We start from the raw sequence: 60,948 nt of genomic DNA, 5'->3' as shown, positions 1-60,948 counted from the left end.
GAACAGAAAGGCCTGCTGTTTGTTTCAACCTCCACACCCTTTCCATGACCCTTAGGTCAACTTTAGTGGGTCAATCGGGTCAGTGAAAACATGTCCTATCTTTCCACGGATCACGGACGGGACTCGGGCGGCACACACGGTCGTGTGCATTAGGGCTAACAATATAGTTCCTCTGGAGAGTCATTGACAGGATCTCACCACCCAATAGTAAAGGGGACAGGACCTTCCAAGATGTGGTCACACTCTCCATGGGCCCCATAGCAGGGCCATGGGCTGCCTCTATGGTATGTACGCCCTTGCCTGTTATTAATTATTTCAATATAAAAGTTGACATTGAACTATAATACTCAGTGCGTTCACTTATCAGGATGATTGGGGGGTGACATCTGTTGTGCGCCTCATTTCTTCATATTTTCTTCATTGGATGTATGAAAAATGTAAAAAAAAAATCTACGACAGCCATGATTCAGAAAGAAGCATTCCCATATCTCTGATCCCATGATCCTAAACATAAGCTCTTATTAAACTTTGCCGACAGCACTAGTTGTCCTTCAAAATATACAGACGTAGCAGAGCTTGCTCTGTCATTGCAGCACAGCAGAGTCAAGTTGGTCATTTGCTTTTTCACTATGAGTTATATCACAGGGGACTATGAAACAAGTGCAAAAACTCAGCTCTGCTACATCTTCACGAATATTAGTTTGGATTCCATGCTCAGAATATCATGTTTTTTGCCATCCAGGTATTGCAGACTTTCATTTATACATGAGATACATGTGCGGGAATGGTTTATGTATCCGATAAACATTCCTGGCGTTGGTCACCATAGCGGTAAACTGCAGAGGCATTTTTCAGCAATGTCCTTATAAGGATGGACCCCTTTAAGGGAGATGGATGATAAAGGGGTGGGGAGAATGGATGATACGGAGGGAGGGAGGGGGAGATATAGAAGAGAGAGCGCTACAGTTTGCTGGCCTGGACTGTAGGGGATGAGAATGTTTTAAATAGCATGGAATATGTTCACACAGTCACACAGCACTGCATCACTTGAGAAGGGCAGCGTTCCTCCAGGCAGACAAGGTTAATGTACTATTGATCAAAGACAGGTAAGTTCCGCTTCTTGCACCGGCTGGAGAATCATTTTATGATCTAATTTTATAAATTGAATTGGATATGCAAAAAAAATTTTTTACATTCAATTTTTCACCCTCCACCGCCCTCTATAGTGGAGTTATATTTTGCGCACTCTATATCACGCAGCGCCGCAGCTTCAGATCGATCGATGACAGCAGGAGATATTTTCGACTTGTTGCAGCTTGCTTTATGTCAATGTTTGGGTGAAGTTGTGATAAGGTATATACTATACGCTAGGATTTGCCTGCACCGGTCCATGTCTCACGCGCTTCAAGGGGCTCTCTGTGAAGTTGGTGCAGTGTTCTAAACATTTATCAATGCCAGGCATAACAAAGGGTTAATCATGTAAGGGTATTCAGATGTGTCCACAACCCCCCCCCCACCGCCAATCAACCATGAGTTGGATATTGATGTTAGGGGTTGGGGTCTTCGTTCTAAAATTTATTTATCTTCATCTCAAGACGACATATAACTGTAGGAAATGTAAAGACTTTATATCTAATTGTTCCTGCGTCTCACTCACGGGGGTCCAAGAAGCTGAGATATAGGAAGTTATTTGGCAGGGTCCTCACACCGGTGGGCTCACCAGGGATATTCTTCTCCCTGAGCTACAAAATAGCTGCACTGCCAGGAATCAATACGTTTTTCCACTGTATTGTCAAGGAAAAAAATCATTAGAGATCATCAGTGATTGGCCTGCCAAACAGACCTTCATATCTCAGCTTCCTGGATCTCTGTGGGTATGACATAGGGAGAGGAAGAGTATGTTAGGGTTAACTGTAAACACTGGTGAACTACGCTAGATGTATAGACACCCCAGGGATTCCCGGGAAGTCTGAAATGTCTTTACGGATCCTTATATTGTAGAAGGTGAGTAGATTTTTGGCTACGAAATAGAATATAAAAACATTTTCATTATCAGACATGGAAATTCACATTGGAATATGGTTTATTGATCGACAACAAACATTAAGGAGCTGTCGGGTTTTTGGTTTATCTAATGCAGTGGAATAAAATATTAGACTTCAAGTTTTTACATGAGCGTGACCCTCATAGTAGCACTAGAAGATAGTAGTCGTAGACGTCTTCTTGTTTTTTTTGGGGGTTTTTCATTCTGACATTTGAAAATTTAAATCAATATCCCATTGGATCTCCCTGTGTCTCACTCATAGGTAGGAGCCGACAGATGTGAGTTACAGCACTCCTAAAGGGTATTAGAAATATAGACATTATGGCATATACCTAGAATATGTCCAAAATGGCTTATACCTAATTGTCCCACTTCCCATGGTCTTTTGACCCCAGCAGAACCCGTACACAAAGGGGAGGAGAGGGTGTTAGGGGCCCATGACCTTAAATGCTTGGTGGCCCAGGCTACTCTTAGTCTGCCCTTGCTCATGGGGTTCCAGGAAGTTGAGGTATGGGAAATTATTTGGATATAAGGTTATATACAAGGACATAAGGCGTCATAGAGGGTTCCCCACTTGGGACCCCCCTCTATGTGCTAGAATGGAGAGTTTATCTGTAAGAGCAGCTCCTGCACTGGCAGACCCAGGACGTTAATGCATTACATGGATGGTCATTCTTTTGATGTGTGGCTAGCGCCAGGAGGTGAGAGAAGCCAGACCCGTGGTAATCAGCTGATCACTGGCTTCTTTATAAATAGGGGTTGTCTTTATGAGATCTATCTATCTATCTATCTATCTATCTATCTATCTATCTATCTATCTATCTATCTATCTATCTATCTATCTATCCATCCATCCATCCATCCATCCAACTATCATCGATCTATCCATCCATCTATCTATCTATCTATCTATCTATCTATCTATCTATCTATCTATCTATCTATCTATCTATCTATCTATCTATCTCATATCTATCTATCTATCTATCTATCTATCTATCTATCTATCTATCTATCTATCTATCTATCTATCTATCTATCTATCTATGTATCTTACTACATTTTTTCATTATTATTATATACTAATTATTATTTGTAGCTCAATTTGCTACTATTGAAACCCTCCCACTGGTAAAGGTAGGGATTCAGATCATAACAATATATTAGATCATTGCTATTTATGCAATTCTATAATATAATTTTTAATTGACTGACTGTGGCTCTGAAGCAGGAGCTTCACATTAACCTCTTATTAACAATACTTAATATTCCTGTCGAGCATCTTTTACCATAGACATCCTTCTAATAGAGTGTAGACCTGCCGGTAGGGATCGCCTGCTCATTATACGAATATACTGTAATAGGTCAATGACAAATGTAATCAATTTATTCTGAAAAAAACATAAGAGCAAACATCAAAGACGACCTCGAGATTTACTTCTGATTCTCTAATATTGTTTTTCTAATGCTGGGTTTATTCTATCTTTCCACAAACATCTGTTTTCTAGAGCTTTATGTAATAATGACCCTTAAATAATATAATAATCATCATAAATCTTAGTGGAACCACCTTAAAAAAATGTTAGAAGCAATAGCACAAAAAGCAATTCCTTAATATAATGTTATATCCAGATAACTTCTTTTAGCCATAAGAACCACCCAACAAAACCATTAACTGCGGCATCTAAGCCATTATAAATACAGGGGCCACTCTGTCACCACATTGCCCCCCTCCCCACAACGCGATCACAGGGGCCTGAGGTCTTCCATCTTTCTGCGCCTATCTAATACATTTTAGGTTTGCTGAACGATTGTTCGGCCGACAGCTTTTCCTTCAGACTCCCCCATACACATGCACGATTGGCCAAGCGTGCATGTCTTTTACTAACTAACAGAGAAAAAAACTTTTCCCAATTTCACCTAATGTAAAAATAAAAAAATAAACATAATTGGTATCGCCAAAATGTCCGAACTATTACAATATAACTATTTTTATCCCGCTGTAAAAAAACAACAGAATTGCTGATTTTTAGTTACCTTACCTCCCAAATGAAACGGAATAAAAAGTGATGAAAAAGTTGTATGTACCTAAAAACGATACCACAAAAAACTAAAATTCGCACAGCAAAACACAAGCCCTCATACCGCTCCATTGATGGAAAAAAGTTATGGCTCTCAGAATATGGCGACACAAAACCAATTATTTTTTTAATAGTTTTTTCCTAGTAAAAGTAATACATAATAAAAAACTAAGCTCCTGAGTTCCCTCTAGTGGTGGCAGTTGGATGTAAGAATTTGATCATTTATCTCTGTCTATGCAGGGAATTTTGAGCTCTGTATCAGAAAATTAGAGCCTGAAATTGCTTGTTTAGAACTACTGTATATCTGTCTTGATGCTCTGGTCACAGACGATGTCGTTCAGCAGCAGCAGGTATATCTGATGTAGATTGCTCTCTCCCTGTTGCATGTTGTGTTCTAGGTGGGGGCACACATTGTCTTACTCAGTCTCTGTACATGCAGAGGACACAAACATTGGCACTGCCTGGCATGAGATGTCATAGTGCTATTGCTGTTAATTTTTTAATTGGAGCATTAGGCGCTCATACTTTTATCATTCAGGTACGGGAAGCCTGGCAAGTACTTTCCACACACAGTGCAAGCAGCACTTGAGTTTAATAACAAGTTGTAAATACACAGGAAAGGCGCAGAACTGCAGAGCTGGAATAAAGAGAAGCCATGGCATCTGATTTTTTTCTATCCTTAAATCTTAAAGGGATTGTATGAGAAGGTATTTTTTTTTTTCAGAAATAGTGCCACTCTTGTCAATAGGCAATGTCTGGTATTGCAGCTCAGCCCCATTCACTTGATCTGAATTACTGTATCTCACCTGAGAGGTCTTCAACCTACAACTGGGAGTTGTAGTTTAGCAACAGCTGGAGTGGCGCAGATTGGTGACTACTGCCTTAAATAACCCTATAAACGCAAAGCTTAGATGAAAGTGAATCATTCTCCAGACATTGAACCATACTCATTACTGAAAAATGCATTGTTTTTTTTTTTTAATGACTGAGCTCTTCCATATTCTATTAATTACACAGGAAATAAGAATTATGTCTTGTCCCATGTAAGCGTCTGCCTGGCACACAACACGACTTGTTGGCCAGATAAATTATCATCATGTCACATTATTTCTTCTCGTATCTGGTGTCTCAATGAGATATCTCAGCTGACACTAAGACTGGTGGATCTAAGTAAAGGAGATAGTTGGAGTGCAAATTTTTGAACTGTCTAGATTGGCGCCAAAATATGTGCCATTTTCACCTAATTTTCTTAGTCCTAAACTACGTTTTCTTGGAGAGCACGCCCATGTTTCTTATTACATTTCTGGTCAAGTGAGACCACGATTGAACTTTTTGGCCATCATGGGAAACGTGGTGGTGGCAGCATCATGCTGTGGAGATACATTTCATCGGCAGGGAAATTGGTCAGGATTGAAGGATAGACGGATGGCAGTAAGTAAAGGGCAATTCTTGAGGAAATCCTATTTCAGTCTGCCAGAGATTTGAGCCTGGGACGGAGGTTCACCTTCCAGCAGGTCAACGACCCTAAACATACTGCTAACGATACACTGTAGGGGTTTAACGGGAAACAATGAAATGTCTTGGAATCGCCGAGTCAAAGACCAGACCTCAATCCAACTGTGATTCTGTGCCATGATTTGAAGACGCTGTACACCAACGCAACCATCTAACTTGAAGGAGTTGAAGCCGTTTTGCCTGAAAGAATGGGCAAAAATCCCAGCGTCTAGATGTGCTAAGCGAATAGAGACAACATGTATCTGTAATCGTAAAAAGGTGGATCCACAATGTCGGACTTTCAGGGGGTGAATACTTATGAACATCAAAGTTCTCTGGTTTTTATCCTAGTTATTGTTGGTGTCACATTAAAAAATATTTGGCACCCTCAAAATGGTAAACATGTTGTGCAAATCAAATGGTACAAACCCCCCAAAATCCATTTTAACTCAAGGTTGTGATCCAACAAAAAATGAAAAACACACAGGGGGTGAATACTTTTGCACGGCACTGTAAGTGTCCAAAAAATGGCGTTAACGTGCCCAAATAGAGCTTAAATATGCCCAAATAGTAGTGCCTAAATATCAGCATTATACAATGCACAGATAGCAGTGCTCGAGCTCCGATACTAGTTGTTAGACCCTGTGATGGTGGTGGAAGCCCCTCGATAATGGAGGCCCTGGGGCATTTGCCTTTTTTGCCCTCCCTGTTGCCCAGCACAGACATAAAACAATCTGACATGAATTGCTGTGGCTGCCTAGCTCTAGCTGCTGTTACATCTGTCAGGAGATGATCACATACATGGTGCAGCAGGAGAACTCATTTATCACAAGCTTCTTGTTCCTGTCAAGATTGTATTTTAACACTTTAAATTATTTATAACTATTCAGAAATGCAGAATTAAAGATGTGCGTTACATAAGACCAAAACTAGTTAGTTGTTATTCTTGGCCCAGAAAAAATTTCCTGTATGAGTCTTCCAAGGTCAGCCATGCATGGGTCAAATTGCCCCTAATTTGACCAACATTCATATGTCTCTCTATTGGGACGCTGGTCATTAAAGGGACATGAATAGCCAAATATCTGCAATGATTATATAATTTTATCAAGGCTCCATGTGGCATCTTTGTCAGGGATTTGTTATAAAACCTTGGCATTACCACACAACCTCAATGATTGCCTATAGGGGAAAAAAGTCACCCACGGCTCATGAGCAGCCACATGTCGCTTGCCTTATCTAATTTTACCACAATTTCTGGGCACCCAAATGTCGGCCGCGAAACCCTAGCCTTAATGTTAGCTGTATGGGCAGTGTAAGAGTGACACTAGTGATGGCTGGAGTAGCCAATTTGGTATAACTGCCAACTATCGGCACCGTTTTGTGACTGGAACACACCGAAAGCCGAAGAAAATTCAGTACATCACAAACCACAGACTGGCTTTAGTGGACATTCCCCAAAGGTTTTGATCAGAACTACATTGGTGATTTTTTGATGTGATGTTTGGCCTTCTCAAACAAAATGTCAACCCTTTCAGATCAACTATTAACCACAAGTCATTCACCATATGGCGGCCTAAGATCACTAGTGTATGGGCACCTTCAGTTGGTGGAAGCTCTTTCCTTATGTCATTGGCATGCTGTGTAAACCAACTAAGTAGGTAGTTAGGGGCATTCATATATATATATATATATATATATATATATATATATATATATATATATATATATACAGATAAAGTGAATATTATTTATCTCTTAAATATGGTAAGTTATCTCTCAGCATATGGTCGGATCACATGTTTCTCATAAGAAGCTTCTCTGTTATTTTCCATTTCTTCCCCAGCATTTAGAAGGAAGCGTTTATAAAACAAAAAAAAACATGTAGATAACTTTATCTTTTTATGTTATCTTTATTGTAATGTTACATAGTTACAAAGTTGATAAGATTGAAAAAGTTCCGTGTTGATCCAGAGAAAGGCAAAACCCTCATTGAGGCGAATGCTAATTGCCCCATATTAGGGGGAAAGATTCCTTCCTGACTCCCATATCAGAATAAATCCCTGGATCAATGTACAATCTTCATCACCTACTACCCATAACTTGTCTGCCGCAGAGTTTCATAGTCACACTGCTCTTACAGTAAAGAATCCCCGTCTATGATAATGGTGAAACCTCCTTTTCTCTAGACGTAGAGGATGCCCCTTGTGTTGGTTACAGGCCTAGGTGTAAAAAGATCATTAGAAAGATCTCTGTACTCTCCGTTCATATATTTGTACATAGTAATAAGGTCACCCCTAAGCCGTCTTTTTTCCAAATGGAATAATCCCAAGTTTGATAACCTTTCTTGGTACTGCAATCCACCCGTTCCCTTAATAACCTTGCTCGCCCTTCTTTGAACCCGTTATAGTTCACCCATGTCCTTCTTATTACACAGGTGCCCAAAAGTGTACACAATATTCCATGTGTGGTCTGACTAGTGATTTGTATAGAGGAAAAACTATATTCTTGCCATGAACATCTATGCCTGTTTTGATTCATCCCACAATTTTATTTGCCTTGGCAGCAGCTGTCTGACACTGACCACCAATATCCTCAAATCTTTTTAGGTAGCAGTTTTACGCAGTGTTTTACTATATGATATATATGTTTCCTCAGCCCAAGTGCATAACCTTACATTTTTCCACATTAAACCTCATTGCCATTTACCAGCCTACACCTCCAGCTTACTCAAATCCTCTGTAATATTACATTATCCTCTCCATATGTGAGGCTCCATAAAGATATTCCTGGTTTCCTTTTCGGATTTGTAATTTTATAGGAGAGCTGAAACTAAAGCATGTAGCTTAATAAAAGATCTGCTGATATCAGTCACATACGTAGGTGTAGGTAAATAATTCTGGAGATATTAAATAAAATAGTGATCATGGGAGCAGAGATTTTTCTTGACTTGCTGCTTAAAAACCTCTGAAATTGCTGATACCAAGGAACAATAGGTGGATCTGACTACATAATAGAAGACGAGAGGGACTTTAGGTGACCAAAGCCTTAAGACCAAATATAGTGTTTTAGGAAAGTTTTAAGGATTTAAAACTACGAGGTAGATTCCTCTTTCCATACTAATCCCATTTATATTTGATGGAATGTTTAAGCCTGAAGGTATCCTCTATATCAGTGACCTCCAACCTGTGGAGAACCACAAGTTGGAGACCACTTCTCTATGGACAACTTCTTTTTATATGGGATGAAGCTCCTCCTGCTCTACTCTCAGCTGGTGGATCTCCATGTATGGAACCAAGGGCATACATAACACAGAGGCAGGGCTCTTGGAGGAGGAGGCCGCCATGATTGGTTTAATTCCTTTTGCTATTGGGTGGCAAGAACCTGTGCAGGACTTCTGTCTTGAGAGGAAATGCATTGTCTTCAAGGGGATTGGAATTGGCCTAAGGATCATGGACAGGATGTGGAGGCGGAAACAAACACTAGTCTCTTGAGTCCTGGGTTGCAAAATCCAAGCAACATAATGGGGGGGGGGGGGGGAGGCTGTTAGACAACATTAAATTGAGCCCAGCTTTTCTTCAAACAAGTTAAAGACACGGGTATTGCTACTACAAGACTTTGGGCACTGAAGGGTTGCAATTTGATGATCGGTTTCTTTGTCATTGTTCTTACACAGGTTTTCCAGTCGCACTGAGTTACGACCATGCCTCTCGGGAAAAATGGAAAAAAGAAAACTGAAGACATTAATATGGTGTACAACATCAAGGAGAAGCTGGGAGCGTGAGTATCATTTAGTTCTTCAAGAGGTGGTTTCCTTCTTATTGCCACCTTAGGACTTCTAATGTCAGGGGCTCTTCTACAAAAAGACATATGAGTCAGAGTCAGACTATGGTGAACTGGTCTTGAAAAATGGCATATACATTTGCATTGTGGTATAAATCCTGTATGAGATGTTTTAAAGGGATTTGGTCATTGTGTGATGTATGGATAACACATTTGAGAACATTTACAAGTACACAAAAGGGTTGGGAATGTATTCGATCAAAATACGCCACACACATTCTGAGACATTTTCATGCATATGTGGTACGACTGAAAAACGTTTAGGAAAATATCGTATGAGTGGGATATTTTCTCCCATAAAAATATTTGAAGACGCACTGACCAGGGGTGTAGCTAGGGGGAGGGGGCAGGGCATGCACCCTGGGTTCTGGGTGCAAGAGGGGGTACTAGCAAGCCACTCTGTCTTGGACAGTGTATTTAGGTACAGGGCAAAGCCTGCAAATTAAATCTTTGCCATGGGTGAGGAAAAGCCAAGCTACAACTATGGATAATGAGGTGATCTTATGGAATCATCCTGAGTGTTATGGGACCAACTAGGGCTGGGTCTCCTCCCTCCAAGGGCCCCATGGGCTTTCTCTATGGTATGTATGCCCTGTATGATATATGTGATATATGTATACATAAAAATAAAAGCTGGATCATATATTGTGATGGGCTATTCTGGTTATACATGAAAACTTCTATTTCTATACAGTACTGTACAAATATTACCATAGGTCCCTTATGAAATAGTAATCCCTGGAAAAAAAACATTTAGGGTCCACCATATCAGTTAAAAAAGAAAAGACGAATCCATGTCTTAAAAGAAAAGTTGTCATAATCGCAAAAACAGCAGAAATAACTTCCTCCATCTGCTACATCACCCATAATCTACTGAGAAGACTTTTCTTGTTGACATGCAATTTTAGCCAGTACTGTCAACACCAGTGATTCTCCTGAGGTGGAGCGACCTCACAGCCTCGGATACTGTCCTATCTGCATGAAGCTGCTTCACACAGTGTGAGAGACTGAGGCTGGAGGGGGGGGAGGCAAGTACTTCAAATAGTCATCTCTTGGGCTGTGGACCACCTAGTGGTTCTGGTGGCATATGAAAGATGAGATTCTAATCTTTCGTATGGCACAAAGATCACAGTTCTAGCTGTGAAACAACCGGAGATATCACTAGTTGAATATACAGTAGGGAATGGAAACTGTATACTATATGATCAGGCTGTGTTGCTGGGCAGGGAAGGGGTAGATGCCTGTATGCTGATTGGACAGCGTCATACAAAAAAACATAACACCGCCTAGAGTGAAAAAAAGAGTCACCTCCCATTTGGCAAGTATAGCCAAATTAGCATGTTTAGAAAAATGCTCATAACTCTGCAAATAATAAACGTTTTTGAAAAGAATGTCTGCTGGTTTCTTCCCAATGTTCAGGGGATGCCGCCATGTGGTCTCTCTTGGCCCATCATTAACAAGACACACCAATTTCCATACAGGGCACACTCTCTTCCGGGCTCCTGAACAGGTGTTGGCTATTCATTGCCTGTGGTTGCTTCTTTAAAGATGTCGGTCTCGGTTATAGAACGCCTTTAAGTCTGGGAACACTAAGTAGTAGGTTTATACAGAGAACCAGAACCCTGTTGGCGAAAGAGAAAACCAAGAAAGTATGTACTAGAGTTCAGTTATAATTGGTTGACCCACCTATTCTTAGAGTACAAAGTCCATCCCAAAAATATTTTTATACTGACATTTTTTTGTAGAATCACTGCTGCTGTACCCTTTAGCATAGAATCTTTTAACTATATTACATACTGTATGACATCAGAATAAAAACATAACATCAAAATTGAGCCAGGAGAAGCAGTCAAGGCTGCCAGGAATATACAGTATAATACAAATTTTTGCTTAATACAATGTAGACTTAAAGGGGTTATGTGGGGACCAAAAATTATTAGCAGTGTACTCACTGAAGTATGTGAGTACATATATATCCCGGTCCAACGTCGTGCTGATTCTGACATTTTCATAGACTTTTATAGCGCTGCTGGGGGGACTGGAAGACTAGTTGCACAGACTTCTTTGATGACTATACGACTCTTCGTCATGTGACCGACCCCGCTGTACTCCATGTATGAGCAGGAGCAGTAGTACATGGAGTACAGTGGGATCAGTGATGACGAAGAGACCGAAATTTATATTAGCGAGTGTACTAACATACTACAGTGAGTACACTGCTAAGAATTTTTGGTACCCACATAACCGCTTTAAAGAGAACATGTCAGGTCATATAAGTTAAACTAGTTTACTTACCTGAATAGCGCTGTCTTACAGAATCCAGTGCTGTTTTTTTTTATCCCTCCCTGTTCCAGAGATATTGACCATTGTTGTGTTGGCTCCCTCTATGCTAATTTGCTGTAGTTAGCCAAAAGGGTGTGAACTACTCTCAAGCTGCCTTGCGCTGATTTGTCAGCATCAGAGGCAGGGAAGCTAGCTCCACCCCATTGACTAACTACAACAAATTAGCATATAGGGAGCTAACACAACTATGGGCCAAATCTCTAGAACGTGGGTCTAGGAAAAAAACAACATCACTGGAATTAGGGAGACAGCGCTATTCAGGTCAGTAAACCAGTTCCACTTATATGACCTAGTTACAGGTCCTGTTTAAAGTTATAGCTCTCTGGTTACATAACAAATAATAATATCCCTTGGTGCCCAAGTCCGGGACAACAAAATATTCCTTGCACAATTGGTTGAATGGACAACCATTCATTTATTTTCATTAAAGGGGAGTGTTCATCGTACCCCAGATTTTACAGCATTATCAAACACTCAGACAAAAACATCCAGTTGGTTGTACTCAGAAACAGAAGTTGATTTGTTATTTAAATCCCTAAACTGCACCCCGCCTAACTTAATGGCACCCTACGAAACCCTACTCTGCTTACCCCTCATCTCGACCCTGGCTATAAATAAAAGGAAGAAAAAAAACATTCCCAAAAATACAAGATCCTCTCACCAGGGCATGCTGCATGTTGTAGTTTTGCAATGGCTGGAGAGCCAAACTTAAGGAACCATTGATCTAGGACGTAGTAATCTGGCAAAGTGTACAAATAGCAAGAAATCCAGCTATATTTTGGCCAAAAGCAAGACATGGGTCTGAACTCCTGTCTGCCCTATTCCTTTATTTATTAATGGGCCTGAATCAGGTCCACAGCCCAGGCTAGGGTTAGGAAATATTAATTTTTTCATAAGTCATAATATGAATACAGTATATATATAAAACGTAGCTAACTAGCAGCACTTTCCATACTCAACGCATCTGAATCTGAAGATGCTATATTTACTGCATATAAATACGGACTGCTGTGATTGGTGACATCAAAAAGATTATTTATCAAAATGCCGCACGGAAACAAAAAACGGTGACATATTCCGTTTCCTTTCCAGTAATTACATCTATTTATCATTGTCAAAATGCCCGGTACATGGTCTAAAAAACATTGAGAAATAGAGTACTGTGCAAAAGTTTTGGGCAGTTGTGGAAAAATGCTGCAAAGTAAGAATGCTTTTAAAAATAGAAGTGTTAATAATTTTTTTTTTTTAATCAATTAACAAAATACAAAGTGAATGATCAGAAAATAAATCTAAATCAAATCAATATTTGGGGTAACCACCCTTTGCCTTCAAAACAGCATAAATTCTTCTAGGTACACTTGCACACAGTTTTTGAAGGAACTCGCCAGGGAGGTTGTACAATACATCTTGGAGAACTAACCACAGGTCTTCTGTGGATACAGGCTTCTTGAAATCCTTCTGTATTTTCATGTAATCCTAGACAGACTCAATGTTGAGATCAAGGCTCTGTGGGACCATATAATCACTTCCAGGGCTCCTAGTTCTTCTTTACGCAGAAGATAGTTCTTAATGACATTGACTGTATGTTTGGGGTCGTTGTCCTACTGCAGAATAAATTTGGAGTCAAACAGACGTCTCCCTGATCGTATTCCATGATGGATAAGTATCTGCCTGTATTTATCAAGATTGAAAACACCTTTAATCCTCACTAAATCCCCAACTCCATTTGCTGAAATACAGCCCCAAACTTGCAAGGAACCTCCACCATGCTTCTCTGTTGCCTGCAGACACTCATTATTATACCGCTCTCCAGTCCTTCAGCAAACAAACTGCCTTCTGCTATAGCCAAATAATTAAATTTTTCACTCATCAGTCCAGAGCATCTGCTGCCATTTTTCTGCACCCCAGTTCCTATGTTGTCGTGCACAGTTCAGTCGCATGACCTGGTTTCCACGTCGAAGGTATGGCTTCTTGGCCGCAATTCTCTCATGAAGACCACTTCTGGCCAGACTTCTCCGAACAGTAGATGGGTGTACCTGGGTCCCACTGGTTTCAGCCAGTTCTAAGCTGATGGCACTCTTTCCGATTTCGAGGGAAGTAAGCATGATATGTCTTTCATCTGCTGCACAAGGTTTCCTTGGTTGACCACTGCGTCTACGGTCCTCAACGATGGCGGTGCCTTTGTGCTTCTTCAAAAGAGATTAAACAGCACATCTTGAATCCGTAGTGTGCTTTGAAATCTTTACCTGGGAGAGACCTTGCTGATTCAGTATAACTACCTCGTGTCTTGTTGCTGCGCTCAGTCTTTCCATGGTGGACCTGTGACATGTCTTCCACAACCTCGCCTTTGTAGCAGAGTTTGGCTGTTCCTCACCCAAATTTAAGCCTCCTACACAGCTGTTTCTGTTACAGTTAGTGACTGTGTTTCAACCTACATATGAAAATGATGATTATTATCACGTGTTTGTTATAATTGGTTTATCATACACCGGACTATAATCCTACAAAATCCATGAATTTGTGTAAGTATACCTAGAAGAATCGATGTTGTTTTGAAGGCAAAGGGTGGTCACACCAAATATTGATTTGATTTAGATTTCTCTTCTGTTCATTCACTTTGTATTTTGTTAACTGATTAAAAAAGCAACCATTAACACTTCTGTTTTTGAAAGCATTCTTAATTTGCAGCATTTTCCCGCAACTGCCTAAAACTTTTGCACAGTACTGTATGTACGAAAATAATTTGGGAGTTTATCAGGCACGAATATACCACAACTATGTGAACCCACGAGCCAGCTTAACAACGGTACAATTTATGTAAGCCCATAGATGACAAAGGAGGGCTTCAGTTGGTCTCCCCTTTACTTCTTCCTCTTTTGCATTTATAACAATATGACCTGGAAAAGTATGGGATTAAAGGGATTGTCAGGGATTAGAAAAACATGGCAGCTTTCTTCCAAAAATTCTGTGTTGGGAATCACCTAGAGGCAGTTAGATGTAGCAGAAACCTTTTCCAACTGGTCCACTGGCAGTGGGGATCAAGCAAGCTAAAAGTCTTAGCTAAACTAAGCTCACACCCTTAGATGTTCTTAAAATTAAAAGGGTTGTCTAGGCTCAGGGTTGTTTTTTATACTGATGACTTATCCACAGGATAGGTCATCATATTATGATTAGTGGGAGTCCGACACCCGAACTGATCAGCCCTTTCCGGCTGCCTCCGGGCACCAGAAGCTGTGCAGGTTCGGTGCCGGAAGCAGAAGGCTCCATACATTATATAGCGGCCGTGCTGGGTTACTGCAGCTCTACTCCTATTCACTTTCATAGGAGCAGAGAAACAGTACGGCCGCTATATGGTGGTCAGAGCCATGTTCTTCCGGCACTGACCCTGCATAGCTTCCAGTGCCCAGAGGTAGCTGGAACCGCTGATTGGTGCAGGGTCCAGGTGTCGGACTCCCACCTAACATATACTGATGACCTATCCCATGAATCGGTTATCAGTATAAAAAACAGCCCCCAAACTGGACATCCCCTTTAAGATTGAGGGGATCAGGAGGAACTGAAGCCCTATTTTCAATGCCCAGTAGGGCATAGGGGAGTAGAAGAATTATGAGGACCTCATCTATCATTTTTTGATATCCCCAAAAGAGAACTGCACCTACTAAGGAATCTTTCAAAAGTCAGACTCTAATGAGCTGTGCTGCAATTCTTCACTGTTTTGTTGCCCCATTGGCAAATGAGCGGTGCCAGCAAGTCACAGGTGCCCTGATTGCTCTGAAAACTTGTGTGTGACCCTCTGATGTCTTCTAGGACTGTATCCAACCCTTTTCAAGCTCTATAATGCCAAGCCAGCTTTAGTAATGTCAAAGTGACAGCAACATATATTGGTAAAGGGTGGAATAACCGGCATTTGGGAAGGCTGCCTTCAAGGGATTATGGGGAAGCCTATCCCTGTAATATGTGGCAGCAGTTGCTCACTGGCAGTCACCAGCTTCGTGCGCCACAAACCCCAAAATATCCGAACTCGCTGAATCCAAAACTTTTGCGAATTTGATTAGCGTAGAATCGATCCTTTTATCTCTAGTTATAAAGCCATCAAATCCCATCACCATAAGGCTACATAATCGTCAGCATTAACATTGATACCTGTAGTTGTAGTCTTTAGCATTGTATAGACCAAGGACAAGACAGCGGCTACAGGGGGAGCAGAGGATACAGTCGCAATATGGTCCTGGTGCCCAAGGGGCCCCAACAGCCTCTCTTTCATAAGAGGACACCAGTATAATGTATGGCGCAATTGTTTTGGGGGGAGGGTTGGTACAGATATTACATTGAGGTCCTCTTGCCAGGACTCTGGTCACACCCTGACCTCAACTATTAAATATGCAGCAAGCCACATCTTCATCCCACAGTCATATGATTAGAAACAGTAGAATAATTTCTGGTCTCTCGTTACTCTGGCAACATCACAACGCTCACATTTCTTAGATTATTTAACGCTTTGAGAACCCATACTATTGAAAGAACTCTCCATACATCTGGTGACTCACAACCATCTTTCTGGTTATGAAACATGCAGCTCAGAGGAGAAGAAGAAACGTGAGCATCTCTTGCCCAGTTAAGAGACAACACCACAGATTAGAGGGTGTTTGCGCCCCGCAGACTGAATGACAACGGTTGGAACATGCTGTGAGGGACGGGTGCAGGGAAAGGTCCACTCGCTCACTTCACACAGCGCTGTCACAAACGCTCCCCCGTTGTCCGTCACTTTATGTCTGCAGAGCCTTTATCATGTCCTTTGTTATTTCCATCCTTTTCCTTTATCTTTCTGACTGCATTTACCGATCACAGGGTAGACAAGCCGCAGCTGAAGGCGAACTATTCCGAATATCTATGTAGAGTTATTAGAAGAGACAACCAGCAGCCCTCAGGAAGTTATAAACTACAGCTATAAATCCCAGTTCATTGGACCAGAAGAGACAGTCAACACTTATCCAGTAACAGCGGGTAGCTACTCATGTCATGTGACAAGCAGACATTTGGAAGAAATGAAGGATAGCTATGAAGGAATGAAGGAAAACTTCACTAGTATTAGCACAAGATAAACCTCGGAAAATATCGGGGCCCTCAGGGTTTGCTGGGTCCATGGCAATTTGGGAAAATATACTCTACACTTGACTAGTGGAGTACCCAGCCTTAGGTTGAATGATGCCCTTAATATTACCTTCCTTCAATTCCCCCTCTTTGGTGTCCCATATAATGGCCAAATAATACAATGATACAAGTAACCATACCCTACCGTGCCCAAATAATATTGCTGTAAAATGCTCAAATATCACCGCCAAGCAGTTTCCTACATATCACTGGCCAATCAATAAACTAAGCAGATCGAGCACAGCTTCACATAGGCTTGGGCATTAAAGGGGTTTTACACCTTCTGACAACTGATGACCTATCCAGCAGATAGGTCATCAGTACATGATCTGTGTAAATCCAACACCTAGACCCTGCAGAGATCAGCTGGTCTGGTGCCTCCGTATGCCGGACGAACATGCCGGAAGCAGTTGGCCCTGGCCACAGAATAGGGGCAGACCTGCAGCACAGCCGCTGTGCTATGTACGGAGCCAACTGCTTCCGGCTCCGTACATAGCATTATGTGATATAACATCCGGTGCCTGTAGGTCACTGGAGCGGGTTAACGGTGCGGGGTCCGGTGGATAGGTCATCAGTTGTCAGGAGGTGGAAAACCCCTTTAAACAATCACCAGTTGCCCAGGCCATCACCATAAGGCCAGCCATGGACATTGTTTTCTGAGGGCCCACATGCACCTAAAGCTGTCCCTATTCCCATACTACCTTGGTTGTTGCAACCATTTATTTATATACTATGGAGGAGGCCCCTATGGCTGCTCTGTGGGCCCATTACGAGGGGGTACCTTAGCTCAGATTATGTGAAAGGGAGAACCAAACAGTATGAACTTTGTTTTTTCAATAAAATGTAATAACATATTTACATTACCAATCATAAATGTAAAATAATAACCATCTATGACAAAAACCTATACTTATTCCCCTGACCCATCGAGTGGATCCACATAGAGTTTATATAAATACTATTTACCTATGTTTAGTGTAGGCATCAAGCCAATCTCAGAAATTACTTGGGTGTGGGGGTAGCATGAACTTAGGCCCCATGAACATGACCGTAATTTTTAGCCGTAATTATGGATGAAATTGCAGACCCATTAATTTCTATTGGCCACAGACACCTTTCCATGGATTTACAGATGTGTGTCCGGGCCGTAGAAATGATCCTCAAAATCTAGAACGTCCTATTCTTGTCCTCAAATGGGGCACGGATTCGCCCATAGAAGTCTATGTGCGCTTCTGCAATTGCGGACGGCTACAGATGTGTATCCATAGCCGTCGGATCCGTATTAGTGGACAGTAAAAATCGTTACGGTCGTGTGCATGAGGCCACCCAGTCTTTATAGGCACTGCAGTGTTAAGAGAACAAGGGACTGGCCCAAGGGTCATACCACCCTTCTCGCCTACAAATTAGAAAAAGGGGTATGATACAAACCGCATATTTTCCACATAACGGCTTCACACTCATTGTACAATGTCAGAAACAGCCGGAGTGTCAAGGAACATGTTGCTTGAGTTCTGTCCAAACACGGCATTTCAGAATGACTGCTGTGTGTGAAATGAGGATGTGCAGTGAGCCTTCTGCTTCAACGGAAAAGATCCTATCAAGGATTTCCCCGTCCAGAAGAAAGCTTTGAGAATACAAATGAGTTTAGTATTGCTGGTTATACTGAACAGAAACTAGTTGACACAACAGCTTATACAAAAGAGATTTAAAGGGGAGCTCCACCAAAATGTATTTCTACAAAAATGCAGCTAATAGGACAATATAAGATAGAGAAACACATGATTTATGTCCTGCCGAGTCTTATTGCCTTTAACAGAAGCTCCTAGGCCTCAATGCAAACTCTGTTACAGGGCCCAACAACTACCATGGGTCATTTATAATACTAATGTCTTTTTATGCGGCAGAGGTGCCTTAAGACCCCAAGACATCAAGGCCCGGGTGCGACTGCTACATCTGCACCCCCCATATCTACATCTCTATAGGTCAAAAAGTGAAAAGGAAAAAGTCACAAGGCCCACAAGTAGAGACCATAATGATCATAACCTTTCTAAAAGAGTTGTCCGAGAGTTCGGAAAAAAAAAAAGCAAATGCTGTAAAATAACAGAGCAATCAGAACATACTGGCACATGACCGCGGCAGACAATTACTGCCCTCGGTGTTTACGTGTCATACTTACTGGCATTACCAGTGGGTGTCCACATTGTGATTTGTGGCACAATTTCTGCCAGTATGGTCTACTTTTATCCTGTCTAACTTTGGGGCAGAATCAATAAACCTCTCCCAATATTAAAAAAAATGAAAATAAAATATTATTCCCATGATAAAAAAATAAATGTATTATTCCCCATATTTCATTATCACCACTTGCTAGCAGGTGTGGCACAAGTTCTCTTGGTGCCCAATTAAGGAGTTTCAGAATGTGCCCCCACAAGCACCCGGTAACATGCATGTTTGGCTCTGCTGAGCATGTACAGTATGTTATGTCTATGCGTGTAATGTATTTACAGTTATGTCCTTTTTATATCTAAAAAAGGTGAAGGCGATACATTTTTATCCATAAATTGCACACCACCCCTCAAAGGTGCCCTAGGCGGCCACCTACAATGCCTACTCACCTCGTTCCTGCCTTATTTTTAAGAACAGTAAGGATAAGGATGAAATCACACAGCGTTTTGCGTTGCCGTTTTTCACAGTTTTGTTTAGGTCCACAACGCTGCAGGCAGATGTTACTCTAAAGTCTATGATGATATCTTGAAATGCCCACATACACAACATTTTGGTCTGTGGCGTTTTGGCGGTGTTTTTGGATCCAGTAGTGTTTTTCTTTAAACCTACCATGCTCTGGGTATGCTTCTTTTCTGCTCATTTTCCCATAGGCTCTATAGGATGTGGAAAAACGCCACAAAAATGCAGTTTCAAAATGAAAAAAAAAAACGCCACCAAAAACGTTTGTAAAAAATGCCATGAAAAACTCCTAAAACTCATGGCGTTTAAAAATACTCAAAAAATAGTGTGTGTGAAGGAGGCTTTGCACACATTGTTAGTAGAAAAGGTCAGAATTTCCCTTTAAAGAGGCTCTGTCACCAGATTATAAGTGCCCTATCTCCTACATAATCTGATCGGCGCTGTAATGTAGATAACAGTGGTTTTTATTTTGAAAAACGATCATTTTTGAGCAAGTTATGAGCAATTTTAAATTTATGCTAATTCATTTCTTAAAGACCAACTGGGCGTGTTTTTACTTTTGACCAACTGGGTGTTGTACAGAGGAGTGTATGAGGCTGACCAATCAGTGTCCTACACTTCTCATTGTTCCAGCCCAGCTTCTTTCACTGCACAATCACACTGTGCTGTGGATCATGCTGGGCTGGAACATTGAGAAGTGCAGGACGCTGATCAGTCACTGATTGGTCAGCGTCATACACTCCTCTGTACAACACCCAGTTGGTCAAAAGTAAAAACACGCCCAGTTGGTCTTTAAGAAATGAATTAGCATAAATCTAAAATTGCTCATAACTTGCTCAAAAATGATCGTTTTTGAAAATAAAAACCACTGCTGTTATCTACATTCCAGCGCCGATCAGATTATGTAGGAGATAGGGCACTTATAATCTGGTGACAGAGCCTCTTTAAGGCCTAGTTCACACAGAGTATTTTGCACGCAGAAGAAATCTGCCTCAAAATTCCTTCAGGAGTTTTGAGGCATATTTTGACCTGCCTGCGCTGTTTTTCCGCGGCTTCATTCACTCATGGCCATTGAGGACTGCGGGCAAAAAACGCAGCAGCAATTGATTTCAGTGGGAGGTCAGAGTCAGTTTTCGTGTCAAAATCACGGCCAAAAAACTCTGTGTGAACTGGGCCTAACAGCGCTGATTTAGAAGACTGTAGGATTTTCACTCCAGTTAGCTGACAGGATCGTCATCCCTCAGATAACATAGTTTGTACAGTTTGAAAATTCTTCCTCCAACACAGGGGATTAGGGTTACAACAGGCCGCAACCAGCTTTATTTTCTTCATACACAGCAAAGCAGTTTTCCAATACAGGGCAAAATTAACCTGAGGCCGTCCAGCCTCTAACTAGACATATAGCTGCCCTAGCTATCAGGGTGAAAGCCCTTCTGCCCAGAATAAACCTTTGTTATATCAGAACTCTTGACTCTCACAGGCTGGCAATGCCCGTCTTCTCCAGGCTGCGAGCACTGTGTTAGTAGATTACACCTTTCTCAAAGGAGCCCACGGCTGGCAGCTAATTCGGCTCACCAAAGAATCCAAAACATAGACTGGATGGAGCGGGTGCCCACCCATCTCTCCCCCTACTCCAGCAAACCAGGCCCTTATTCCGGGTTTTGGACTCAATCCGAACCTCAGAGAAATGCAGTTCTATTACTATCCTCTCTGGCAAAATATTTCTGGCTATTGCTCATTGTAGATATGTTTTTATGTTTCTCCTGCTGTCTTTATTATCTCGTCAGCCCACAATGTGTCATAGGAGGGGAGGCAGTCCAGTCATCCGTGCTTAGCTACTGTACAAGACATTTACTGTATCGTGAGGCCGCTGCCATCACGGAAATCAGCAGGATTCTGAGAGTAGGACGCTGCAGCTTTCCTTCCTCCAGCTGATTAATCCACAATCTTCTCCGTCTCCGCTTTATTTGCCTGCCATCGTGTCAGCCTGGCTGGGTGCCGTTGTCACTGCCCTCTTCCACCCACGCAGTGCCATCGTCCGTGGGAAATGATGCCAGCCTCCCTCTGCTAACGAGGAGGACTGCGAGTTAGTGAGCTGGGGATATGTTGTGCGTGGGCTTGGGAGCATAGTACAGTGAGTGGGTGGATGTCCCTTCAGAAGAGCACAATGTCACAAGCAAGAAGCGAAGAAGCAACGTGTAACAATTACTGGAAAACGGCAGTGGATGGAGCATTAATATCCAGCAAGTGAATTTGGCTTCTTGTGTTATGTAATAAGGGGATACAAGTTCAATGTTCCAGAAGGAGTGACGTAATCCCTAAAAAAATGATTACAAGAGTTTTCTTTACTGACCATAGACTTTTTGTTCAAAATTGTTAGCGTTTTTATGTAATCAACCCATAATATGTATCCCAGAAACAAAATGATTGCAAACAGCAGCCCCCGTACACCACAACATTTTGGCTCCAAATGAGCCATTCTCTAGGCCGAAACATCCAGGTGTATGGGTGAATAAGGAAGCTGCCATGTCAAATTTTTATGTGATGATGCTGTAAAAAATTATGCCATGACCCAGATGACTTCTCCGCACTCCTGCCACAGCCCGATTCACTTTTTACCAACACCGGGATAAAGAAGGGTGGTGGGGTAGGTGGAGTAGGCGACCACAGGGGCGTAATTTGCTACTTAGAAAAAAAATAATAAAGATCTGTCTTTGAATTTCCTTGTACAGCCAATCGGTCACTTTGTCTGGTAATTCTAAATATGCCAGGGTCTAGTGACCACTTCCCTTGTATTACAGAGGACCTGTCAGTTCTCCTGCCACATCTGTTTTTGTGAATACTTGTATTTCCCATAAAAACACAACTCTGGACTGGGGCATCTATTTTAGAACCCTGCAATTCCTGTTGTTCCTCCTAGAAATGTACGAATAAATTGACAACTGCGTGTTGTTGTTACCATTCCCTTGTTAAAGGGGCGTGTCCATAAACAGTCTAAGACCGTGAGCATTGATTGGCTAGTGTCAAACTGTGTAGGGACACCCCCCCCCCAACTGGTAATACCCAGGAGGTATAACAGAGGAACTGTACAACGCAGAGTTATAAGAAAATATACTCCAGAATAGTTATTTAATGGGGAATACAAGTATTTACTACATCAGACTTGTCACGTAAGCGGACATGTCGTCTTTAAAGGACAATATATAAGAGAATTGTGGATTGGTGTTGGGGGCGTATTCATGAAACCGGCGTCTCGAGCACCCAGAAAGCATGTCCCGCTCCTGCTCTCAATGTAGCCAGTTTAGCTACATACATTATTATTTGTATAATTGTCTATAAGAAGGCTCAGTATTGGTAAAAAATGTGTGAGAGTTGTTACTATAAATGTAATTGGCAGCTAACTCTGTGGATATTCAGCATATAATTCTTGGTGGTAAATTCTGCATTTGGTTCACTTTACCACTGACCGTGTCCTATACAGCAGTATCTGGTCCTTGATGATCATTGAAATATTAAGCATTAGAAACCTAATGGTCAATAATACAGTCAGTATTGACTCCCTGGTGGTCAGTGGTACTGCCAACATCCAAGTACGGACGGTAGAGTAGAAATGTTCAGTGCATCTTGTACCTGGTAGCCAGTCATACAGCCAGTATCTGGTCTCGGGTAGTCAGGTATATGGTCATTCTTAGGTATCAGTATGATAGATTAAAGAAGCACAGGATCCAGGTGGTCAACGTTATAGTCTCAAGTGACCTGGGGTAAAATAATTGGCTTGATCATGTACTGCTTACAATATCTGGTGGAGCAGTATGGGGGCACAAAAATAAAGGTGGCCCATTGGGGAAATGCCTTTTAATCCCTGGTGGCCCGTTGTGGTTCACTGGAGGATTGCACAGTTTGAGGGCTTGGATCCTCACTGTTCCTTCCATTACTAGATTGTTTCCAGTAGTAGTTTGCTCTACTCTGCTGTACTGCAATGCGTTAAATATATGTGAAGTGTAGAGACATGGTATTGGTTGTGTGCTGCCTGTGACTTTTCATCATAAAGTTGATGGAACGTCTGTTCTGGCTGGACAGATGTAGTGTGATTGTCCGTCGGGGGAGAAGACACTCCTCCTGTCATACAGGAGGTGTTATGCGCTAAAGTTTTTACAGTATATATGGGTAATAATCACAGCGCATAAGTATTAAGCTGCTATAATTAACATGGATGAATTGTCCCCGATAATTATGTCCATTAGATCTCTCATTAAAAGGATGAGAGACCCAATCCTCCACTGCTAAGTAGATGGAGCTCAAAGTACCATTTATTCGCAATTGAACGGCCTAGTGCTAAGAGTTTCCACCGGTGTTGTTGCCCAGATGTCCCCCAGATTGCCAGTCACGTGATCATTTCAAGTGAGAAAATACATGAGATGGGGGGGGGGGGTGCTTTGTCCTATGGATTAAGCAGCCCTATACGGAGGGCAGCAAACTGGTAAGTGGGGGCCCTTTTTTTTTTTAATCCTCTGGAGTAGACCTTGACTACAGTACCACCTGTACTGCCTTGTTCTCCAGGTCCTACTGTGCAAGTTGGACCATGCAGTCTACATTGGTGATGCTATGGTCACCAGTAGTTATGTTGTGCAGCACAATGATAAAATGTCTCACCTTGCTTCCCATCATACACAACATCCTTCATACAGGAAAATTAGGTACAAACAGGGCAGTCTGGGAAAGAACAGGCAAAGTAGGGCCACGCATAAGAGGGCTGAAGGTAGAAAGATGGTGCCCATCCTTGTAATCCTTGTAGTAAACTCAAAAAATGTACAACACAGCAAAGTTTTACCGCTCAGACGGCACTGGGTAGACAGACCAACAGGTAGCCGGTATGGACAATATCAGTCAATATGCAATAGACAATCCGCGATCCAGTATGGGTGTGAATGGTTGTTCCTATTCCTGTAGTTCCACGGAGCTCCGTGTGGTCTCCCGATGTTTGTGCTCCTGGCAGGATTAAATCCTATATCTCTAGTGTAGAAAAAGAGAAATAAAGTGCAACACCCGCTGGAACTTTTGCTACACACTGGTTTTAATCCATACTCACAAGGTTAGAATAAATAAAACATCAATGGTTCGATACAATCGATAAAAGGCATAAGCGGCACGGCAAACAGTCTCGCCCGACCCTGGGTTTCGCCCCTCCGGCTTCCTCTGGGGCATCATTGTAGCCTTTTGAGCCAGGAGTGACCTATATATTTGGAAACTCAAAAAATGGATGCAAAATCGATATAAAAGAATCATGATCTAATCTCCTGTGTCTTCTCTATAGGGGAGCGTTCTCCGAGGTCGTTCTGGCTCAAGAAAAAGATACAGAGCGGTTGGTGGCCCTGAAATGTATTCCAAAGAAGGCTCTACGCGGGAAAGAAGCTGTGGTGGAAAATGAGATTGCCGTTCTAAAAAAGTAAGGAGCTCACTGGAGATATTGACCATAAAGGGGTTTATGAGATAAGATTTTTTTTTTTTTTTTTTAAAGAAACAGCAGCTTTCTTGTTTATAGGCTGTGTATTGTTCAGCTCCCTTCAATACCAGACACAGCCTATGGACAAAAGTGGCGCTGTTTCTGGAAAAAATCTCAATAAAGCGTACCTCCAGTTGAGATCTTGCGTAAAGAGACATGCTGGGTGGTACTGTGTTTTTAGATAGAATACTAGATGGTAAGAAAGTACATACTAGTAAACGAAAAAGTTAAAAACGTTAACCATCCCAGCACTGTATATAGATATACAGTATATTCCAATGCTAGAATTACTTTTATTGACTATATAGCCAGTGTAAGGCTGGGATGTAATATGGGCGCATTCGTTATTAGTGTCTGCATTACTACTGTAACACGCGGGCCCCTCACCAGTAACTGTGTCAGTATTTCGCACATAGTTCACACATAGTAGTTGTGGTTCTGCACCTTGGAATAGACGCAAGTGGGGCTTTTTTACTTTTTAAGACACAGTTCTTGCAAAATGTTCCTGAAGTTTTTACTCAAGCTCCATGGTGTTTGCATGGGACTAGATTTTATATCTGTGTGCGGTATACGCTACCGTGTGACTTTTTATAATAAATAATAAATCGGCTTACTAGGACGACGTGATGTGAAAGATAATATAAAGCCAATAAAGGCTCGGAGGGCATCTTCCCATTTAACGGCTTAGGGGTAGATTTACTGCTTCGGTTTCTTTCGCATTCAGGTAGATTTACTAGAGCTGTAATACAGATTGTGTTATACAGACAGTGTAATATGATTGTGAATCTCCTCACGTTTTCCTGAATGTGTAATTGTCTGAGCGGAGGAACGCGGTGTCACCAGCTGCCTCAGTATGTGAGGTATGTACTACAAACATCCCACGCTACTGTGATACTGTGCTGTAGGCTGCTGTTTATGTCCCAGTCTAATATTTCTCTTTTACTTTCGAAATTCTGGATCCTCCCTCATTAAAGCTCATCTGGCTCAGTATATAATATTCTGTAGTTTATAACCATCCTATATTTCAGGTACTAGAAATCAGCTCTACATGTAATGACTTCCTGTTCAGCTAGTGGTGGGCTTGTGCTGACACTCAGCAGCTGATCTGAAGAAGCAGAGCTGCAGCATAGGGGTTAGTTTACACGTTGCGAAAATACTTTGGTTTTTCTGAAAATCCGCAGCAAAAACAGTAGCAGCAAAGTGGATGAGATAAGAAAAATCTCAGCCACACACTATGTAAATACTAAGCGGAAAAAAAAACAAAAAAATTGACCTGCTGGGCGGAATTTTATTTCGCAGCATGTCAATTGTATTTACGTAAACGCTGCTTATTTGTTGCAGGTTTTCCCCCATTGAATTCGATAGGGAGGTAAATCTCGCAACAAATAGCAGTTCTTGCGTTTTTTGCGGCGGGTTTGCAGCGATTTCCCCCGCAAAAAACGCAACTCAGGACAAAAACAAAACCTCATACTTACCCAGAAGTCTGTGTTCCTCCCTCCAGCACGGCCACCTGGGATGACGTGTCAGAAGTTATGATCGCTGGGGTCTGAGCACTGGGACCCCCACCAATCTGAGATGCTTTGTTTCTGTTCAGCTTTTTCCGGAAATTAATGTATCGGAGTACGAACTCAATAGAAAGTCTATGAGCCCGTACTCCGCTAGATCGGCTTTCCGGAAAAAGCCGAACATAAACAAAGCGGCTGAGCGCTCACACGAGCACTTCTGCCGCTTCAGTTTAGCGATTGGTGGGGGTCCCAGTGCTCAGACCCCCACCAATCAAAACTTCTGACACGTCATTATAATACGTCAGAAGTTTGTTGAACGCTTAGTTACCCTTTCATTTCACTTTTTTCCTTATGGTACACACATAGGTGAGTGTACAGGTCCCCTATGAAATTCTAGGGGGTATCTCTTTATTTTACTAATTATTTTATATAGCAGATCAGTACCTGAAAATCTTTCCTACTGCCATCGCAGGGAGAGAGGAGTCCACTCTACTCATCCCGTGATTGGCTAATAAGGCTGCACATGACATGGAGAATGGACTCCTCCCTGCCCGGGACTCCTGCATGTATTATTAACATTTTGGGGTTCTGCACTCCCCAGTACAGGAATTTCTGAGCTAAATAAAGGTAACCCCCTTAGAGTTGTTTTTTACTTATCCTCTAGATTTTCTTTGACAGGTTTTCTTGAAGTAACCTAAAATACAAACCACGGTTGCCAAACATTTGTCAAGATGAAATAGGATTCTCTCTTTTTGCAGAAGGTTTCCGTGTTCCTGTCACGCTATATAATATATGGTGTCTTGTGCTAGCATTAACAATACCACGGCGAGGCAGGGAACACAATATTTTACTCTCAGGAATTATCCTGAGCTTACAGTGACATTCTTAAGATGTAGAAAAGAATGTGGACTCAATGGTGTGGATAGAAAGCAGCCTCTCCCAATGTAATTATTCTGATCGGTGGATATTAAGGAGCAATATCCAGGGATAAATAGGATTTTCTGTAAACCTGTGAACGCATATAGATTACTATAAAGATATCTCGGTAATTTTATTAGTTCTACTTCTCACTGCCAACCGGGGGTATCCATATCTGCTGCCAATATGGGCACCAAAGCTGATGCCAAACCTCCTGAAATATCCTTTGTCTATTGCCCATTATGGCTGGTCAGCAGCTCCAACACAGCGCATATCGCAGAAAAGGGTGGGAATTTTAATGGCTGCCTAACACATTACATTAAGGGAAGATCAAAATCAGACCAGGGCAAAATTGTGGACCTTTACAGCTCAACAGGGCATTATACTCAACGACTGGTTTGTTTAGTTCTTTATTTGACATCACTCCTCTTATGGACTTGGTGCTATGCGGGTTCTCTCTGTGCGTTGTGTAGGTGATGTATAGGGGGTGTGTGGGTGCTATGGTGACACTGTAAATGTACTGGATTTGTTTGGGTGTAAGTGGCTAGTCAAAGTTCATGGTCGCAGAAGATGCCATGTACATTTGGCCTTGGGTTGGATGATTCCCTGTAAAGCACTTTTTCTTGGCACCTTTCCATATGGCGCATCATATAGCGCCCATACCATACAGTGCATATTACCACCACCATAAACAGTGCCTTGGAGGTGCCTATATATAGATATTCAAATCAATAACAAGGTTGACACCAAGTGTAGGATCAGGTGGTGGCGGGCTACAACCTCTGGATGACCGGGCCAGCAGGGCCATGGCGACTTCTTCAGCAGGAAAGAGTGATGTGACTTGTGCATCTGCACAGGTCACAGACTACTAAGTCCAGCCCTGGTGCCATGAATGTTAACTGGCCCAGCGATCATCTGATCGCTACGGGTCTGGCTTCTTAAACCCATGTGACCTTCATGTTATCGCCAGGGAAGCTTTGGTTGATTATATATCTAATATATTGTTTTGGAATACAAGTTTAGGCCGGTTTCACAAAGTCAGTTTTCAGTTCCTCTCTGCAATGGGTCATGGAGGGATGGTTCCTCTATGACATCTCTATATGCCCCATATGCTATACGGAAAGAGGGTGTGTTGATAAAACAACCCCTTTAAATTTTGGACAATGATACTTGTACGAGAAGGCTATTTACCCCGGTATACAATATGTAATTGTTTTGGTCAATAGACTCTGAAATATTCAGTCTGCCGCAGAGGCAGGATGGTGATATGATGTGGCATGAGATATTCATTTCTACAATGTACATTATAGCATAAATTAAAGGCTTGTGAAGCAAATAGATTGTCAAACTCATCCTCTGAGAATGCAGATAGAAGAGAATAATGGGAATTGTCTTCAAAGAGACCTTCCAATTTCCCTTCTGCCATAGTTGAAAAAGCAGATTTAATAATTCTGTCCTGGGCTTTGGCGTCTAGTTTTCCAGCAGCGGGTTCAGATTAACCTGGCAATCCTAAAATAAGACGTTGATCCCAATCATTATTCCTTCCAACATCCAGTAATAACATGGTGTATGACTACATCACAGCAGGAGGGGGTTCTCTTACTGTTCCGAGAGCACTGCAGATAAGTGGCGGCTTTAAACATCTCATTATATTCTTTATGGATATGAAGCTTAATATTTTTGGTAAGGCTGCAATATACCTCGTGCTTGGTATTCAGCCAAGTTTAACGACCTGGTTAATTGGAGTTCAGATTGTAAGGTTACATCTTATTAAATCCTAGCGACAAAGACCGTGGCACAGGTTCAGGCTTTAGAACATCTGGAGGTTTGTTAAGTACATACCTCAGAACAATAGATAGCATAGCCTTTTTATAATAAGTTTAGTCTTTAGAGTTTGGTATGGGTTCCCTGTACTGAAATAGCCCTAATGATATGCCACAAATAGTCCACCATTGTACATCGGATTTCAGATGGATCTGACAACTTGACACAAATTAACAATGGGATTCGGGATCTTCCCTGAGTTGTCCATATGAGTGCATAAGACTCTAAGGCCTAATTCACACAACCGTGTTCGGTCCGTGATATACGGTCCGCATGTCGGCCGCATTTCCCAGACCAAACACAGTGCAGGAAGCTGGGCTCCTAGCATCATAGTTATGTACGAGGCTAGGTGTCCCTGCCTCCCCACAGAACAACTGTCCCGTGCTGAAAACATGATTACAGTACGGGACAGTTGTCCTGCAGCGAGGTAGTGACTCCTGGCATCGTACAGAACTATGATGCTAGGAGCCCGGCTCCCTGTAATGTGTCCGGTCCGGGAAATGCGGCCGACATGCGGACCGTATATCACGGACCGAACACGGTTGTGTGAATTAGGCCTTAAACTAAATTTCCTCCTATCTACAGCTTCTAGGACACAGACAGGCCATATATCTGGGTAGCTAATCTTCGGAGAACATTTTATTGGTTGTAGTCTTCCAGTAGTGGACACTGTCTTTAAAGGGTATGCTGATGAGAGACATGTATGGCATATATATAGGATATTAAATAGATATCTCATAGGATTGGGGGCACAATCAGGAGAACACGGGTCCCCTATAGAAGTCGGTCGATGTTGGCTGGTGAAGAAGCAGAGAAAAGCTGATTTTTCTCAACAGACTACCCCTCTACGGTATCGAAGGACAAAGCTGAAGGCAATATATTTGCTTGCGGATATTTCTGCTGGCCTCTTTTTGTCCATGCTGGGATAGTCATCATATGATCTAAGGTCACTATGCTAAAGCCATTTCCAAGGGCTACTGTGATTTGTCCCCTTGGGTTATTCAACACTGAATGGCCATGGCAAGGTTAAGCAATGAACATTGACCAAATCCTGGGTGGTCCACTGCTTTAGTATCCAACCCCTACTAAGCCAAGTAGCATAGGCCCACTCTCAGTTGACCTAGTTGGCAACGCATGCACAGCTCCTATCTGTGGAAATGAATGGGAATTCAGAAGAATGACAAGGGCTTAAAAAGTTTCCATTGATTTATTTTTGTGGCGCAGTACCATGAATGAGTGACCACCGCTCATGGATGAGGCGATAGAGGGGTCTTCATAAAGCTCAGAGCCACGTCCAGCACTGCTCTGGATCACTTTAGATATTCATCAATGGAGGCCCCTTGATCTTGGTGGGTACCATGAAATACCTAGATTTCCTTATTGCTCATCTACCCTGATTTTGAGGCTCCCCTGCTTGTTTCAATGAGCCCAAATTGTCAGTTTTTTCAGCCTACATGAAATTCATCATTACATATTTGCAGAAGGTTCTGCCTCCAAAAGCCTTACAAATCAGTCCTGTGCTTACTTATTTTTCTGAAATGTAGTCTTGTAAGGCCATTATATGATCAAACATGGATCTTTTTCAGCATTTCTATAGGTTTTTCATACTTAGCCCAAAAGCAGAACTTCTACCGTTGTCAAGGCAACCTCAGAACTCGGTGTAGCTCCTCTGGTCTCCGAGGAAAGCTGAAATTACTCAAAGCCACGTCCATTTTTTTTCCTTACCCACCCACCTTATAATTATATACGTGCGATTTTCAGAGACCGAGAGAATAAAGATAGCTCCGAAAATTTCATTAATTACGTGGCATTAAATAATACCATGGGCAGGAAAAGTTATACTACTGTTTACATCACCGATGCAAGGAATATTCATGACTAATAGCCAGAAATTTTTCTTTTACAGCGCTTATGAGTTCTTACCTATAATGATTAAAGAGTACATTTTACTGTAGTTTCACCGCAGCTTCGATTTTGTTTTTTTTCCCTATTGGAAACAGTCAAAAAGCTTGTTGACAGACACATCCCTAATAGTTTAGCTGATATCCTATGATACAGTAAGCTAGGGAGCAAGAGCAGACGTGTTCAGTGCATTGCATATAGAGGACAATTGTCATAATGTACATCGCAAGCTCTATGCAGATATTGAGAAAAGAAGAAATGCTGTGAGATTTCAGCTCTGCAGCCTACAGAATTGTAAATGCAGCTCTGAACTATGACAAAGGATGCACTTTAGGATTAGTACAAGACAGTGTAAGTCATGCGATGTATTTGTAAATACTGTACACTGCATTACTTATTTGAGCTGGTCCTGAGTTACAGTCTATATCAGGGGTGGGCAAACTTTTTGACTCGCGGGCCACAATGGGTTCTAAAATTTGACAGAGGGGCCGGGCCAGGAGCATTTGGAGGGAGTGTTTGGGCCGGATATACTAAAGCATTAAATGTAGTGTGTGCAAACCTCATAGCACAGTAAGAACACTACAACCCAATTTATTAACTGTCTTTCAAATGTGAAAAATAGCCCTTATCAGTTAATAAATTTGTCTCAAGGAATATGCAAGATATGGCATTTACATACTATTTCGCAGATACTGGGAGGAGGAAATGTAAATAGATTAAAATAACATACGCACTGTGATTTATCAAGAAAAAAGTTCTGTTGACTCTGTAAATTAGCTGCCAACCTCTGAGCAGTAGCCGCCCGTTCTTGTGTTGACTGCTTGCTAGCATAGTTTGCATGCTTCGTGGCAAAGTGACGGCTGATATTGTACTCTTTGAAAACCGAAGGGCTTAATGGTGACGTGAAACGAAGTGAAAATTAAAGTGAAATAAAGAGAAATACGCGCCACATTAACCCCTTAATGACCGGGCCATTTTGCACGTTAATGACCAAGGATTATTTTTTGTTTTTCCACGGTCGCATTCCAAGAGTCGTAACTTTTTTTTTATTACGTCGACATAGCCGTATAAGGGCTTGTTTTTTGCGGGACGAGTTGTATTTTGTAATTGCACCATTTTTAGATGCTTACAATATATTGATTAACTTTTATTAACTTTATTTTAGGAGAGAATTGAAAATAAGCAGCTATTCCAGCATTAATTTTCACGTTATAAATTTACGCCCTTTACTATGCAGCATAAATAACATGTTACCTTTATTCTACGGGTCGGCACGATTACGAGGATACCAAATATGTAAAGGTTTTATATGTTTTCCTATGTTTGCACAATAAAAACCCTTTTAGAAAAAAATTACTTGTTTTTGCATCGCCGCGTTCCAAGAGCCGTCATTTTTTTATTTTTCCGTCGATGTGACCGTATGTGGGCTTGATTTTTGCGGGCCAATGCGTAGTTTTCATTAGTACTATTTTGGGGTACATAGGACTTATAGATTAACTTTTATTTTATTTTTTATGGGGGGAATGGGAGAAAAGAGAGAATTTTGCCGTTGTTTTTTGCGGGTTTTTTGGACGCCGTACATCCGGCGGTTTCATTAATGTGTTCATTTTATTGGTCAAGTTGTTACGATCGCGGGGATACCATATATGTGTATGTGTTATTTGTTTTGACACTTTTACTGAATAAAACCACTTTTTGGGCAAAAAAAGTAGTTTTATTTGATTTTGACTGTAATTATTTTATTTTTTTTCAACAAACTTTATTTAACTGATTGACATTTTTTTTTTAAGTCCCACCAGGGGACTTCACTATGCGATGTGCCGATCGCATATATAATGCTTTGGTATACTTAGTATACCAAAGCATTATTGCCTGTCAGTGTAAAACTGACAGGCAACCTGTTAGGTCATGCCTCCGGCATCGCCTAACAGGCAGTTGCGGAAGACAGACCTGGGGGTCTTTGTTAGACCCCCGGCTGTCATGGAAACCCGACGACGACCCGCGATTTGTTTGCGGGTGCGCCGATCGGGTGACAGAGGGAGCTCCCTCCCTCTGTCAAACACATTAGATGCCGCTGTCACTATTGACAGCGGCATTTAATGGGTTAAACTGCCGGAATCGGCGCGCGCTTCGATTCCGGCAGTTGCAGCAGGAGCCAGGCTGTGTATAACAGCCGTGCTCCTGCCGCTGATCGCGTGGGTACACTGGCAGTACCCGCGCCATCACAGGACGGATATATCCGTCCTCCTGCGCGAACTAGCAGCTGCTGAGGACGGATATATCCGTCCTTCGGCGTTAAGGACAACGGTCAATGTGTTTTGAGTGCGCCATCTATTGGGAAAACGTAGGCATTGCAGGGAAAGGGGAAAAAAAAGGAGGTTTTTACTATGATTTGGACAAGTTCGGCGGGCCGGATTAAAAAGCCTAACGGGCCGTATGTGGCCCGCGGGCCGTAGTTTGCCCATGTCTGGTCTATATTATAGTCCAGAGCTGCATTCCCAATTCTGCAGACTTCAGAGCTGATATCTTTCATTAGAAAACCTCCAGGAAGCAGACAGAGAGCCTTCTGCTAGTCCTCAGCCTCCAACTCCTCTCCCAACACCTTCTTAAAATGCAACATCCACTTATAGAGCTGTAATCCCCAAAATCAGTTCTCAGGGGGAAAATTTGGAATGGAAGTGAGTAATTTTCTCGTAGTGGAAATGAGTTCCAGTAAGGAAAACAAGCTTCTCTTCTTCTAATGTTCTAGTTCATAACACCATGTATATTGTATTTTGTTTCTTTGTAGGATTAACCATAAAAATATTGTGGCCCTGCAAGATATCCACGAGAGCCCCAGTCACCTGTACTTGGCAATGGAACTGTAAGTATTGTAACGTGAAAAAACATGATATTCCCAGTCATGGCTGAAACAGTAGGTGCCAGGGGTGTAAATATAGGGGGTGCAGAGGTAGCGGTAGAACCGAGCCAAATGGCCCCTCTACCACAACACCAGTATTATAAATGGCATGTGATCGTAGGGTCAAATAATTAGAGTAAAATCCTTTATTAGCGCAGCCCAAAACTGGTTATAGACATACTGTGGGATAACTGGTGGCCTAAAGATTTTGGCAAGAAAAAGGTATAAGCTGCGTTTTTATAAACCACCATGTTCAGGTTTAGTGCTTAGGTATGCACACAGATATAATATTAGTATATAATGGTCACTTACCAATGACTAAGAATATCAAGGACGTATGTGCCATTGACGCAGAACCTGAAGCTTCTATTGTTCCCAAGCATTGTGTTGATTAACTCCTTCCTGCATGACCCCATATGTTTGCGACACTGGTGGGAGGTAAAATACAGCTAACAACTTACTGCAACGGCTGGGATCAGATCTAACGGCGATCCCAGCTGTTTTACCCCTTAGATGCCGGGGTCAATTATGGCCACGGTACCTAAGTGGTCTTATAAAGGGAGGGGTTCCCGCGACACGATCGTGATGGGTTGAAATGGCAGCCAGGTGTCTTACAAAGGTCCCCAGGCCGGCCATGGACTTGAGCGATTTAGAGTATGTGTACATGAGTAGTCTTTGACCACACAATGAAAAAACGCAGTTATGCGATACAGTTGTTGGTTGTGCATTTTTTACAGGTGAAGCTGTAAAAGAATGTTTTTCACCTGTAAAAAACGCAAGGCTGAGAACCACATCGCAAAACCGTAGCAATTTGCGGTAAAAGCACGTGGTTTTTCCCCCTAAATATAACACTGTCAGGCATAGCACACTGCAATACAGGAGTATTGCAGTGTATTATGTAAGCGATCGAAAGTAAAAAATATTATAATAAAAAGTTCAACAAAGTGTACTGAAAAAATTTTCTAAAAAGAAATAAACTTTATTTAACGTTATTTATCCCACACGGTGAATACTGTAAAAATAAAACAACTAAACAACGTCAGAAATTGCTGTTTTTTTTTATCCTGCCTGCCTGCCAAAAAAAAAAAAGTTAAAAGTAGTCAAAACGTATGTAAAATGTATTCAATACATTATACTGTATGTACCCAAAAATATGTACCCCAAAAAACGCCCTCACACAGCTACATAGACGAAAAAATTATAAGTTATGCCTTTCGGAATGTGAAGCTGAAAAAATTAATTGCTGCGTCCTTAAACCCCAAACTAGGCCACGTCCTTAAGGGGTTAAGAGATTAATTAGCAGTCAAGTGTAACTAATCAAATGCACACGATTAATTAATTATCAAGAAGCGTGACCACCTCTATAAAGGCAGAACTTTTGACAGGTCGGTGTTCTGGAGCATTGAGGTGTGTGTCTACATCATTACAAGAAGAAAGGACACCAGCCGTGACATCAGGGAAGCCATCAGATAAAAAATAAAATTAAAAAAAAAGAATCATTGCCAAGAAAAATGATTTTCAGGAAAAAAACAAGTCAAAAAGTAATAGACCGATGACATCACTTCTACATCGTCGATAGAAAAGGTTAATGGTGAAATCCAGCATGTGGCTATAAATTAGGTAGGAAAAGAGAGGATTAAGTGACCCGGGCAGGTTTCATTATCTGCTGCCTACAGGTCTCTGGCAGAAGTACATTTAATCCACATTCACACAGCGGTTACACCGAGTGACTCACAAGCCCTGGAATTCCTGTGCTCTAATCCCACCGGCTTTGAGCGCTGGGTAATCCACTGAATGCTGCTGCGACTCCAGCCTGAATCATGACATCTCTGTATCTTACAGCGTCACCGGCGGTGAGCTCTTCGATCGTATCATTGAGCGGGGATATTACACAGAGAAGGATGCCAGTCAGCTTATCCAACAAGTCCTGGACGCTGTCCAATACTTACACGATATGGGAATCGTACACCGTGACTTAAAGGTATTAAAGTAAAATGTAAATCCTGCAAGAAGTATATATATCACAGTTTATATCTTTATACTCTATAAAGAAAGAATTGATCTACAGAAAAAGTTGCATTATTTATCTTGTACTGATCCTGAGTTACAGCCTGTATTATACACAGAAGCTGCATTCAGAATTTTGCTGATTGTCAATGGAAACAGCCAACCGGCATGTCGACAGACAGACCCCCAACAGCTTAGCTGAGTTTCCATAATGCAGTTGGGACAGTTAGTTCTATCTGCATTATATCATCGTACAGACTACCCAGAATGCAAATCATCAGAACAAACTCTGTTCAGATATTGGGTCAGAAAGGAATTCTAGGATTTCAGCTCTGAAGGCTGTAGAATTGTGAATGCAACTCTGGAGTATGATACAGGAAATAACGCAGGATTAATAAAAATAAAAAGTCATACAATGTATTTACAAATGCATTCACCTTTATTCACTTTTCACCTTTTCTGTAGTCTAATTTTATATGTAAACTGTATGCAAAATAGCTCCAAAACTAAGAAAACTGTCTCTCTAGTGCCTATAGGTGGCTACCCTAAATATTGTTATGTGAGGGACATACGGTATATATATATATATATATATATATATATATATATATATATATATACACACAAAAACCATAGGAAGAAGTAACGGCACCAGGACTTCTATATATCTCCATCATCCCGTTCCACTCTTCTGCACAATATGAATGAGCTGCCAGGCTAACCAAATTCACATACAGGTCTCTTGGCTTCATGGGCATGAACAGCTGTGGAGTCAGTAATATAACAAATGCCTGTATGCTTCCATATAACATGGAGGTTTCTACTATGAACTTATGGAGAGTGGTAATATCATCGGTAGTGTAATCTCCAATGGGCCTCCAAAAAAGTGTATGAGGGTATCCTGTGAAGGTGGAGGGGAATCCATGCCAGGTCCTTTTGTCCCTGATTGGAGTTGGGCATAGATTCATGTAAACTAGAACCAGAATGCAGAATGCACAGAGGCACCTTATTTTGATTTTTGTTATTTATGGAGGACCATCAATTCTTTGTTCAGACCGTTTATCATAGAGACATTTCTTGCAGGCAGTAGGGGTACCATGGGTAGTGTGAACCTGTGCATTGCTCTCCCTCTCTACACCACAAGGAGCTCCTCAAGGAATAAGAAGTAGGAGACAAGGACCACCATCCTAAAAACCTATTCTTCTCTTTGTTTGCCTTTTGAGCTCCTTCTGTTATGGAATAGAAGTCAATAAACCATTGAATAATATAAATGACCATAGAACATATGACCCAGGTGCAAGGTTTTTTACATTATGAATGATGCCACCATATACTTCCTATTATCCTTTATGCTTTTAGCCCGAAAACCTGCTCTATGCAACTCCCTTTGAGGACTCAAAGATCATGATCAGCGACTTTGGCCTCTCAAAGATTGAAGATGGTGGGATGATGGCCACGGCTTGTGGGACACCAGGTTATGTAGGTAAGAACTCTAGTCATCTAGTGGTTTTTAAGACAACTTGGACGATTTAGTACTCTGTAGTCTAAATGTTTTATATCATATTTGCCATCATAACAATCAGAACTCTGCAGAACTCAGTTGGACTTTTGGGGGCGTGTCTGTCAACATACTTGCCGACAGTTTCCAATGACAACCAGCAGGACTGTAAAAGCAGATCTAGATAATACAGGCAGTATATATAAATTGTAAAATGATCTTCAAAGGTGAACATAGCATTTCATGTACTGTATGTAGAATATCCAGTCTCTGCTTTAGGGGCATGTGTGTATAGATAACTTGCGTTGATCTTCCAGAGATGGCTATGGATTAGTACTGATATGTTGGAAACCAGTTGTGTGGAGCACGAGAGTTGTTGTAATGTTACAGTTCAGCCCCAGTAGACCTAATTTGCTACTTCTCTCAATTTTTACAGCCCCTGAACTGCTGGAGCAGAAGCCATATGGAAAAGCTGTGGATGTTTGGGCCATCGGGGTCATCTCTTACATTCTGTAAATATATTTTCTGGATTTAATATCTCATGAGATACATTATATTTGTAATACTCTGTGCACTTCTCTCCTGTACAAATACACGGAGGAAATCATTGCCCAGCATTACAGAAACATGGAATACCGCTCTCTCATATATATATATATATATATATATATATATATATATATATATATATATATATATATATATATATATATATATATATATATATGCATACACCATATGTCTTATTATACATGGATTTCCTGATTATAAGATGTCAAGGTGTTTGCAGTTAGATGCAAGATGTTATATGCCTTATAATATACCATTAACATTTCTGTGTCATATGTAACCAAGATTTGCAAAAAGGCTTAACGGCGCCCTTTGCAAAACATGCACTGTATGAAAATGTGCACTTATGGCCGGATTGAGCCCGTGAGCCAGATGTGTGGGAGCTTTCTTCCATATGTGTGGAAATAAAAAAATATAAAGTAAAAACATTATAATATTGGCCAAAAAATTCTGCCATACTATGCCACATAAAACCACCATATAGTGCCAAATACCAGTATATTGATACTACATAGTAAACATACAGTGACCAAATAACAGTGCTATATACTGCCCAAATTAATCGGCTATACATTACCAACATAGAGGAAAGACAAAACTATGGCCAAACTATAGTCTACAAATAATACTGCCATACAGTGCAAAACTAATACCACGTTCTTCACCCGGGAGTAAATTTACTGCAGGCTGTGCAGAGTGGAGGTGGAGACTCCTGGATAGCGGTTGCTCATTTTAATAAAAATCCTGACCCGTACAACATATAGTAATAATAATGACCGGAAAAATCACTACAATTAAAATTCATTGTATAGGTAATCCTCCCTCACTCCCTGTTAATCTCTAGAATTTTATAGATAATCCACCCAGACTAAATGTAATCTCCATTATTCAGAGGTAATCCGCTTTCTATAGAGGCACAGATGATCATTAAGAGTCCTGATCCAACCTTGAATTAAAATGGCCATTGGATATTGTTGCTGTGGTCATTAAATCCCATATGTCTCCAATTTCCAGGCTTTGTGGATACCCACCGTTCTATGACGAAAATGACTCCGAACTATTCAATCAGATTCTAAAGGCAGAATTTGAATTTGACTCTCCGTACTGGGATGATATTTCTGAATCAGGTACAGTACCCCCGTGCATGTGTCCGGTCAGTGACGTACATGAACGAGAGGGGTCTCCATGGCAAAGATCAAAATTGCCCTCCCCGTGTTATGTGCCACTCAGGACAGAAGGGCCTGGTCTTTGTTTCCCTTTCCATGGCCCTTCGGCCAATTCTGCACCCTCTGTAGAGAGGAGTCCTGCACGGGTTCTTGCCAACCAGTAGTAAAGGCATAGGACCAACAAGACATGGGCCTCCTCTTTCCAAGAGCCCCAGTCTCTCTGGTTTATACGCCCTTGTGTCCATCAGTCTTCTAGTGTTTTACTCTTCTCTGGTAGAACTTCCCTCAGAACAGAATAACCTTTCATGTAATGTTCCTGACACTTTCCGAGCCAAGTGTTTTAAACTCACTTAATGTTTGTAAAAGGATAACCTTTCTATATCCAGCCAGAACCAAGAAAATCTCAAGGAAGGGTAAGACAGAGAAAATAAGTAAGGTCTTGTCTGGAATAGATGAAATAATGAGATCTCCTGGGAATTGAGGTGCCAGTACTCCTAGAGGTTCTTCCTCAGGAGGTACACCGGGGAATGATTCCTTGAAAGTCGCCCTAGCAGAAGAACACAGGTGTCATCTAAGAGAATTTCTGTGTTTGATAAGAATCTTTCTTGATGCATTTCCTCCGCTTTTAGACATTTGCTACCTTAATATTTGGCATATTCTTGATGTATAAGACTTTATTAGGTTTCTATCTAATGGTGGCCATAGACACATGATATTTTTACCAATCCAACATCGAGATGAGACTCGAGACTCTCATTGAATCAATGAAGAAGATCATTTTTTTAAAAAGAGATTGACCCATTTGTACAGCCCTTCTCGAAAGGAAACTGATTGTCGGTAGTCGGGCTGCTGAAACCCCAAGGGGCAGCTGCACATTTCCAGGAAATGTAGTATTTCACGGTGTCCATTTTAAATGTAATATGTTTATGCTGAGTCCACCAGAATAGGAGCTGCTTTTTGCAGTGGCTCTTCTCTGAGGGGGGTCCCGAGCAGGAAACCTTATCAATGACACCCATATGCCCTAATAGGTTATATGAACATGGATGTCCAGTTAGGAAAACGCCTTTAAAGAGATGGAAGAAGAGATATGGAGGAATGTAGGGATAGCTGATTGTAAATAGATCATCTTTGTACTCTCTTGTAGGATAGTCATCTCACTATTATGAGGCATAACGGTGGGCTCTATCTTCAAATCTTGTAAACTTTTGGGTTCTGTTTTAAGTGTTGAAAGTGCCCTTAGCATAGAGGTGGTGTGTTTCTATTGTTTTTGCAATCAATTTAATCTAATAGTTCAAACCCAATCCTGATCATGTCAAGCTGACACAGGTGAAAAAACGAAAAACATTATCAAATAACCTTTTTATGGAACTTTGCTTTAATAGGTGGACATTTAGGACTTTATTAGAGAAAAGAGCAGATATAAAGATTGGCTCTCACTCTGGAGGACCTGAAATGCGTTATTTCAACGGGCACCATGTAATACTTCATGTCACCTGTGGTGGTGCTGCAGGGGAATTGCACACTTGCTACCAGGTTCAACCACCGATTACAGCAGATCATCAGGGGACCATTATAGCAAAAAGAAATTGTCAAAAGAGGACAACCTCTTTAACAAATGTGTCAGTTGGACATGATCAGGACATGTATTTAATGTAAATAATGAATGTTTCTATTCATTGAAAGAAGCTTAGATTTTGAAAGAGCTAAGGCATTGAAATAAAAGATATAAGAAAGTTACATAAGTTTTCATTCTACAGTCATTACGACTTTTATAAAAAAACTCCAAATCTTCTTAGTCTTATAGACTATATACTTGTCCTGTCCATATGCAGTTTATAGCACCACATATTGTCCTACTTATGAATAACACACAGCCAATTGTGAACTGTCACATACCACAGGGTCAGTATGATCAGTATGTGACAACTACTCCTAATATGTGTTCCAGCCAAAGATTTCATCCGGCACCTGCTGGAGAGGGAGCCAGAGAAGCGGTTTAGCTGTGAACAGGCGCTGCAGCATCCATGGTAAGTCAGCCACGCTGAGCCTTCATCTGCTCCTCTATCCATGAACTTATCATGGTCGTCCTAGCTCCAGGCACCCGGCCAAGACACACAGAGAAGCCACAATATAAACTACGAAAACAAACCTCTTATAACATCCGCTATTCTCAAGCACGTATTAAAGTCCTGTGCCAAAAGTCAAACAGTGTGGATTGCTCAGTAACATCTTATGATTGCTTTCCCTGCTCTGCTATATCTGACGTCCTATAATACTGCACCCATTAAAGAGGTTTATGAGATTAGAAAACAGTCTGCTTTTTTTCCCCCAGAAACAGCGCCACTCTTGTCCACTGGCTGTGTCTGATATTGCAGCGCAGTTCCATTTAAGTGAAAAGGGCTGAGCTGCAATACCAGCAACAGCCTATAGGTAGTGGTGGTGCTGTTTACGGGTAAAAAAAAAGCAAACCCTTTTTTCTCATACAGCCTTAAAGTGTAACTAAACATTCGACAAACATAGTGACATGTCAGAAGTTTTGATTGGTGGGGTCCGAGCACTAAGACCCCCACCAATCGCTAAAAAGAAGCATCAGAAGTGCTCATGTGAGCGTTCAGCCGCTTAGTGTCTATTCAGCTTTTTTCGGAAATCGATTTATTGGAGTACGGGGTCAATGGAAAGTCTATGAGCCCGTACTCCGAGCGCTCAAATGAGTGTTATAGCGATTGGTGGGGGTCTCAGTGCTCGGACCCCCACCAATCAAAACTTCTGACATGTCACTATGACATGTCAGAAGTTTGTCGAACGTTTAGTTACCCTTTAATGACTAGGATAGAGAGATTTTTAGTACCTTTTGGTCTTCTAACAATTAGAAGTTAGTCCCTTACATACAACTATTATCAAAAGAAGCAGAATAGAATTGTAAGCGTAGGTTCAGTAAAGGGACCAGGATGTGTATACAGGATTATTTGTCTAGGCATCTATTCCTAACGGAGCTATGGCAGGTACGATGGATCTATTTTCAAACCAACCCCAACCAATCGATCCTATTGACTTATAATGAGGTCCATCAGGTTTTCGTTGGGTTTCCAGTATTTTTGAGGGTATAAATAGTTAGACTATGTTATTCTTGCCATCAAAAACACCGGAACCACAGTGCAACCAAACCCAGCACAACAGTGAAGAGAACCTACAGCACTCGTCTGCGACCTGCGGCTCTCCAGCTTTTGTTGAACTACAGCTCCCAGCATGTCCTGCCAGACTGAGGCTATCAGGGCATGCTAAGAGTTGTATTACAACAACAGGAGAGTTAGAAGTTGCAGGTCAGTTTGCAATGTCTGAGGGTCTCTCTTGGACGCTACTGCATAAAGTGCCATTTTATATCACTGTTCCAGTTTTTAATTTATTTTTTAGAATATTTTTACAGTTATTTTTTAGCTTTATAATTGTATTTTAATTGTACCTATATTCCTCCCAGGGTCGACTATGTTGACCCTTGGGCAACAGAGTACCAATACCTTCCAACAGGTCTAAAAGACCACCAACCTGGATCGCAGTGACTTTGAATAAACTATAAAATTTGCATAAACTGGGGCAGTTTGGGGGTCAGAAAGGGCGGGTCATAAAATGTCCCACAACTTGGCGTTGAAATGTTGAGAAGTACGGGCTCCCTGTCTACCATACACTCAGCTTAACAAGTATAGAACACATTTATCGAGATAACCATCGGCCCTCCAAGCCCAGTGGGCCCTCGCATCGACACTGGCCCTGTTTACCCTCCACCCATTTTTCTGGAAAATGCCCCCGTAGCTGAGGCTTCTGTATAAGTTGGAAATCCCAATCTTGTTTTTTTAATTTACTACTAATTATCTTTTGCGTTCCCCGATGTTTCTCTTCTCTTTTGTTTGTATTGAAATAGCATCAGAAAAATACATCTTCATCTGTCACAATAAACCAGCATCCCCTGGCCCCGTGGTGCTTGGCACATCTCCCAGCATGCCCCTATTGCATTCTGGGAAAGTTTCAAGAGTCAATGTAATGAAATGAGTTTTTCTGTTTTATGCGATGAGTAAATAGAAGACATTTAATAGAGTAAATTATACTTTTATATTTATTGGAGTCATGAAGCCGTTCCACTTGATGAATGATTCCCTGCTCATACCCCCAGCTAAGTAAAACTCCATCATTAGATAGAAATATAATTTAATACGGACACAGCAGTCCTAGAGCAGCAGCCGTGAGTCACACACATTCCATGATAAAACTTCTATTTCCAGTGCAATGAATTTGGCTCCTCAATGGTATTATACACCCTGCTGCCTCCAAAAAGTTGTGATGGTAATAGAGAGTTATTTCAATGTATACAGGTGATGTTATGCAGAACCTATGCAGGTCTATGTGTCTCCATGGTTACAGACTACAAACAAACCCAGTATAGTTGGATCCTGCAGTCACGTGATACTCCTTTACTTCCACCACCTGGAGGAGAATAACTCCTGACTGCAGGATCAGACTACACACAGGGTTTGTGTGTAGTCTGTCACCATGGAGACACAGCATAGGAGCTGTTTGCACAAAGTAGGAATTTTCAACAAGACCTTGCAGTTATTTTATTTTTTGTCTATGCCTTCTATATACACACATGTCGTATCTTCTGGACCATCACTCTTTTGTCAGGCGGCACCATCACGTTAAAGCAGTTCCACCAGCTGGAAGACTATGAAAATGGTATATATCAGGTTTAGACTACATTGTGATCATACAGTAGAATCTTCTTAGAAATAGAAAAGAAAATTCCAGACAAAATACTATGCTATGTTTAGTGCAGGGCCGGAGGGGGTGGTGCATGACAGGACCTCCTCAGACACTGCACTAAGCATATTACAGTGTATCAGTTTGCTGGAGTGTTCCTAAACATTTGCTTTGGTTTAATGATTTTGGTTTAAGTAAACCAGGACCTGTATTTACCACAAATACTTCCAAACCCACATTTTATCAGGCGCCAAAATTCCCACGGTTTTCTTTCAGGCACCAGACAAACCTGGAAAGATGCCAGGGCCTACATGGTTTGGGAGCCCATGGCAATCTTGGTAAATATGCTCTTTGCTTCCCAAGCCAAGAGCGGGGCTCGACATGGGTCTCACTGTTACTTTGTTGCCTAGGAGCCCACATACCCTGAGAGCTGTCCCTTTCTTCTACACAGGTCCAATAGCTGACGAAGTGCTACTGAATGTGAGATCAACATAATCTGTTTTATATTCTGTAGGATTTCTGGAGACACTGCTCTAGAAAGAGACATCCATGGGTCTGTCAGTGAACAGATCCAGAAAAATTTTGCACGAAGTCAATGGAAGGTGAGTTGAGTCTAGATTAGTGGTAATGGTGGTAAAGTCAGTTACCCTTATCCTCCAGCCTACAAATCCACACCTAAAGTTCACAACAACTTCACCACATGTGAAGATTACCTTAGGGGTCAAAGAACCAATTTAATGATCTGACAATAAAAGATGATTACCAATTATCTTTACGTGTATGCAACTAAAACGATTGGTTATGGTAGACCGAAATTTTGTCCACTGGTCATGGTAGAGATCTTGTTATACATCACTAGGATCATAGTATTTAATCTGATATCATTAAATTGAAAATACATGTGCAGCAATCTGCCTGTGGAATTCCAATGGAAAAAGATACAAAGGCAAACACATTTTGGATGAAGTGAAGAAACCATGGACACGATGCATCTAGGTATTTCTGTGGCTTCAGGATATCCTACATACATAAGTATATATTAGTGTGGCTTACGTTATCTCTATGGGCCTATATTGCTGGTGCCTACATAGGGATGTCCTCTTTATTCTCGTTTCTTAAAGAGGCTCTGTCACCAGATTTTGCAACCCCTATCTGCTATTGCTGCAGATAGGCGCTGCAATGTAGATTACAGTAACGTTTTTATTTTTAAAAAACGAGCATTTTTGGCCAAGTTATGACCATTTTTGTAGTTATGCAAATGAGGCTTGCAAAAGTCCAAGTGGGTGTGTTTAAAAGTAAAAGTCCAAGTGGGTGTGTATTATGTGCGTACATCGGGGCGTTTTTAATACTTTCACTAGCTGGGCATTCTGATGAGAAGTATCATCCTCTTCTCTTCAGAACGCCCAGCTTCTGACAGTGCAGATCTGTGACGTCACTCACAGGTCCTGCATCGTGTCGGCCACATCGGCACCAGAGGCTACAGTTGATTCTGCAGCAGCATCAGCGTTTGCAGGTAAGATCGACTTACCTGCAAACGCTGATGCTGCTGCAGAATCAACTGTAGCCTCTGGTGCCGATGTGGCCGTCACGATGCAGGACCTGTGAGTGACGTCACAGATCTGCACTGTCAGAAGCTGGGCGTTCTGAAGAGAAGAGGATGTTACTTCTCTTCAGAGCGCCCAGCTAGTGAAAGTATTAAAAACGCCCCGATGTACGCACATAATACACACCCACTTGGACTTTTACTTTTAAACACACCCACTTGGACTTTTGCAAGCCTCATTTGCATAACTACAAAAATGGTCATAACTTGGCCAAAAATGCTCGTTTTTTAAAAATAAAAACGTTACTGTAATCTACATTGCAGCGCCTATCTGCTGCAATAGCAGATAGGGGTTGCAAAATCTGGTGACAGAGCCTCTTTAAGGCCATTTTACATGGGCCAATAATCGGCCAAATGAGCGCTTTTACGAATGCTCGTTCACGATTATTGCCCAGTGTAGACAAGGCAGCGATCAGCCAACAAATAACCAAACACTTGTTCGGCGGCTGACGAAACCGTTTGTGCAGCCTATAAAAACCTGACGAAGGGAATATGTTATGTCAAGTAGAGATATCTTCTTCAAGATCTCAGTTTAGTTGGGTGTTTAAAGGACAGGTTGATGTCTACCACAGTAGCGTTTCGGCAATATTAGGTACCTAGTCTATAAATGGTGTTTTACCTATTCATTTTGGACAAGATGAAAGGTTTGATGAAGTGGTTTCCTGACACTGAGGATTGATACAGTTTATAGAGGTATAAAGAGTAATTTATTTATAAGGTCCTCAATGTTCTTCTGATGAAAAGGTCCAAGTCCCTTCACGGCTTTGAAGACATTAATAGCGGTAATGAAAGCAAATTACTTAGTATTGAAATGAAAACATCGTAGGGAGCTCAGGGATATTTTTCAATATGAGGAAGTCTAAAAATAGTACATCATGGTGTACCATATCTTGCCAGCTTTTAGCAGATACTAAAGCTCTTGGCATTGAGAAGAAGTCAAATGTGACAAACTGTAGAATTAATTGGGGAGCACTTAAAATAGAACATAAAGTAAAATTAAGGCTGGGTTCACACTGAGTTTTTTGCAGGCAGAAAATCTTCCTCAAAATTCCGATTTTGCTCTGCCTGCATGTCGATTTTGGTGGCGCTTTTTGCCCGCGGCCATTGAGCGCCGCGGGCAAAAAACGCTGCCAAATACGGTCTCTCTGCCTCCCATTGATGCCAATAGTGGGTCAGAGACGTAAACGCCCAAAGATAGGGCATGTCCCTTCTTTTTCCTGCGAGAAATCAATGGGAGGCATTTTCGGACGTTTTTGGCGCGTTTTCCGACGTGGTTTCCGTGTAAAAAAACTCAGTTTGAACTGACCCTTACTCTTATACTTGTCATGACCCATAGCTATGTAATGGCAAAATATGTCTTCATTTATCCATTTAGAGGGCCTTTAATGCAACGTCATTTCTGCGCCATATCACTAAGATGGGTCAAAGTGCCGAGACAGAAACGGAAGAAAGACAAGGAGAAGCTGTCGCGGATGAGAAGGATAAATGGTGATTAAAGGTGAGAAGATGAAGACTTGGTTTTAGGATCAGATGTTCGGTAGGGAGGAGGCAGAACCTTAAATTTGTCCTTCAAATGTCGTAAGGCCCGTCTTATGGATATTATCAAAAGTTTCATATGTTTACATGCCTTTCATCCATAATGTTATGGGAACGTCCTACTGAAGACATATATGTAAACAAATCCTTTCTTTCCCATCCACCTCGAGATCAGGACTATAAAGTTTAGGACCCCTATAAGTGCTTTGTAACATGAAACAGCTCAGAGGTGGTACTGCAAGAGTCAAAGACAAACTACAGGAAATGCTAATGTCATGACATGATTCTTCTTACTTCCTCCATTTCCGTAGAAGATGATATGAAAGAAATATTTTTCCTTATCTGAAATATTATTGGTTACTGACATTCTTACTTCTCTTTCCTTCTCACAGCTGGAAAGTAAAGACTTGACGTCTGGAGTACCCTTGTACCAGGGATCTCCGTGTCAGGCACTACACCCTTGCATGAGCTTGTGGTGACACCTGTCTGCATGATGCCTTCAGCGGCCAATGGCTGTTCTTCCCTTAGCCCACCACGGCCCCCTTTAACTTCCTGCCCCTTCAGCTGGCCCCAGTTTATTGAGAGGTTCTTGAGATGGAGCATAAACACCACTTTAGCATGATTGATTCCCATTGTCTCCTCATTGAAAGGGCCATAAACAGAACGAGACAAAGAGGATTCACTAGCTGGGTGACCAACCCTCCATCGAAGTGAGCAATGATGAAGATGACCATGGAACCAGGAACATTGTACCGTGCCAGTGAAAATTTAGAGTTCTATTATTCACATTTGAAGCCCCGTTCTTGAGTTAATAATATCAGGACTCTGGACCTTCCATAATGATAACCTAATGGTCCTCATTGAAAGTTTCTGAGCTCATGAACCATAATGTTAAAGTACTTAAAGCCATATCTGGTACACAAGGATCTCACGTGTTTAAGGTCACCAATGCAATTCTTTTCATATGCTGTAGTCAACGCCAAGGTTAACTTTGCATTACTTAAAAATTACTCAAACAATACATTTTAATATTTTATTCTAATAACGTAGATTCCCCCATGAAAAAAAACAAAGGAACGTTGAATGAGACACAAGAACGTGTGTAGAATAACAGATGTCTCAATGTCAAGGACAATTCACTGTTGAGACTTGAAAGTAGGGAGAGGCTGAAAATGAAGACAAAAGAGACCATTAAGACCATATGATCGGGACCTGGGAGGCTGGGAAGATCATGAGCTGAATTTTCTTTGGATTTGGATGTCTTGGCTGTTTAACTTCTAGTGGAAAAGTGTTGCCGTCATTGTAAACCCTGGGGTCTTTGTGCCAAACCACAGACCTAGAGTTCCTTCTGTTGTCACGATGCTTCCTTGTCAAGATGTGACATCTATGTTGAGGAGACACTTTCATGAAACACTTTGTGGACTCACCAACACTCATCGAAAACCCCTTCCCCCAGTGAAGATGTGCCAAAAATGTTGACAGTGTGCTTAGGCTTCTGGTGTCCTTATGAAACACATAGTTATTGGTGTATTGGGACTGTGGTTTAGTCCCTGGAAGAGTGTACTCGTGATTTTACTGTAATATATTAAATAAGTGCTGACCTGTAAATCCTACTCTCACATTTGTTGCGTTTTTCTTTCGAGTGAAACAAAATGGAGCTTCTATCAGTTCATTGCCATACAAGGATTCACGTCATGTTTAAAACCATTCATCAATGTACATGAGATATACTTCTTATTACTCAAACATAACCATAGATAAGGAAAGTGCGGAACTCCCAAGATAATATAACTCGCATACCAAATATAAAGCGGTAGAGTTTGCTAGAATATATATATAGATCTGCTCCTTGGTTTATCTGTTTGTTTTTTTAATTCAGAAAAATTTGAGAGATACAATGATAAATTAAATAATTTACGATAATGAATAATATTAACGGAAAAATATATTAACTTTACAGCTATATATTAATAAAAAGTAATGAGATAAGACCTCCATTATTCTGATACTGAGATAAAAGGGGTTGTAGAGGATAAGACAAACATGGCTTTCTTCTAAAAACAGCGCCACACCTGTCTATGGGTTGTGCCTGGTATTGCAGCTAAGCTCCAAATGAATGTGGCTGACCTGCAATACCACACACAACCCATGGACAGGGTTGGTGCTGTTGTTGCAAGAAATTATCCTTGCTTGTCTTATCCTGTACAACCCCTTTAAATGATAGTTCTTGCTGCCTGCATCCACCACTAGGGGGAGCTCACTGCATACAAGGTTATTATTGAGTTCAATGCATAAACAGTCTGCGGCAAGCTTCTATGCTAATTCTATTATTTAACTCTCACTAACCGAAAACCTGTAGACGCTCATGGACAAATAGGAGGAGAATAGAGAGTAATGAAGCCCTAACACTAACCAAATAATAGTGTCATACTGTGCCAAAACAATACCTCCATACAGCTGCCAATAATAATGCCATACAGAGTCCAAATGCTGCCATACACTGGTTACATTGGTGGTTCTAACCAATGACTCTCATTACTTTATTGCGCATGCTGAGTGTTGTAGTGTCCCAACAGGTGTGAAGCCAGTGTTTGGCGACCCCTGGCATATATAATACTGCCATATGGGTGCAATTTTTACACAACCAGTACCAAGACAAAGCCATCAGGCAAGATCATTTTTGTTTGATCCAGATGAATCAGCATAACGGGGTAAGAAAAACTACTGAGATGTCTCAACCGGAATCTATTGATAAAAGGTTAATAAATTGTGTGAAATGAAAACGTTAAATAACCAGTACCCAACCGGATTTATTAGTTAGTTCAGCACTTCAGTATGACGTCACAAGTTTGGGTTCGAGGCGGGAGAATCCCACAGCCACTTTAGTACTTGAATGACAGCCAAGTCGCATGACTAACATCATCCCATCATTGAGATTAGGGGAACAAGCTATTTGTAGAAGGAGAAACCGAGGGTGAGCGGCTCAGCTATACTTGTGCCTTGGCACGCGGCTCTTTAATATTATTGTTCTCAGAGTCGTTGCTAGGTTTTCCTTTACCTGGGGCAAAGATTTATTATGCGACCCTAGCCTACTATCTAAATACCCTGGCCAAGGAAGTTTGGTTTGTTGGCGCCCCCCCCCCCGCAGCATTCGGAGAAGACGCCCCGCCACCCTCCCCGGCCGTAATTGTTCCGTTGCAACTACTGTACATCTACACGACCATTTCGCTTTTACTAGAATAAGTCTATCACATGACCATGGACAGAATTGTACCCACTAGAAGTAAACAATGAAGGTTCCTACCGAATAACAACAAGCAGAGCTCTTGAAAACTGTGAGAAATGAATAAAGTATATTGGAAAATTCAAAAACTTTTAATTATATAAGAAAATAACTACACTGCTCTTAGTACCAGGCACAGCTACTGTGATGGCAGGAAGGAGGTGAAGGGAAAGTGAGCCCTAATCTACCCACCGCCCTGTCCCTGCCTACTTGCAACGACCCGCCCTAGGCGACGAGGTACAACTGGGCGGCGGTCCCTACGCTGTCTAAGTGCACAGGAAAACAAACAGGGAACACGCAAGGGAAGGGGCAGTAGCCACGGAACGCCACGAGGAAACGGAGCGGCGAACGAACAGTCAGGACCAGGACGAAGTGAGTAACCCGAGCGGGCACGGAGACAGAAGCAAGCCAGGGGCAAAGCAAAGCAAGCAAGTCAAGTCAAGGAGAACTGCAGCAAGGCAGAAGCACGGCAGAAGCAGGCTGGAGCAAGCAGCAGTGGGGCCAGGAATCCAAAAGAATAACAAGCAATGAGGAAGAGAAAACTGCAGGTATAAATGGACAGGGGGCGGAGCTAACTCTGACTGACCAGGCCGCGATAGGCTCTCCCACTCCTGAGCCTGCCACCCTGATTGGTGGGAGCCGGTGTCAGTCTAAGAGGTCTGGCCTCAGGTGTCGACTGATTAACCCTGGGAGTCTCCACAGACGTAGTGCCTGGCAGATCCTTTACAGTACTCCCCCTTTTATGAGGGGCCACCGGACCCTTACTAAGAGGACCCGGTTTAGTGGGGAAGAGAAGGTGGAACCTCCTGACCAATACCCCAGCGTGAACATCTCGAGCAGGTACCCAAGTCCTCTCCTCCGGCCCGTATCCTCTCCAATGGACCAGGTACTGGAGGGAGCCCTGGATCATCCTACTGTCCACAATCTTGGCCACCTCGAATTCCACCCCCTCAGGGGTGAGAACGGGAACAGGAGGTTTCCTGGAGGGGGACCAGGACGGGGAGCAGCGTTTAAGGAGGGAAGCATGAAAGACGTCGTGTATGCGGAAGGATGGGGGCAGCTCCAGACGGAAGGATACAGGGTTGAGGACTTCAATGACCTTATAAGGCCCAATAAATCGGGGAGCAAACTTCCTGGACGGGACCTTAAGGCGCAAGTTCCTGGACGACAACCAGACCAAATCCCCGACGACAAACCGGGGGTTAGCAGAACGTCTACTATCCGCCTGAATCTTTTGTGCGCTCTGGGACGCCTCTAGGTTCTTCTGAACCTGGGCCCAGACAGTGCACAGTTCCCGATGAACATCCTCTACCTCAGGATTATTGGAACAACCAGGGGAGACGGAGGAGAACCTTGGGTTAAACCCGAAATTACAGAAAAACGGGGAGACCCCTGACGAGTTACTGACCCGGTTATTCAGGGAAAATTCAGCAAGGGGAAGGAATGAGACCCAATCGAATTGACAGTCAGAGATGAAACACCTTAAATATTGTTCCAGGGATTGGTTGGTCCTTTCCGTTTGGCCGTTAGTTTCGGGATGGAAGGCGGAGGAGAAGGACAGATCAATCTCCAACTTTTTACAAAAGGCTCTCCAAAATAAGGAAACAAATTGTACCCCTCTGTCCGAAACGATATTGACTGGGGCCCCATGGAGACGCAGGATGTGTTTCACAAACAAAGAAGCTAACGTCTTGGCGTTAGGTAGCTTCTTAAGGGGCACAAAGTGGCACATCTTGCTGAAGCGGTCGACTACCACCCACACCACCGACTTGCCCTGAGATGGAGGCAAATCGGTGATAAAATCCATGGAGATATGGGTCCAAGGTCTCTGGGGAATGGGCAAGGGACGTAGTAGGCCCGCAGGTCGGGACCTAGGGGTTTTGGACCTAGCGCAAACCTCACAAGCGGCGACGTAAGCCCTAACATCTTTAGGCAACCCAGGCCACCAATAGTTTCTGGTAATGAGGTGTTTGGTGCCCAAGATGCCAGGATGACCAGATAGAGCGGAGTCATGGTTTTCCCTGAGTACCCTCAGCCGGTATTGCAGGGGAACAAACAGTTTGTCCCCAGGGACGTTCCCGGGAGCTGCACCCTGATCAGCCGCGATATCAGAAGCTAAATCAGAATCCGTGGCAGAGACGATTATACCAGGGGGTAAAATACAAGCGGGATCCTTCTCGGAAGGAGGATTGGCCATGAAACTACGTGACAGAGCATCAGCCTTAATATTCTTGGACCCAGCCCTATAGGTAACCAAGAAATTAAATCTGGTAAAGAATAGTGCCCACCGAGCTTGTCTAGGATTAAGCCTCCGGGCCGATTCTAGGAAAACCAGATTCTTGTGATCCGTAAGGACCGTTACCTGGTGTCTGGCCCCCTCCAGGAAGTGCCGCCACTCCTCAAAAGCCCATTTAATGGCTAGAAGTTCGCGGTTGCCAATATCATAGTTACTCTCCGTGGGCGAAAACTTCCTAGAGAAGTAAGCACAGGGGCGGAGATGGGTGAGGGAGCTGGTACCCTGGGACAAGACGGCCCCCACTCCCACCTCGGAAGCGTCAACCTCCACAATAAATGGCTCCTCTTGGTTGGGCTGAATCAGCACGGGGGCCGAGATAAAGCACTTCTTGAGAGTCTCAAAGGCCTGGACGGCCTCAGGGGGCCAATGGAGGACATCAGCACCCTTGCGGGTAAGGTCCGTAAGAGGCTTAGCGACGACCAAGAAGTTGGCAATAAATCTCCTGTAATAGTTGGCGAACCCTAAAAAACACTGTAACGCCTTAAGGGAGGCAGGTTGGACCCATTCCGCCACAGCTTGAACCTTGGCAGGGTCCATGCGGAATTCATGAGGAGTGAGGATTTGCCCTAAAAATGGTATCTCCTGTACCCCAAAGACACATTTTTCAGTCTTAGCAAACAGATTATTCTCCCGAAGGACCTGGAGCACCTTCCTGACATGCTCCACGTGAGAGGACCAGTCCTTGGAAAACACCAGTATGTCATCAAGGTACACAACAAGAAAATTACCCAGGTACTCTCTCAGGATTTCATTAATAAAATTCTGGAAGACAGCAGGGGCGTTACACAACCCAAAGGGCATGACCAGGTATTCGAAATGACCCTCGGGTGTGTTGAACGCAGTTTTCCACTCATCCCCCTCTTTGATGCGGATAAGGTTATATGCCCCCCGTAGATCGAACTTAGAAAACCATTGGGCTCCCTGAACCTGATTAAAAAGATCCGGAATCAAAGGAAGTGGGTACTGGTTCCTTACAGTGACCTTATTCAGGTTACGATAATCAATGCACGGCCTAAGACCACCATCCTTCTTCCCCACGAAGAAGAAGCCAGCACCTACAGGAGAAGTCGAGGGGCGAATGAAACCCTTGGCCAGGCATTCCTGGATATACACCCTCATGGCTTCACGTTCAGGACATGAAAGATTAAATATCCTACCTTTAGGAAGCTTGGCACCAGGCACCAAATCGATAGCGCAATCGTAATCTCTATGGGGGGGCAACACCTCGGAGGCCTCCTTAGAAAACACATCGGCGAAGTCCTGAACGAACTCAGGAAGCGTGTTTACCTCCTCCCGGGGAGAAATAGAGTTAACAGAAAGACATGACATAAGACATTCATTACCCCATTTGGTGAGATCCCCAGTATTCCAATCAAACGTGGGATTATGCAACTGCAACCAGGGAAGGCCTAAAACCAGATCAGACGATAATCCCTGCATTACCAGTACAGAGCACTGCTCCAAATGCATGGAGCCAACCAGGAGTTCAAAAACAGGAGTATGCTGAGTAAAATAACCATTAGCAAGGGGAGTAGAGTCGATTCCTACTACAGGGATAGGATAAGGTAAATCAATACAAGGCATCTTTAGAGACATAGCAAATTCCACAGACATGATATTAGCAGATGAGCCAGAATCCACGAAAGCACTGCCCGTGGCAGACCGGCCAGCAAACGAGACCTGAAAGGGAAGCAAAATTTTATTGCGTTTCACATTAACGGGAAATACCTGTGCGCCCAAGTGACCTCCCCGATGATCACTTAGGCGCGGAAGTTTTCCGGCTTCTTATTCTTGCGCCTGGGACAGGTGTTCAGTAGATGCTTGTCGTCCCCACAGTAGAAGCAGAGACCGTTCATTCTGCGAAACTCCCTACGTTGTCGAGGGGACATGGAGGCCCCGAGTTGCATAGGTACCTCCGAGTCCTCCGTGGAGGGGCGAGGAGGCGGGACCTCGGGGGGGATCGCAGAAAAGTCAGAGGGGAGCACACTGAAGCGTTCTAGCTGACGTTCCCTGAGACGTCGGTCAAGTCGTACTGCTAGGGCTATAACCTGGTCAAGAGAGTCAGACGAGGGGTAGCTAACCAGCAGATCCTTCAGGGCGTCAGATAATCCTAACCTAAACTGGCACCTTAGGGCCGGATCGTTCCACTGAGAAGCTACGCACCACTTCCTAAAATCAGAACAGTATTCCTCAACCGGTCTCCTACCCTGACGTAAGGTCACCAACTGACTCTCGGCTAAAGCAGTCCTGTCAGTCTCGTCGTAAATGAGTCCGAGGGCAGAGAAAAAACGATCAACAGAGGAAAGTTCAGGGGCGTCAGGAGCCAAGGAGAAGGCCCACTCTTGGGGCCCTTCCTGGAGTCGGGATATGATGATACCCACCCGCTGGTTCTCGGAACCTGAGGAGTGGGGCTTAAGGCGGAAATATAGTCTGCAACTCTCCCGGAAGGAGAGAAACGTCTTACGGTCCCCTGAAAACCGGTCAGGTAACTTGAGGTCGGGTTCTAGAGGTGAGGTGGTGCGCCCAACCCTTTGGGCCAGGGCCTGGACCTGTAGGGAGAGGCCCTGCATCTGCTGGGTCAGGGTCTCAAGGGGGTCCATGATAGCGACAGCGTAGGAGAAATGGTAGACTAGGTAAGGGCTTGTTATTCTGTGATGGCAGGAAGGAGGTGAAGGGAAAGTGAGCCCTAATCTACCCACCGCCCTGTCCCTGCCTACTTGCAACGACCCGCCCTAGGCGACGAGGTACAACTGGGCGGCGGTCCCTACGCTGTCTAAGTGCACAGGAAAACAAACAGGGAACACGCAAGGGAAGGGGCAGTAGCCACGGAACGCCACGAGGAAACGGAGCGGCGAACGAACAGTCAGGACCAGGACGAAGTGAGTAACCCGAGCGGGCACGGAGACAGAAGCAAGCCAGGGGCAAAGCAAAGCAAGCAAGTCAAGTCAAGGAGAACTGCAGCAAGGCAGAAGCACGGCAGAAGCAGGCTGGAGCAAGCAGCAGTGGGGCCAGGAATCCAAAAGAATAACAAGCAATGAGGAAGAGAAAACTGCAGGTATAAATGGACAGGGGGCGGAGCTAACTCTGACTGACCAGGCCGCGATAGGCTCTCCCACTCCTGAGCCTGCCACCCTGATTGGTGGGAGCCGGTGTCAGTCTAAGAGGTCTGGCCTCAGGTGTCGACTGATTAACCCTGGGAGTCTCCACAGACGTAGTGCCTGGCAGATCCTTTACAGCTACAAACGTATGTACAGCGTTGCGGCTAGGTAATCAATAAAAGGACATGGTGATCGCTGGAGTCTCACACCCCTTCTATTCAGCTGAACGACGGGGGTGCCGGGAGTTAGACCTCCACTGATCAAATCAATCCTATCTTATCTATCCTAAGGGAGGCCCATCAATATTAAAGGCCCGTACTTGTAGTACCCCCAATATTTCAGGGCACATAGTTAATTTGACTGTACTGTATACAAGGTGCTATAGCTGTTGTACACTGGGTGTAAAGTGAAGCTGTCCAGGCCTTTACTGAAGAGCAGGGTAAGTTATCACAGTCCTAATAGGTTTACATGGGTCGGTCGGGCTCATATAAATTATATATACATTTCCTAACTGGCGCTTCTACGGCTTCTCTTGCGGTCTGAGTATAAACACTTTGAAATTGAAATGCTCACTGGGAAAGCAAGTCACGAGTTATTCAACCCTGGTCTTCACTCAGATCCCAGTTGTCATAACAGGAGCCGGAGTTAAATGGCATTCTCTCTCCCGGAGTCCATTATCTAGAATTGTTTATGGCAGATATGTGCCCCCCCCTCCCCAGGTCCCCATACCTCCCCCTCCCCCCGGCTCTGGAATATTTCATATGAATCACACTGAAAGGTTCTACCCATTCCAGGCAACGCGGCGTCCTCTGTCATCACCATATAGAGCTAACATTACAGACACCTAAGGAGTTATGTGCTCATTCTTCTCCACATGTTGAGGTTATACAATCCTCCGATCATCAAGATGTATGTAGAAATGGTGAGGTAGATATTATGGTGGACACGATCGGGAGTAACTGTGGTCATTGTCAGGGATAGATATGAGATAGTTATGATAGAAAAGGGTCTCCACAGCAATTGTCAAAATGGGTCCTCCACTATGGTGCCGGGTTTTGACACCCAGGACAGAAGGGTTTGTGTTTGTTTCCCCCTCTACACACTTTTCATGACCCTTCGCCCCATTCCCCACCCCCTTATTTGCTAACAATGCAGTTCCTCTAAAGAGGGGAGTATCGGACAGGTTCTCGACACCAAGTCGTAAAGGGCTGGCACTCCTCTCCATGGGCTCCAAAGCCAGAGTCATAGATAGCCTTTCTTTTACTAAAGGCAAATGTTACGTTTTTATTATATTTTATTATAACTTTATAGCGGTTGGAGATTAGTTTTTCACAAATAGCTTGATATTCCCTTTATAGACTTCAAGTTCAATTGTAAAATTCTTGCTAACTGAAGCTACCACTAGAGGGAGCTTACGGCATGCTGTTTTGTTTTTTTTATATAGAGTTCAATGTTCCTAAGCTCCCCTAGTGGTGGCTGCAAGTAGCTAGAATTTTACTATTTAACAAAGCTCCAGCTGCTATAAAGATATATTAATAAATGTATCATCACATTATGTTGGACGTTGGAGATGCCTGGGCAGAGCCTTTTGTGGACAGACCCCACCTGAACCCTTACTGCAGTCATATAGAGGAGAAGTTGCCGCACATTTGCGTTGTCCTCTCCACGAAAGTTAATGGGAGTTATAGAATGGATCCCTTACACTTTAAAGGAGACAGACACGCGTGATTCTCCACCTCTTCAAGTCTTGATAGGATGACATCATGGAAGGTGGGTGGTGGAGGCCGCAGGACACATAACCCATGTGCAAACTTCTGACATGTCATAGTGACATGGCAGAAGTTTTGATTGGTGGGGGTCCGAGCACCGAGACACCTGCGGATCGCTGAAACGAAGCGGCAGAAGTGCTCGTGTGAGCGCTGAGCCGCTTTGTTTCTGTTTGGCTTTTTTCAGAAATCAATGTATCGGAATACGGGGTCAATAGAAAGTCTATGAGCCCGTATTCCCATACATCGGATTTCTGGAGAAAGCTGAACAGAAATGAAGTGGCTGAGCGCTCACACGAGCACTTCTGCCACTACGTTTTAGCGATTGGTGGGAGTCTCAGTGCTCGGAGCCACCCAATCAAAACTTCTGACATGTCTCTATGACATGTCAGAAGTTTGTCAAACTTTTAGTTACACTTTAAGATTTCCCTTCACTGGAACTAAGACGCCTAGGCCGACCCCGGAAAAACAACCCCATGGCATTATCCCTCCTCCACCAAACTTTACAGTTGGCACAATGTAGTTAGGCAGGTAACGTTCTCTTGGCATTCACCAAACCCAGACTCATCCACCAGACTGCCAGATAGAGAAACGTGATATGTCACTCCACCGACACACACCACTCCAGTTATTGAGTCAGCAGAGCGTTGATGACTTTTTTGCGCCATGCGTCTCAGCACTCGGTGACCCCGCTCTACGTGGTCTCCACTTTGTGGAGTTTCTGTTGTTCCTAAATGCTTCCACTTTGTAATAATATCACTCACAGTTGATGGTGGAATATCTGTGAGGGAAGTAATTTAATGAACTGACTTGTTACAATGGTGGCATCCTATTACAGGACCAGGCTGGCAGGGGCGTAACTAGGAAAGACTGGGCCCCTTAGCAAACTTTTGACCCCCTCCCCTGGGTATCACACAACACTCCTTGTAGATAGTGCCTCCCTGTAGATTCCGCCACACAATGCCCCCCTATAGATAGCACCATACAGCCCCCTGTAGATAACGCCATACGGCCCCACCTGTAGATAACGCCATACAGCCCCCTCTGTAGATAGCGCCATACAGCCCCCCTGTAGATAATGCCATACAGCCCCCTGTAGATAACGCCATACAGCCCCCCTGTAGATAACGCCATACAGCCCCCCCTGTAGATAACGCCATACAGCCTCCCCATGTAGAAGCGCGACCGGTGCACAATTCATTTCTATGGAGCTGCCGACAGACCCTGGAAGTCCGAGGTTTGTCATGGAGAACTTCAGGAGTCTTTCGGTCCCCTGTTCTCCTTATCGATGGGCGTCCCAGCGATCCCTCATGTATCCCCTATCCTGTGGATAGGGGATGCACGTCTTTTGTAGGAACAACCCCTTCAGTGGCGTCGCGCTGTAGCAGCCATAGCGGCTGGTAGCAGAGCCTCCGGCCATGGGGGGGGGCCGTGCCTCATGGGCGCCTACGGCTGCTACAGCGGTAGTTACGCCGCTGCACGCTGGTATTCAGTGATCTCTTTAGAACCACCCATTCTATCACAAATGTTTGTAAAGGCGACTGCATGGTCAGGTGCTGGATTTTCTACACCTGTGGCACTGGGAGTGAATAAAAGAGATTAATCAAAGATTAAGGCCTCATGCACACGACCGTAGCCATGTGCACGGCTGTGATTTTCGGGTCGGCCGGCTGCGGACTGTCAGCCGCGAGCCGCCCACAAATCGCAGGACATGCACATGGCCGCGGCCATTATTTTCAATGAGCCCGGACCGCAGAAGACGGCCGTAATAAGACAGGTCCGTTCTTCCTGCGGTGCGGGCTCCCGGGCTATGCACGGACGGTAAAAACTACTGTCCTGTGCATGGCCCCATAGAAATGAATGGAGCCGCAATTCTCCCGTGGATTTTCGGGGGAATTGCGGACGCAAAAGCAAGTTCGTGTGCATGGGACCCAAGAGGTCTGTCCCAAAACGTAAACCCCAGCGTGCACTATCTCAGGCATTTGTAAGGACATTTTCCTCCAGGGAAAAAACACAGTTATCACACTAGAACTGCTTCTATAAAAGAAAAAAAAACATGAAAACTACAGCTGCGATGTGTAAATATGGGATTTTCTCACCTCCTTTGATCTCACAGAACTCTGTGTGAATGAATAGGTCCTATGGTGCAGGTTCCATCTGTTTGCTGCATTGTAGCGCCACCTTGTGGAATTTCAATATAACAAACAGAAACCATGGAAGATAAAACAAACCTTGACAGGATCCCCTGACAATCTGATGTGTATGAGAGCAGCCCATTCTGTGAATTCCCATAATTTATGAAGGCACACTATAGACTGTCCATATAACCTGATAGCGGGGGCAAGTGAAATTCCAGACACCGCTGCCTTCTTTTAGGTTGCTCACCTTTCATTAATAATACATTAAAGAATTGTTCTTTATGCAATTCCATAAAATGTATTTGAATACTTTTCATTTAATCCTTTTTAATCCTAATCTACAGATACAGCTTTGAGCTCCTTTCAAGTTCAACATCAGTATTTAACCAATAGGTGGCAGTATTGCATTATCTTCAACCAAAGGTCATTTTTTTTTTTGCTCTTCTGTTTTTCATAAAGTGTACCTAACTTTTTAGGAGATTTTCAGAATAAGCTGCCATATGTGTGTACTTGAGGAATAACACTATTTCTGACTATTATATGATCTGTATTCTGCATTATTTAGCAGTTTTCTCCTTTGCAGGCTCTCTAATTCTCAGTTGTCTCTGAGATAGTGGGCAGAGCCTAACTGCTATCATGTCTTGTATACACTGCACACATAGAAGAGGAAAATCCTGCTCACCTATGTCTATATATCACATATATAAAAGCAGCTGCCGCATGGAAGAGATTATACAGCAGTAATGAGCAGTGTAGCTGTGAATCCAGCACTGGGGTGACATCGAAATCATACCAGCAGGTTTGCCTCCCTCTCTGTTTTTGCTTCCTCCCCCTGCTCACCCCTCCCCCTCCATAGACTTACATGCAGCATGTGTTGCTGACTCACATGCTCACTGGTGCCCCCGCCTCTCAACATAGACTTTTATAGGCAGGCAGTGAAGAGACACCCCCTCCTTCTGCAGCCCATTATTTCAGCTCTGCAACCATGGACGGATTTTGCTTGACAACAGGGGGTGGACAGCAGATTACAGATTACAGAAAGGGAGACA

The 60,948-nt window shown here is 42.9% G+C and overlaps 1 protein-coding gene across 1 annotated transcript; it reads left to right on the top strand.

The window, feature by feature from the left end:
* Positions 1–961: 961 nt before the first annotated feature.
* PNCK (pregnancy up-regulated nonubiquitous CaM kinase) lies at positions 962–48,931 on the top strand. The gene is made up of 12 exons (XM_075835363.1): positions 962–1,106; positions 9,293–9,396; positions 24,953–25,084; positions 34,079–34,153; positions 36,032–36,170; positions 37,556–37,679; positions 38,131–38,206; positions 39,279–39,391; positions 41,379–41,457; positions 44,694–44,781; positions 47,158–47,280; positions 47,711–48,931. The coding sequence occupies exons 2-11, from the start codon at positions 9,320–9,322 to the stop codon at positions 47,272–47,274; spliced, it is 1,020 nt and encodes a 339-aa protein (XP_075691478.1). The 5' UTR covers positions 962–1,106; positions 9,293–9,319; the 3' UTR covers positions 47,275–47,280; positions 47,711–48,931.
* Positions 48,932–60,948: the final 12,017 nt, after the last annotated feature.

This window comes from Rhinoderma darwinii, chromosome 8 (assembly GCF_050947455.1).
Source record: "Rhinoderma darwinii isolate aRhiDar2 chromosome 8, aRhiDar2.hap1, whole genome shotgun sequence".
In the NCBI taxonomy this organism is placed as follows: Eukaryota; Metazoa; Chordata; class Amphibia; order Anura; family Rhinodermatidae; genus Rhinoderma; species Rhinoderma darwinii.
This window is presented reverse-complemented; position numbering and strand designations above follow the sequence as displayed.

Excerpts from the sequence above, each read along its gene's own strand:
- PNCK (XM_075835363.1), top strand. The coding sequence starts at position 9,320 with ATGCCTCTCGGGAAAAATGGAAAAAAGAAAACTGAAGACATTAATATG. Across the intron at positions 25,085-34,078 it reads GAGATTGCCGTTCTAAAAAA|GATTAACCATAAAAATATTG; the intron begins GTAAGGAGCTCA and ends GTTTCTTTGTAG. Across the intron at positions 34,154-36,031 it reads CTGTACTTGGCAATGGAACT|CGTCACCGGCGGTGAGCTCT; the intron begins GTAAGTATTGTA and ends TGTATCTTACAG.